Here is a 72,089-nt window from a genome sequence, read left to right on the forward strand (position 1 = left end):
GTAATGTGCTGCAGTATCTGAGAGACTTTGGTCAGCAGAGTGCCATTACATTTGTTTAGCAGGGGCAGCTTTAGGCATCTACATTTTCTCATTGCTTGCACATCCGTCATTTTCCCTTGTAGCTCTATAACTAATATTGTGCTCATGATTAATACACCAGTAACCAGGGAGAGTGGAGGATTTTTGGCTAAACAGACAAAGATGCATTTTGCCCCCCCACCCGCCACCTAAAAGGCATCTTCACCTGTGCATATCTTAAACCCCCTTTTGAATTTTTTACCCACTTTTGTGTTTCCGATCTGTTATTTTGAATGTCTTACTCCCTTTTGTGTATTTTTATTCCCCTTTTGAGTTTTATACCCCCCTTCAGTGTATCTTATCCCTAATTTTCCTCTTTGTATCTTTCACCTTCCTTGTGTCTTACTTCCCCTCTCCCTTTCTGTGTCTCTTACACCACACCTTTGTGTCTTTCTCCTCCCCCCAGCCCCTTTGTGTCTTTCTCCTCCCCCCAGCCCCTTTGTGTCTTTCTCCTCCCCCCAGCCCCTTTGTGTCTTTCTCCTCCCCCCAGCCCCTTTGTGTCTTTCTCCTCCCCCCAGCCCCTTTGTGTCTTTCTCCTTCCTCTAGTCCCTGTGTGTGTCTAGTCTCCTTCCTCTAGTCCCCTCCATCCCAGCTCCGGTCTCTTACTCCACCTCCCCAGCCCATTTTGCACCTTTCTCCCCTTCCCCAGCCACTCTGTCTCTTTGTCGTCCCCCAGTCCTTTTTTGTGCGTCTTTGTCCCTATCTTGCCCTCTCTCCCCTCCTCACGGAGCGCACCCAAAGGCTTCCTGTTAGAACACGTAGAGGATACAGAAGATGCTCTACCAGGTTTCTCGCTACAAGGAGTGACTGACAGGAGGGGGAGTGCTGTGTACTCCCCTCTTGCCAGTTACCTGGTCATTGCACTCCCTGGGCCAGTCAGTCCTCCTGTGCTGCCTTAGGGTTGTGCAGGCCCTGCCAGGAACAATGGTTCCTCAACACACTAAAGCGGTGTAAAGTATTCAACTAGAAGAACAAGACATTTTGGTGACTGGCTTGAGTAGAGGAACTATAAGGAGGGTTAATGAGATAACATCAGCTGGAATGCTGGTGCACAGTATCTACAAAGTATCTACTCTATAAAATTGGAAATTGGCTCTTGAGACACAGAAACACACACACATTCATAAACACACTGTATGTACACATGTGCTCCATTCCCATACACTGAAACTGCATGCCATAAAAATTGCTGTGCACAGGTGTTTGTAATAGAGAGTAACTTTTAGGACTGGCTAATAGCTCAGGAAATTTAATTTTGAGCTCTGTGTGTACAAAGAGTGTGAGTTTATTCCTGTTTCTGGATTTAACCTCCAGGCATCGAAAGCGTCTGCAGAGAGCAAAGAATAGCAAACGAACACTTCCTCATAAGCCTGTCTGTGCTGTGTGATGTGCGGACTGACCCCCTCAATGTGTGACATTATCTACTGACCTTTGCACGATGACCATTGCAAGACCATGGAACCCCGCAGACCTCTCTAACAGCAAATGCCAAGTTCTGTGCAGCCATGTCATGGCTGGAAATGTAATGCCACAATCGCAGCTTGAAGCAAAAGGCAATAACCACTTTCTAGAATTGCCTGCAGAGCAGGTTCATATGTTTTGTATGTATGTATGTATTTTGATTTCCAGAATATAATGGATATTTATTTTTAGAGCTTTATAGACCCTTCACAGATTGTGGAAGGCTACAGAGCATTTGCACCTTCTCAACCCCTTTGCAGAGTGCTGCTACTATGTAAATAAAGAAATAAAGACTTGATTTGTGCAAAAATCTGTGAATCTCATTCTTTCTGAGGAAGTGGAGATATAGTCTGACTGCCCACTTAAATCAGATAGAACCTGGAACTGTTTAAATAGCACCCAAACTGCATTGTTGATCCAGAGATCTTGATGGTTGTCAGGAATTCAGCGTGAATTCAAAATTAATTTCAAATTTAAGGCCAAACTAGTTTAATTTGAATAAAATCTGCACATCTGCTGTGCTTTTAGTCTACAATCTTAAAATTCAATTTGGATTCCCATCAATAATCAGTTTAGTCAAAAATTCTGCTGACAGTGCTAGTATGCTCAGTGGGGTCAGTTACCTATTCAAAGGGTCTCTTTCTCCCAATCACAGTACACTGCATGTTTACGATACGCTTATGCTGGTAAAATGTTTTTCTTTTTCTCAACCTCTTCCATGGAGTAGCATTTCCTATTTGAATTGATTGGATTGAACCAAACACTCTAATCCAAATGCAATTTTCTTCTCCATTAACTTCAAACATTTCTAATAACCATAACCGGTGTATGGGTCTTTTTTTCTTAATACTTGATTCCATAATAATCCTATTCCAAAACAGGAAGTGACACTTGTTTTTAATACCAGTATGACTGTATAAAAGCTCTTGATTTAACTCGGCAGGTCATTCTTGGCTGGCAAAGGCAATGCAAGGACCAATTACTGATAACATTAATTGTTAGTGATCTTAACCCCTTAAGGACACATGATGGAAATATTCCATCACGTTTCCCTTTTATTCCAGATGTTGTGTCCTTAAACGGTTAAAGGGAATCTTAAGCAAGATGACATGTTTGGATACTACCAACTGACCAATTCTAGAGAGAGCATTAGAATAGGCTAAGTGTATGGGTGTGTAGAATGCTTTAACTTCTGGGTTATTTTAAATTTCAGTTCAACTACTCTGGCTTTGATATTATTATTTACTAAACTGAGTTCAAGATGAATTTCTAAATTTAAGGCGAGAGTTACCAAACGGAAAGCATAGCTGACTTGCATAGTTTTCCCAGTTAGTCTGTCAGCTACGCTTTCAGCTCAGTTACTCTCTGCTTAAATTTGAAATTCACTTTGAAAGCTTACTTTGGTTTTAAACATATATTTTTTTTTTCTTTCTTTCTATTGCTAGACGATCCCGCTGTAAATGTTAGAACATGATTGTGACTGTGTGTGTGTGTGTGTGTGTGTGTATGTAATGTCAATTTTAAAAAAACACCTGTTGAAGAAGACCAGGTGCAAAAAATAGTATTTTATTGTACAATATTTTTCTTGTATAATATGAACAAAAAGACCTTAATTGGCCCAACACTCAGTTCAGAGTCCATTTTTTACATACTCTATTGTATAAAAATCATCAGGGTGATCTCATGAGAGCCCCTCTAATTAGTAAAAGTTCAGTTATTGCACACTGGTAGGTCTTATTATAACACTTCCTGTACCGTAGTGTTGAATGCTGATTGTAAAGCACAGTGAAGGCTATCTGGTACGTGTCCGTGAGGCAATCTCAGCCTTTGCTGCTTGAGGTGGAAGCACTCTGTTAAAGCTCGGAGTGTTTCTTCTGCTACTTGCTTATTTTCTATTTGGTCTTGACTGGATTCTCGTCCTCTTGAAAGTCAACATTGTTGTGTGTATTCTTCTCCACCCTCTTCTTCCTTTCTTCCTCCTCTTGTTTTTCCAGTAACAAAGCTTTATTAATACCAGGACCTGCACAAAGAAAGGTACTTCTGTTACTTCAGATTGTCTTTTTATCTAAAATGTATTTCTCACTGAACACTTCACTGTAAGTGATCTGCACATTCATCTGTTACCGATCTGGTTAACTTATTACAACACCGCGCATGATTCTGGGCTTTCTACTGGAGATAGAGTATACTGCAGAATCTATATAAAACTAGGCTGGACCTATTGCTCAGACTGTACATAATAGAGTTGGAGCATTGAAGAATGGTTAGAGCTGGAATGTCCATCCTTGGCCCCCAGCTGTGGTCATTCTACCTTGTCCATAATTATCTCAACAGCCAGTTTAGTCTCACTAGAGCCAGAGTGTCAAGGTTGAACACCCCAGGTTTGGAATGTTCAGGATGAGTATGTTAAACCAGCTTGTGACTGTGAAATTCATGGTCCATGGAAAATGATGACCATCACAACCTTACCACGGCTTGGTATAATTTCTGTATGAATTTTCACAAAATGCAGATTGTAAAATTGTCTTCGGTTAAAGCTATATATCTTGTGTGGAAATTGATCTCTATAGTGTCGATCAACTGGTTTTGGATCCCAAACTTCATAAGGAGCTATGCTTACCTAACAAGTGGACTTCGTTGCAAACAAAACACACAACCCTTAACAGGTCATAAAACAGTCTATATGTGTCCTGATTTTCTAAAACTTTATTTGAATCTACTTTTTTTTTTTTTGGCTATACAAACCATCCTGTTTTCAGCAACAAGTTGCATAACAGTGCAATGATTTTTTTTCTCTCTATTTAAAGTTTATTAAGTTGACAAGTACATACAATGAAATGAATGCAATCTAACTGAGAATGCATAGTTATCATAAAGCAATATAACCAAAGAGTGATACATGAAAAGAGACAACCATATGGAGAGTACTACATTGTTGTATAACAGCATCGTCTAACAGAGTAACGCTAGGCTTGTTGTTGCCAAACACACGACAATGGTAAAATAGTTGGGTTAGTATGTTAAAGTGAGGTCTGGATACCCAAGGGGGCATACAGGGTGGATGCAGTATTTTACTGCTTAAGGCCGACATTTATGCTAGTAGTGCGTTGCACCCATGGGGCAGTGTAAGGTTGCGTAATGAAACCAAGCTGGTTACCGTGTCCCTAAGCCTGTGTTTTCAGTCATTGAAAGATACAGCAAATATCCGGCTGGACAATTATGTTGCTATTGGAGAACCTTAGGTTAGTTATACCCTTTGCTTGTTGGCAGTCCCAGGTGTGAGGTTTAGGTGTAGTGGTGTTTGGTGGTCCACTCTCACTCGGGAGAGGGATAGTGTATGTGGGCGCCTCAGAGAGTGCGGCGCATTCGAGATAAGTAGGTGGTGTAGAAGGTAGGACACATAGGTCCTCTAAAAAAAAAAAAGAGAGAGGGGGAGTACAAGGTCAGAAGAGGGTAGTTACGGAGGTGGGAAAAGAGGTATGTAAGTTATAGGTCAAGACGGAGAAGATGTAAGGTGAGGGGAAGCGGGGAGACCAGACCACCGATCCAATCCCTCCCCCGGGTCAGCCGCCACACTTCTCTGCCACTAATCGGGCTATGTCCTTCTTATGTGGCGAGACGCTCGGTGTAGTGTCCATGAGTCCCTGATGCTATTGTGGTGTTGGGTTGTTGAGGGACCCACTTCAGCTACCGGCTGGTCCAGGTAGAACAGTGCAATGATTTCAAGGCACCCATCAAAATTGTTTTTGTTTTCTCTCCATTAAAATATTTTTTTGAAACCATCTAAAATGTTCATGCTGCATGGACCGTTTACATAAAAACTACATTCTATGAACTACTTCCACTGGAAGGCAGTCTGCATATATGCTACTATTTCTGTATAGTAGTATTAATGCAAATTCGAATATAAATAACAAGGTAAACAAATTACCTCGAGTGTCTGAAATGCTAGACACACTGAGGCCCTTTTATCCAATATATTTAAACAGATACAGTTTGAAACCAACATCTTGCTCCTTAATAAAACAATCAACATTCTAGAAAAATAGCATGATTACATGTAAAGTACTTCCTTAATCAGCTTTGTTTAATATCTAGAGTTTTTTTTTTCAATTAAAGGGACACTACACGCACCAAGCCTGGGTGCCATGTCCCTCCCGTTTTAATCCTGCAGTGTAAAACATTGCAATTCTTCAGTAACGGCAATGTTTACATTGCAGGGCTTATCTTTTAATTCAGTGCCTGTAGCTGTACTTCCCTGAATAAAGGGGGTAACCCTACTACAATAACTACTTGGTGTACCTAACATATATTTGAACCTCACTATATGTTTGTGTAGACTACTCACAATGGGTAGCACTTTTTTGTTACTTTAAATGCACTTTTAGTTACCTGAGGGCTAGTTGGTTCAGGTAGGCACTATTGGGAATCCCACAATGCTGTGCTACCTAGGGTCAGTTTGTTTGGCTAGGATTGTGAGGCATATGCTTCCTATTTTTTTTGCTATTGGACAGCTAAAGTTTAAAGGGGGAGGGAGGACCTTTCCTTTGTTTCTTCCCCACCATTCTCTCCTTTCTGTCAAGCACCAAGAATCTTATAGCTGCTATTAGGATTTTTTTAGCCCTATTTGGGGGCTTATCTACATTCTTATTGACCTCTCTGCTGCCTTTGACACAGTTGATCATGCTCTCCTTCTTCAAACTCTTCAATCACTTTTCCTCTTATCTCTTCCAACGCTCATTCAGTGTCTCCTTTTCTAATGATACCTCCTCCCCTTGTCCTGTCTCGGTTGGAGTCCCCCCAAGGCTCTGTGCTTGGTCCCCTTCTGTTTTCTCTTTATACTGCCTCTCTTGGCAAACTTATTAACTCATTTGGATTCCACTGATGACCCCCAGATATATCTCTCCTCCCCGGACCTCTCCCCTGCCGTCCTGCGACGTGTCACTGCTTGCCTTTCTTCCATCTCTGACTGGATGTCCTCCCGCTTTCTGAAACTCAATCTCTCTAAAACTGAGCTCCTTGTCTTTCCTCCTCCTAATACTGATCCTCCTCTTTTGCTTTCTATTCAAGTTAGTGGTATCCACATAAGTCCATCCTTGCAAGCGCACTGTCTTGGCGTCATACTTGATTCTGGCCTCACCTTTGAGCCTCACATCCAGTATGTTGCCAAATCCTGTAGATTACATCTTCAAAAAACATAGACCGCATCCGCCCCATTCTTATGCAAGATGCTACCTAGGAACTTGTCCATGCTCTCCTAATTTATCTTCCCAAAAGCCGTATTGCCCCGCTACAGTCTGTAATGAATGCTGCTGCCAGACTGATTTTCCTCTCTAGTCAGACCTCACACCTCACCCCTCTGCCATTCCTTACATTGGCTTCCCGTATCCTATAGGAGTCAATTCAAAGTGCTAACCCGTACCTAATAAAGCACTGAACAATTCTAGGCTTTCTTATATTTCTTCACAGATCCATACGTATGCCCCTTCTTGGTCTCTCCGTTCTCCTGTCTGCTGCTCGTCCTTGTACGGTCAACTCACGCTTACAGGACTTCTCGCGGGCAGCTCCCTTCCTATAGAATAGCCTGCCTACCACCATCACACTCAATCGTTTAAGAAGTGCCTTAAAACTAATTTCTTTAGGAAAGCTTATGGTCTCCCAGAGTAACCTCTACATCACATACCTGTCTCTTGCTCTCTTCTAAAAGCCAGCACTTTACTCTCTCCTCCAGCTCTTTACTCCCACCTTTTTGATTGCTATTTCCTGTCCTAATGTGTTTTATACCCCACCTCCTATAGACTGTAAGCTCGTTTGAGCAGGGTCCTCTTCAACCTATCATTCCTGTAAGTTTTCTTGTAATTGTCCTATTTAGAGTAAAATCCCTCCTCTCATAATATTGTAAAGTGCTACAAAATTTGTTGGCGCTATATAAATGGCAATAATAATAATAGTGTTTTCTTCTCGGCACACATTGCCTTGATCCTATAAGATAGTTGGTGACTCTATAGTATTTAAGAGTTTCATCTGGGGTTTAAGACCAGCCTTTTGGCAGATTTAGCTCATGTAGCAATCACCATATGTATTCACCAGGTACCACTGATCTCTGAGCCTAATTTACCCTTTCTTGTCTTGTAGCCTGGGGCTAGGAGTGTAGGGCTGATGCCTCCCCGTTTTTTTCTCATTTTGTTATTGGACAGCTAAAGTAAATGGTAGGGGAGAGACCTCTCCCTTTTTGGTTTCTTCCCCGCTACAATTTTCTTCCTGTTATGCATCTCAAATGCTGATGACCGGATTCCTATCACTATTCATTACCTCCCCAAAACAGGCATGATCTGTCCTTCAGCCATTCTCCTTATGGAGTAAATCATGAGTTAGAAACACAAATGCTTGTTTGCTATTTAATTGGCAATTCTGCCCCCTACTGGCCTTTTCTGAATATTCAATTGATGGCTGTAAAGAAAACTGCAACCATATGTTTTTCCGATTGGTTAGGCGTTAGATTAAAGTTTCTTTATTTGCCCAGAAACAAGAGACACCCCTGATATTGTATCACCAAACGATGTACTCCATGGTGGGATATAATGGTGTTTAAGAGGACACTATAGATACCAAGACCACTTAATGAAGAAGTTGTCTGGCTGTCATGCCTATAGGGGAATTACAATACCCTTTTTTTTTCTTTTTCTCATTTATCCCTACAGGTGAGAGACAGTCACCTAAGTGGACACCAGGGCACTATAGTGTTAGAAATACTAACCTAAAGCTAAACCTGCCTGGAAATATCCACTGCATAAAATATCAACAGGTGTGTGTGCGCATACAGCAGCCACAAATTATAAGTTCTGTATCACACAAAGGGTCTGGTGCTAGAGCAGGGATAGGCAACTTTCGGCACTCCAGATGTTGTGGACTACATCCCCCATAATGCTCTTACACCCATAATGCTGGCAAAGCATCATGGGAGGTGTAGTCCAAAACATCTGCAGTGCCGAAGGTTGCCTATGCCTGTGCTAGAGAGTATGCAGAAGAATCCAATGCATTTCTGACAACCAAATATATATATTATTACACATACATATGTATTACTGTCAGAATTGTATCAATTACAACTTTTATCTGTATGTTGTGTGTGTGTGTGTATATGTATGTATGTATGTATGTATGTATATATAAAACTATTTAATAAGAGATCTTTCTCTAACCTGTCAATTAACTCTTCAGCATAGACTTCTGTGCTGAAGAACTGAGTTACAGGGAGATCAGGAGACACCTTTTCTTTTCAAACCCCCTTTTGAATTTCTTGCCACCTTTTGTGTTTCATATGCCCTGTTTTTGCCCATTGGGGCCAAGCACCGGCCCTGAGGTTATGCTGGCTCACCAAGAAATTTTCCTTGAAGGGCGAGTCTGGCCCCGGTAGGAAGGACCTTTCTATATGTTTATCTCTTTCAAATGTTAAACACCATCCTACACGGTGTCTCATTCCTCCTGCTTTTCTCCTGTTAAGCCACAATTAGTTATTGCACTTATATACCTTTTTATAGGAGATCAACACTCTGGCATATGCATGGTTTAGATATTTAGCCAGAGGGCAAACTGATCTTTTTTAAATCAGGGCCCAGATTTGCAGTAATCGGTCCAGATTTCAACTGGCTGGCAGCGTTTGGTCCGGCTGAATCTTGACCAAATTCAGGCCTGTTCCAGACTTTGGTGATTTTCCATGAACAATGTCTGGTCCATTTTATAGTCCAAATTGCCCTTCAGAGGCGGCTCAATTAGGTGATTTAGGCAGCCGCCTAAGGCCTTGCATGGTCTGGGGCCTCGCGGCCGTCTAAATCATTACAGGGCAGGCTGACATGTCGGGTCTTCGGTCTATGACTGAGGGCCCGACACAGGAGGGGGCCCGGCGGCGTGCCCATAATGCCGCTGGGTGCAAGACCCCTCCAGTCAGTCTGCCTGGGAGAGAGCCAGCCTACTGTCTGCAGGTCTGTCAGGTGCAGACTGCAGACTGAGGTATTTCGCGATCTCAGCCAATCCGAGTCAGCAACGCTCTGACTGGAGATCTCTAGATTTACTACGTTGTCTGCAGCTCTGCACCCGGCCTTAGCTGCAGACCGGATATGGAACCCCCTCCTAATCCTGTCACTCTCACCCACTCCAACCATACCAAACGCACCTGCCCTTGATTTGCCACACTTGCCCTATCACATTAACCCCCCTCAATCCTGTCAGACTCACAAATAATTTATGCAAATTATGCCATAACTACATTCTGAGAGCTCACAATTCCGCAGCACAGGGAGCAATGACATTGTAAGCCTCTGCACATGGAATACAGAGACTAGCTCTCTGTATCCAGCGCTGCAAGCTTGTTCTTCAATACAACTACAGCACCTGATGCACAATGCAATCCCTATTTTTATTTTTTTACTTTGGGCGTTAGTGGGGGCCTCATGTTTGAGTTTCGCCTTAGGCCTCATTCAGACTTATTTACAATTTTCACATGGATATCTATTGACTGTGTCTCACAAGAACAGATGCACTTCAAGATTTGGCATTTACTTCACATTTGATCAATAGGGACACGTTTGTTTTATTGTGACTTAAATTGTTCCCTCCTCGGTTTTCTCTTTATTTTCACAATTAAGTGTAATATGTGTCCCCTGCTTGGGAGGCGCAGGGTAGTTTTCTTTACTTTTTAATAGTTGGGTAATTACATAGTAATCATGGTGGAAAAAAGACTCAAGTCCATCAAGTTCAATCTTTACATCAGGAGCAACTTGGTTTAGCAAATGTATAGATGAAAGAAGTAGTTGATTAATAATTACGTGAATTATTGCATGAAACAATTCCAATTTTTAAAGAAGGGTTTCACTTTGACAGTGTTACAATACTTTAAATGTACAGCTGTAAACTGTTTATTAAAATACTTGCCCACCGCCTGAATCCCTACCTACATAAACTGATCCACCCTGACCAGGTAAGTTTCATTCCCAACAGGCAAGTATATGACAATACCAGGCGCACTTATAACCTCATATGAGTAGTAACTCGCAGGAAAATCCCAACACTTATCCAATCGCTCAACGCAGAAAAGGCGTTCGACTGACTACTCTGGCAATTCCTATTCGCAACGTTACATAAATTCGGATTCCCACAACCCTTCATGACAGCCCTACGGACCTTATACACATCCCCCATGGTTAACCTCCTCTTGCCTCTCACACACCCACCCTCGTTCGAAATACATAACGGCACTAGACAAGGATGCCCCCTATCCCCCATATTTTTGCGATCTCACTAGAACCATTACTACAAGCACTCAGACACAACAAAAACATAGTGGGAATCACAATCCACACAGAAGAATATAAAACAGCAGCTTTCGCAGATAACCTGCTGCTCACCATAACTGGTCCTACTAACTCCCTACCGCCACTATTAACAGTACTGCAGGACTACGCAGTACTTTAAGGATACAAGTTAAACATGGGAAAAACTGAAGTTTTACCAATCCACAGCACAGCGCACGTACTTCAAAACCTAAAACAAGCATACCTATTCGACTTCACAGACACGCGGTACCTTGGGACTCGCATCCCGACAGACCTATCACAGACGTACCAGCTCAACTACGCTCCCCTACTACAGGCTGCATCATAAGCCCTCAAAGCATGGATGGGCCTCTCGATCTCCTGGATGGGAAGAATGGCATCTGTAAAGATGAACCTTCTCCCCAGGTTCCTTTACCTATTCCAGGCACTACCCGTGCAAATATCCACTGCCGACTTCAAAAACATGCAGACCCAAACAGATAAATTCATCTGGGCCAACAAGAAAGCCAGAATCAAAAGGGCGACGCTCTACATACCAAACAGGCTTGGGCCTCCCCCACTACATACATTGCTACCAAGCAGCGCAACTAGCACAAGTACAACACCTGCATGCCCCATATGGCATCAAACGTTGGGTAGACCTGGAACACATGATCTTTGGTAGGGACTTCCCTTCAGTTTACGTTTGGCTACCCAAACCAGCCAGACCACGACTGCCCATCACCACCCTCGGGCTCCTAAACTGGGGCAAGATCACAACTAAATGCTCCCTGACAACCAACTCTTCCCCACTCACACCGGTCCTATGCAATGCACAATTTATCCCAGGCATGACCCCCCAACATTTCTCCAGATTCGAAGACAATTACCTCATCAGTTTCCACCAATTCTTCCAGAACCAACCTCTCCCAACGCACCCGCTAACCACCCGATACATCCAAATTCAAATCTTCCTAGACATGCCCAAAAACAAAGCAGCAGCCACTACCACCCTCACCCCCTTTGAACGAACATGCATGACCTGCCCGATCCAAAAAAGCCAAATATCCACACTATACACCACTATAATCACATCTTATAACGAGGGCTCCCTAACAAAAGTGTCAACTTGGGAAAGGGACCTCGGGCCACCGGACCATCCCTCAGACTGGGAAGAAATCTGGGAAGCCACAGCCACAGTTTCGATATGCGTAAACCACAAAGAACAAGCCTATAAAACGCTAATGCGCTGGTATCTCACTCCACTCCAACTCAGACAAATGGGAATCTCGGACAACGACCTGTGCTGGAAACAATGTGGGGGAAGGGCACATATCTTCATGTATGGTGGAAATGCGCACAAATAACACACCTATGGCTTCAAATCTCGCAACTAACATCCAAGATCCTACACACAAACATCCCACTAGATCCATGGATCTGGCTCCTTTCAAAACCACTCAACAATACTCCATGCTGCCAAAACAAACTTATAGCAAAGATTGCACTGGCGATCAGAAAAGCAATCGCAGAAACGTGGGGTAGACCTGCGATAACTACCTTCCAAACACTGATACGAAGCCAGAAAGATGGATAAACTATTTGCTCTGGTACAGGACACCACAACACACTTCAACAAAATCTGGGACCTATGGCTATTTGAGTTCCCTCAACCCACATGAGGGCTGGCTGGGAAAAATAAAACTACCGCTCGCCTCCCACCGCTATCCGGCAACCACCCCACCATTAATAACCCCACCAGTCTCAACCTCTCCAACCTCCTACAGCAAGAGACCTTCCTTTCCCTCCCCCATACCCTACCCTTCCCTCTCCACCTATACCCCTCCCCTCCAAACACATTACACACATCTACCACCACACATTCACCCTCACCCAATGCCAAACCGCGAAACACAACCACGCACACACACAAACCCCAACACATACTCAATCAACCCTGAAACACCAGCACACAGAGAGTGACTAACATGACGCAACAGGCCAACACACACGACCCCCAACATCTGAGACACCAAGCCGAATACAAAAGGCGAACACTCAAATCTGCAGACACCAAGCATGATACAGCCGTATCTTACGCCTGGACCAATAGGCCTATTCCCACAATGACAACGAACATCCAAAAGTACAGGTACTGAAAACTTGATATATGGTAAGGCACTAGACGCCTGCACCAATTGCAACTGTACTGTGTGTGAAACAAACAAAACAAGGCACTCACTTCATGTTAAATTTTATGCAAACCTTAATGTATTGATACAGGACAATGTTATGCATCTGTTACGAATTCCACTATATCACCGATACCTTATTCAAAACCCAAAAATAAAGAATTAAAAAAAAATGTACAGCTGTAACCTTATAAGCAGCAAATATTTCTCACTATGGTTAAACACAAGATTGATTACAGCCACAATTAAAATTGAAAACAAGAGAAGAGCCAGTTCCTTGTTTCTTCGCCCCAGTAAATGGTATTCTAACGTTTACAAAGGTGAATAGCGGGTGTTAGAATTTAAAAAAAATTATAAAAAATTTTAAAAATCTTACTCCAACTGCATTGTTTGCACTCAGAATTGTCTCCAGCAATGCCACTGTGAGAATTTTTTAATTTGGATGTTTCATAAGAAATCATAAGAATTTTAAAAAACCCAACAAAGTACAACCAATACCTAACTTTTAGTTAGCTATTTGGTTATGCAAAAAGTGAGAAAGTGACTGTTTCTCTTTAAAGCTGGATAACCTATACTTGTCTTACAAAATATGCTGACACAGTGATCATGAACAATTTGTAGGAATGTACTAATATGAAACAAGGTTCACTAAGATTAGTGGAAAGAAGACTTCACCTTTAGCACCGATAAGATAAGTGGTAAAGTATGGATCTAAATTAGGCTGTATTGGAAAATACAGTAGATAATGTTGATTTAAACAAATGATTAAATGTTTTGGGTTTCTCAGATTAAATCTGCTGAATCAATCAATTCTCACGCAATCTGAGAAAAGTTTTAATGTCTAGCAGGGATTTTATTCATAAAACTTGAATAGTGACGAATCACTATTCAAAATGATGATCAAAAAAAAAAAAAAAATGATGATCAAAATGTATACTTATTTGCTATAGAGTTGTCATCTGATCAGGATTACAATGGTGATATACTTATGGATCTCTAGCTAGTTCTGGGGCTATGGTTATTAAGGCATACCGACTACACAGAGCCCATAATTTGCAGATTCTGAAACATGCCATAATTAGCATCAAACAAAAATTCTTACCAAAGTAGGTGAGCACGACAGGCAAAAAGATGAGTCCGTGTACCAGCCCGAGCAAAGTAATGGTTAGATTCATGCGAAAGAAAAAGATCTGGATGAGTTGAGCTTTTGCAAATGCCAGAACAATTATCCCGGGGAGATTGGTCATTGCCACTCCTGCAAAAACCTGTTTCAAGAAAAACAAAAGGGCATTAAGGTATATAACCAACTCATTAATTACCAGGAAAAATCATTGCTCCTTGGTTTACATTTAGCTCCTCATATTGTCCATGCCATGTAATGGCTCAGAATCTACCTTTAAATGAGGTTTATTACCAATTATACTAGTGTGAGGGTAGTGGATGCATGGAATAGCCTTTCAGCTGAAGTGGTAGAGGTTAACACAGTGAAGGAGTTTAAGCATTCGTGGGATAGGCATAAGACTATCCTAACTATAAGATAAGGCCAGAGACTAATGAAAGTATTTAGAAAATTGGGCAGACTAAATGGGTCGAATGGTTCTTATCTGCCGTCACATTCTATGTTTCTATGTGTAACTTTTACTACTGTCCTAATGTTAATAGCTACTGCTTCCATGTCTGCTGTTTACGTTGCTATCTCAATGTCCATGATTTAATACCCATGTTCTTCACTACCTTTATTTTATGTCCCAGTTGCCCTTTTGTCTGTCAGGCTTGTGGCTTCTGCCTACTTACCGCACTCCCCATATATATTGTTGCTTCCTTTGCCCGAGCCACTTTGGTAGGTTTAAGACTGAAGGCGAAAGAACGGGTGAGATGGGACACAAACTCCACAGAAATTCCAATGGCCTAAGTGAAAAAAGTGTCAGATAATGAGTAAGAAGACTGGATAAACAAAATATGCTAAGAGTAGAATAAAAGGAGGAGATGTAAGAGACAAAATAAAGCATAATTTTCACTTGTCATTTAATGCAAAAACATTTAAAGTGACATGCCTACTTGGTGGTGACTGAGAGAGGTGGGCAATGTACTTAGTTCACCTAAAGCACCTTGATATAATAGTCTTCGGTTGCTGGTAGAGGTTAGCACCAAAAGCCAGGTGATAATCCTTGCCATCCAAAGATGGCATCCTGTCCAGATCTAATTTTGCATGTAAAAGGTGATGCCTATCGTGTGTCATGTTACAAGATGCCAGCCCCCACCAGCTATTGCAGATGACGGCTTCACTAACAACAGAAAGACATGGCTAGTGGAAGCACTGCAGAGGCCGGATGTCATAAGTTAGCACCACAGGGAACCAGGAAAGAGGGTAAACCATTGCTAAACGGTTTGCCTCCTTTACCGGGACACAGGGCAGGGTACCCTTTTAATCATAACCACTACAATAGGCTGTACTGGTTATGATGTTTGATGTAACTCTTTAAGGATGGACACAGAAAATAGCAAACAAATCTTGGATGATAAAGAAAATACAGCAAGAAGATAACAGAGAAAGGGCCACATTGAAATATCTGGGATATGTTAAACTGAAAAGTCCACTGTACTGATAATCTGAGCTATATACTATTAATGGTAAGTGTGGCTGCCTACATTGTACTCAGGGTGACTGCATTCCTGATTTTATCACAGATACTTTAAAAAAATAAAAACACATGCTTCAGTTCAAAAATAAACAGTCTGTAGTTTTTTTATTCATGCATTGCAGCCCTGAAATATGCATTTTTTAAAAACAAATAATTCCAATAAAATCCCCAAAATGGTTACCGAGCTGGTAACCCCTAACCCGTTCTGGAATTAAATGTTTGGACTAAGGACTGAGAACAAGAAAGTAAGACAAAAAACACTAAGCAAAAGCCATAACAGGAGGAAAATAGACAAATGAACTGTGAGAAAATAGTGACATTGATTGACAAACTGCAATGACACTGACCGTTACGAGATTGATGAGGGATATTGCATTAAAGTCAATGCTCCATAGAGTCATAACACCAGCTGTGTCCACAACGATCATAATGATGGTGATGAGGTTAATCAGCCCAGATCGCAGGTCCATACCCAGCAGGATGCAGCACACAGTAAAAGTTGGCACCAGGCAGATTGCCAGCATGATCAGCCCTTCTTCTACGATGGACAGGTACTGCTCATAAAACACATACGTGATCCTGCACAGATAGCACAGAAAGAACTTTTAAATGCAAAGTGTGCTTCAGATATTACCAATAATTGTTTATAATACACAGAAGGCACACATATATGATTCACAGGATCGGATTTCACATTAGGCAGAGTAGCCTACAAGTGCCTGTCCTGTTGGGGGCACTTATTTACAGCACTGGTAGTGTCCTTTTTTTTTTTTAGGAGTGAGGGCTAGGTCAATGAAATATAAAGCTCAAAGGGCTACACTCAGTGTGGGAGGGAGAGTAGACAAAAGCTGCCCGTTGCAGGCTCTGCCTTCAAGGGAGAAGCTGTAACTTCTGTTGTGCGGACTAATGACAGACGTCAAATATGCACCTAATTGACATTAGGCAGCTAGGAACAGCATAAGCCACTTGTTCTGAGAGGTACAACTTGCCCTGGCACACAATTATCAGTATCTACAGTGTTTCAAGTCCCCCTCATTATTAAATAGCTCTCACCTGCCGCCTTACTAAATAATTAATAAATAGGGCCCGATTAAGCAATCTGTCCACCCTCCATTCTTTAATTTGAAGCCCCTACCTGATGCCCACATCCTAACTGCAAAGTCGTTAGTTTCATTTTACAGAAAGCAGCCACTCGCTGGTCTCTGTGTGGCAGAAATGCCCCCACTTGGGGCATTGCAAGTGGAAGCATAGGGTAGCTTTAAAGCCTCCTTTGTTCACCCCGAACGCAAATGAACTAATGGTGTCATTTCTTGAAAAAATGAATGAAAAATCTAGGTTTAGTTCATATTCATGTTTGTCCAAAAAGGAATGCACAAGTCTGTTAAAGATAAAAAAAAAAATACTCCTACAGCATAACAATAAAAAGAGAAGGTAATTAATACACTACTTCTGGCACTACTCTGATGTTGCTCCCTTATAGAACATTCCTTTAGCCAGGTGGTCCTGGACTTCAACTTTGCTCTAACTCCAGTGTGGGTGTTGTTTGGCATTTATCCTAGAAAAAGTTAGTCACCTTAAGGGCCACAAATTCCTATTACTTACATCAGCACTGCAGTCAGCAGGCCAAAAAAGCTCTTCAAGGTCGCCCCCTTCCAGTATATTCACATTTAATGGTCATCTCTCACAATGACAGGATGGAAGTGGCACAAAATAAAAAAACATTTTGTCAAGTGATCAGGACCATTTTTCATGCCCCTGAGATTTTTCAGACAATGCTCCTCAAGTCCCTCCATTTAATTTACTGATATTTGTAGTCGAGAGGCAGAACTCCATACTAGTGGTGTAGTCTGTACATCCTTACACAAGTTTCTGATCAAGGCATTCAAGATATTAATTGGTTTATCTGAAATAACTTGGTATGTTTTATAACATTGTACCCTAACTGCTTTCTTTCACCATAACTGTGTAAGCTTACTTTAATGTTATTGCAAAAAAAGTAGAGGTAACTTACGTGTAAGGAAAGACCTTGAAATTAGGGTCAGTGCCAGGCACCTGTCTCAGAGTATTTGTGATGCTGGCAGCAAGTTCACGGGCATTTTTTAAGGCTGCTGTGTACTCCTGAGAGTTCTTGAGTGGGCTGTGATATGCCATGAATCGTGTTGCTGTGGATATATTTGGTGCCAAAAATATTGGTATTAAAAGAGGCCTAAGACAGTGGGCATGTCACATTGTACTGCTTAAATATTACACTCAAAAGATGCAAGAAACACAGAATTGAGGCAAGTACATTCAGCTGCTATGGCATTGACACAGATCAAGAAGATATATGCCCATACATATAGTATTGCCATGCTGAAAATGGCCCATACAATAAATAGGGTCATGCTGAGAATGGCCCATACAGAGAATAGGGTCATGCTGAGTATTGCCCTTACGGAGAATGGGAAGACCAAATAACCCATGGCAGCCCCCTAGAGCCTGGTCTCAGAAAGGGGACCCCCCAGGCTATTGTCTGTGCCTAGAGCTCTGGCTGTCAGAGGACCTTCTGTCCTTCATGAGCTGGCAGGGACCTTCATGAGCTGGCAGGGACATCGAAAAGATCTCACTGCTCGGCCCTGAGCCTCCTCAGTTTGTTGAGTGTGCATTGTGATCTGCAACAGTATTAGGTGCACTGCACAACACTTAAAGAGCTCTTTTGTGGTACCCCAGTGCTCTCAGTCATTTACTCAGCTCCAACTGCGAGGAAGCTCTTAAACTGGTCTGCACCTGATAGCGGTGCAGACCGCAACACTCCTCCACCAGACCACCAGGAAAAGGCTCTTCACTGGACCACCAGAAAAAGGAAAGCAGGCGAGGGGCCAAGAAACACACTCAAACACTACACACCTTTTTCCAATTATGAATGGTGCCATAAAGGTACTGCACTGTATTGGAACTAGGCCCCACAGAAAATAGGAGCAATATAGAGATCAATCAGTTGTGTAACAAGGGGTGGTATTCTCCACACAGCACCTCGTCCTAGCACTGTCGCTCACTGTAGTGTGACCAAGTAGAACAACAGCACAGTATGTTTATCTGCATGTTCCTCTGCTGGGTCTTTTATTGGAGCTTTGAGAAGCATGCAATGAGTAGAGGGGATAGGGATATGATTGTTCAGTCCTGTTCCTGCCTATGTGACCATTCACAGCTCCCGGACATACCAGCAAAGGAGCACGTAAAGCCTCATCCTCTACCATTTTCCAGAGACAGAAGAATATCAGGTGGATTTGAAAAAGCACAATGGGTGAAAGGAGGGTTAGGAGAAACACACAAGTGGGGAATGGGTTTTAAGAGAGACATAAAGTGAATGGGTGACTGTGTAAGAGTCATACTTAGTAGGGAAGAATAACTGCAGGTAGAAGGAGGTCAAAGTGGCATACAAGTGAAATCTTACATAAGACAGGTACTTAAAGGGGACAAGGGCAAACTGCATAGAGTCAAGAAACTTAGCCCTCCCAGTATCACAAATCTGTCTATTATCTTCTTACCTATAATCTCTCCATCTTCGTTGAATTTTACAGCACCATCATATGCACCCAGACCCCTAAAAAAAAACAGAAAAATAGGTTGGCTATTGTAAGAGTAACCAGGCTACAGATCCTACAGTTTCTGTGCTGTGACTACCTTGCCCTCCCTTCCTGTAACCTGACATTGTACCCATGCAATTAGAAAGTGTAGGAGCAGAAGCGTATGGGAACAAGAAGAGGCTCTGTGGACTGAGCTAGGCCTGAACTGTGCATGTCTGTAGCAATGATCTAGACCAGTGGTCCGAAACCCAGTCCTCATGGACCACCAACAGTCCAGGTTTTGTCAGTATCTCCATTGGAATAAAACAGGGAAATACATAAATCCTGGACTGTTGGTGGTCCATGAGGACTGGGTTGGAGACCACTGCTCTAGACTACAGTAGCTCTGAGGACTACCCTGTACCAAAGAGTTTTCCTGATCTGAAGATATAGTCAGTATGCTGCAACGGCTGCATCTACTACAAAGGAAGTATTTTGCTAATTATCCAGCTGAGGAGTGCTACATTGAAGATCCAGCAACCTGATTAACAGGAGTTATCCTACCTGACGTGTAGTTTTATTCTTACTGAGTGACTAGAAAAATGGAAGATAATTAGACATATTCCCTGGATCTGAGGCCAACCATCTTGTGGGACACAATGTATAATTTACCAAAGCCACTGGTGGCTGGGGGGTTGTTTGCTGAGCATATACAAACTGTGTTTGTGGTTTTAAAGAAACTACACAGGACTGGGACATTACAGCAGCAGAATTTATCATAAGCTAGCCATTATTTTGCTTTATTTATTTGCATTTGTGTGTTTATGGTAGTTCAATATATCATCTTCACATATATATTTAATTTATTCTCTGTGTTTGAGAATGGTTATTTAGAGTGGGATCCCCGTCCACTCAGTGGGGTGTTTTTCTGTGAAATAAGTATCAAAATTAGTGGAGGCACTGACTACAGTAAGATGTTCGATCTCCACATTTTGGTGCAAACTTGGGCCCCCTGTTAGTGTCAAAGTTGAATCTAGCTGTTGTCCATACTTGCCTTCTTCCAAATACAGGTAAGGAAGGGGTTACATAAGAAAAGAGCGATTGTGGTAGTTTCTACAGTCTTTGTGGAATTTAGCACATGTGAAATGTGTGGTGTGGTGTGCAGTGCCGACCTGTGGCCATCATATCAAAGTGCGGTCCCAATTAGTAGGAGATAGTGTGTTTAGGTGGTTATTATGCAACAAGACACATGCTCTAAAGGCTTACTTGATTTTGATGTAGATTAATAAAACATTTAATTAATTATTTCACTTATCTAAAGTTACAAATGAAAATAAATCATATGTAAGTGTATGTGGTCAATATTAAGTAAATCTAATATACTATTCTGTTGTTGTTAGATTGAATGGGGTGCACATGGGCGCACATGGCCCAGTGTGTTCTTGTCCCTATATATATATATATATATTAGTTTTTGGGCTGGACCTTTTCTTTATAGGTTTCAGCCACACAGGATATATGAAGTCTCTATTTGTCAATGTGTCCACATCCCAAAGCCCAGTGCTATGACACTCACCCCTTGGGACATTGCAGATTTGGGTAATCACCCAGAAATATTGGCAGGTAGTGTTCAAATTGTTGTACAGTTGGTCTAAGCGGTCCATTGGGATTTTGGAGACACTTTCTCAGACATCCTGGAGTTGCTGGAGGTGAAGAACAAACAAGTGGTTTTAAAATAGTTCTGCAAAAATTAATGTTATTGTTGTTGAGACCAGATTTAAGTGGGTCAAGGGCTAGCAGCTTTTCCACTTTTTACAAAAAGCAAGAACTATTTTGTTGTCAGTATTCCAATAAATGTTTTGATTTATGCAGACTTGCCACCTCTTCTGTTTGCTCCCTCTGGTGGCATTGTGATATACTTACTGCTAGTGGATGAGCAGAATGTTCCATTTAGAAGTAGCCTGCAGCAGCTAGATGCAGGATTTAGCCAGTCTATAAAGTCATCCACCCAGGAGGATGCTGGAACAGACAAGTAAGACCTGTAAAGGAAAAGGAAGGTATTACAAAGTGCATTATGAGAGACACATTCTCTATTTTGTCTCAGTATATCTCTTGATTGAGTTGGAATTTCAGTGAAATTCCAACACAGTCAAAATGAGTGTTTCATGAAGATGTTATCTTTATGAAAATACTCACTTTCAGAGGGGGTGCAATGTCCACAATATACACACACAATATACTCCTGGGGTCAATCTTGATAAAGACCCAGGAGGGTCAAAACGTTGATTGCGTTAATACACATTGCAAAATATTATTGAGAGCTCTTTTCTTTAATACAATATATATATATATATTTATTGAGGACATTGCATCAATTGTATGTACAGAATGTTATTCAGGGATACAATATATAATATATATCAGCCGGTTAAAGCAGTGCTAATGTCACTGCCTTAACCTGAAATCTAGGTTCGTATCCCAGTCAAATCACTTCCTCAGTAAGTGTCCCTGGTCAAGACATCTAACGATATATGTCTGCCTACTTCTAATCTTCATAGATTGTAAGCTCATTTGAGCACAGTCTTCTTTACCTCTCAAATATCCCTTTCTTTTATTGTAAAACACTATGAAATATGAGTTATATGCATGCTAATAATAGTTATGGATTTAATGTTTAATATAAATGTTAAAATATTGTTTTCTAAAAAAAAAAAAACAACACAAAAATATACAGTATTTTTAGTTTATATGTCCATACTACATACACACACATAAGAATTAGAGTTAACATTTTCCATTTACATCCTCAACTCATACTAAAGTCAATTTCTCCACAAGCAAGTCAAATTTGAACTCCAGTATTTTGGATGGAGCAGGGTGTGAGAATAGGGAGAATGGCAGACCCAAAATATGGTAACAGCTGGCATCCTTATCAGTTTGTTATTAAAATTCACCACTGAATTACTGTCAACTCTCTAATGACAAAAAGAAAAAAATGTGGCAGTGGAAATATATGGTAGTGTTGGAGTGGCCATCATTATAGGGTGTTAAGGTGACTACACAATTTACAGAAATGCCTGCTCTGTAACACTGTGTTCGCAAGAGAGGATGAGGTTTAGTGAGATATATAACATACCGATCAGGGTAATCTGTGGCATATTGAATCTGTTGGGTCATGGAGTGGTCATCACAGCCGACACTGGAGCAGATTGCATTCATTCCTTCTATACTAGAGAAGTTAAATCCAGGTGTAGTGACAAAGTACGTGGGCACACCAACTTCAAAGTATTTGTTCAAAGCATTTAAATAATCGAAGACATAGGAATCCTGTAAGCAAGGAAAATCTCAAAATCACTTTATGTCCAGTCACTGTATCAAGGTTCATCCACACACTCTTTTATAGATTGTGTAAATGTTGATTGAACAAAGAGTACAGAAACCTGTACGCTCCCTTTAAGCAAGACTGCATGCCATGCATAGCTTGTGGATTCCACCTCTACATATTTTATAGGCTCATCCACGCACTTCTTATTGGTTGATCCACACACTCTGTATGGGCTCATGCTTCACGAATATAACCTTTAAAAATTTCTTAACATACTGTATAAGAGTGCATCTGTGCACACCATTCAGGCTCGTCCACACAATCTCTGCAGATTTTAGTCTAAACATGGCATTGTCCAGAACACTGGTGAGACCTCACTTGGAGTATTGTACGCAGTACTCCAGAAGGATATTGATACCGTAGAGAGAGATCAGAGAAGGGCTACTAAACTGGTTCACGGATTGCAGGATAAAACTTACCAGGAAAGGTTAAAGGAGCTTAACATGTATAGCTTGGAGGAAAGATGAGACAGGGGGGATATGATAGAAACATTTAAATACATAAAGGGAATCAACACAGTAAAGGAGGAGACTCTATTTAAAAGAAGAAAAACTACCACAACAAGAGGACATAGTCTTAAATTAGAGGGACAAAGGTTTTAAAATAATATCAGGAAGTATTACTTTACTGAGAGGGTAGTGGATGCATGGAATAGCCTTCCAGCTGAAGTGGTAGAGGTTAACACAGTGAAGGAGTTTGAGCATGCGTGGGATAGGCATAAGGCTATCCTAGCTATAAGATAAGACCAGGAACTAATGAAAGTATTTAGACAATTGGGCAGACTAGATGGGCCAAACAGTTCTTATCTGCCGTCACATTCTATGTTTCTATGTTTCTGTGTACCTGTCCTCCCACACACTTGGCACAGCTCATGCTCAAACTTTATACAAGCATTTCCAGATTCATGCCCCTTCATGCGGTATGCAACGGCCAACTAGCACAGTGTACACTATACAGACAATATGTATTGGCTCATCCATGCACAGTGCACAATATGCCCAACACTCCTCCAGTTAATTCACACACCATTCAAAGTCAGCCTCTGTGTACTGGGTGCATGGGAGGATATGCAAACAATGAAAATGCCTCATACCCCTGCTCCAGTCCACAAGCATAAGAGGGCTGGCAAGGAGATTGTGGACTGCAGTCTCAAACTATTCTTCTGAACATTTAAATAACAACAGAGCGGAGTTTGGATGCCTATTTGAGCAGTTCTGCCGGAGTAGGACAGCAGGCAAGAATTGTGTAGGGTATTTGCAAGCCTGGTCCCTTGTTGGTATGTGTATTGGCTGTTGTCGATGGGAAATAAGTCTGTATCTCTTAGGTATGCACACATGTTTGTGAATGTACCACCATACTGTGCAGGTCCTACTTATGAAGGTTCAGGGACATATGCAACTTGAGCAGCCTTCATCTAATATATATATATGTACTGCATGGTCCAAGTGATTAGCACCATGCACACTAAGATAAGATGAGTTTACTGCTCAAAAAAATGTACACCCACCTGCCGTACCCTCCCCCCCATATTCCTGCCACAAATTCTAAACAGGCTCGTTTGGTTGAACTGTAATTGCATTTGTTTTTATCATACAGCACATTTTCCTAATGCACACTTTCAAAAACAGTTGAAAACGACTGCATACTAAACTGTACAAAGGCTTTCATATATACAGAGATATGATACTTACCAGTGGTACCGAAAGCTCCTGATTCAGACCAACTTTACAATGAAACATAAAGAATAATCCACAGAAGAACATGAATGAAAACAAAATCATCTGTAGGGAAGAGAGACATATATTTTAAACTGGGCAGTTAGAGCTGTGTACAGAAGAGGGAAACATGATGTATTCATTTATAATGTATATTCCTGGTAGAATACATGGAGATTTATTTCATTTATAGTATACTATGGTCTATGTATAGTGGAGACAAAGCAGAAAGACATGTTTGGTTGCCGCCATCATAGCGTGGCCTCAGTTAGTTTTGTGAGGTGAGAAAGTTTATGTTAAGTGTAGGTTAAAGTCCCTGGTTAGATTGAATAGTCACAGACTTGAGTTTGGACATGGAGGGGCTAGAGATTAGAATTAGAGGGTTAGTGATTAGGGTTACAGGCAACATGATTAGGCATTAGGGAATAATTAGCATTGTTTGAGTTATTAAAGCTACAGCTTAGGATAGCAGTTACAGAGGCGTGCGCACGGGGTGTGCCGGGTGTGCCTAGGCACACCCTAATCCCTGTGGCCCGTGCTATGTGCCTCTCTCCATGGGCCTGTGAGGGATATTAGAGATCTACCTCACAGACCCACAGGCATGGAGGGAGGCTGGAGAGGACCCAGGGTGCTCAACCAGCATCTCCACCGGGTTCCTCTCTCGAGGTCGGAGCGTTGCTGCGGTTACCGCGGCAACGCTCAGATCTCGCGAGAGTGAACTCTAACCCCGCAGGATGCGGGGCTAGAGTTCACTCACCACTGGACCACTAGGGATGGATGGCAGCACGGTAAGAAGGGAGGGGGGATATTAACTAAACGGCCCCCACACCACACATTCATCACCCTTACACACACAGCACTCACACTAACAGCACCCTCACACACAACACTCACACTAACAGCACCCTTACACACACAGCACTCACACTAACAGCACCCTCACACTAACAGCACTCACACTAACAGCACCCTTACACACACAGCACCCTCACACACACACTAACAGCACCCTCACACACACAGCACTCACACTAACAGCACCCTCACACACACAGCACTCACACTAACAGCACCCTCACACACACACTAACAGCACCCTTACACACACATACAGCACCCTTACACACACACACACACAGCACCCTTACACACACACACAGCGTCCTCACAAACACACAGCGCCCTTACACACACACAGCGCCCTCACACACACACAGCGCCCTTACACACACACACACACAGCGACCGCACACACATACAGCGCCTTCACACACAGCACCTTCACACACAGCGCCCACACACACACACACACACACACAGCAGTATATATGTGTATGTGTATATATATATATATTAACATATATATATATATATACGCGGTGTGTGTGTTTGTGCTTTAGGGTGCACACCCTTATACAATAGGCTGCGCACGCCTATGAGCAGTTACAGATAGTGATTAGGATTAGAATCAATACAATAAGGGTTTGGGGTTGGAGATAATGATCCAAGTAATCAGCTGCCTATTAGGCCCTATCAATACTATGTAGTGTCAAAATAGAATATGAAGAACATGAGCTGTGTACAGGAGAAATGGCTCAGTACAGTAAGAGACTAAAACTACACTGATCAGCTACAACATTAAAACCAGTAACAGGTAAAGTGAATAACATTAATTATATTTTTATAATTGCACCTGCCAATGAGTGGGATATATTAGGCAGCAAGTGAACAGTCAGTTCTTGAATTTCATTTGTTGGAAGCAGAAAATATGGACAAAAGAAAAGATCTGAGTGACTTTGACAAGGGTCAAATAGTGATGGCTAGATGACTGGATCAAAGCATCTCCAAAACGGCATGGCTTGTGCGGTGTTCCCGGTATGCAGTGGTTAGTGCCTATCAAAAGTGGTGGAAAAAGGTTCAACTGGTGAACCAGTGTCAGGGTCATGGACATCCAAAGCAAATTGATGCATGTGGGGAGTGCAGATTAGCCCGCCTAGCCTGATCACACAAAAGAGCTACAGTAGCTCAAATTACTGAAAAACTTAATGCTGGCAAACAGTCTACTCTGCTTTCTGTGTATGGGGCTGCATATCGGGCTACATAACTGCAGACCGATCAGTGCACACATCCACCGCCGTAAGTGCCTTTAATGGGGACATGGTGAAAGATACGTTACGAGACATTCAGAGATCTTGTGGAGTACATGCCTCGACGCATCAGAGCTGTTTTGTCAGTGCCAGGGGGACCTACATGATATTAGGCAGGTGGTTTTAATGTTGTGGCAGATCTGTGTATATCTGTACAGAAAAATCAGATTACTACATGTAGGGTAGTTGCATAGCTTGAAGGACAATGGCTGCTTATACACATACATTCTCTATTGATATTACCAATAAATAATAAAGATTGGAATGCATTCTCACCACTAGGACCCTGCTGACAGGGTTCAGCAGTATTGGGCAGTAAATATGTTTCATGAAGCTGATTAGCAAACTCTTGGATTTCTTCTTTGGATTCTCAGTTGAGCTCTTAGCACAGCAACAGATGTCAAACCTAGACTCCTGGAGGGTAAGCACAGCACAGCCATATTTGAAGTTAATGTGCCATCACATATTGTAGAGTATGAATAAATAACAGAAAGATTTATCTCACTGCATGTTTCATAGGATCATATACGTATGTAAAGTAATATATCAATACATAACTATCCGACTGATTGCCAGTCTTCATAGTGTGGTGAGGTAAATCTTATTCACCTGGACACACTGATATAGCAATCAATAGGTTTTCTTTCCCTAGACCATATATTATTTAAACCATTCTTTTATCGTAGAGTAGGAAAGGTATATAACTCACAACTTAATGCAGAAGTCAAAACATGAGAAGAGTAATATATATATATATATTTTTTAACATTCCTGTGCAATATTTTATGCATTAAGATCAAAGGGAACAAGTCAATGCAATGGGTATGTGAGGAAATGGATACCACAGTGTACGTCACTGCGAAGGGTGCATGATACCACAGTGTAAGTCACTGCACTGCACCAAAATGCTAGCACTGCAATGGGTGCATGGCATCAACATATAGATCACTGCAGTGGGTGCATAGTACCAATGAATAATAATCCATGCACTGCATAATAGGCATAGGTTTTCCTGCAACAAATGCATAACAATGCAATATCAGGTAAAGTGTACTATTCTTGTCATGGAACTGTTAGAATTCCTCTGTAGCATATATTTCTGCTTTCCATTTTTAAGTGCTTTCATTTTCTCAATATGGTATTTGTTGAGTGTAGCCTGGTGTTTAAGTATATGTTTATGTTATATTTAGCCCCTTTCAGGTTTTACCTCCCGTCTTTTGGTATCCAGAGAAACAAGAGCCACAAACATAGTGATCTGAAGCACAAAATCCAGCAGGATAGCCAGTGCAGCATTCAGGGCAAATGTACGGACAGCGGGCATATTGGTGAGGGCACCTGGAGACAAATAATGTTTATGTTGTGTTACACATTGTGGTGAAAATTCTGAATATTTTAGTCCAATGTAAGTGTGTATGCAAAAGTGTGTGAGTATACCCTTGAGTATTTGACAATGTCAGAGAATGTGAGTGTGGTAGCATTTTCTCTACTTTTTATTTTTTTTAAATTGGTGGCAGATGAAAGCCAATTGGTCTGCTCAGGACTGCAATGTGTCTGTCTCAATTGTTTTTTAAACCTTTTCTCAGTATTAGCCTTAACTACATTCACGTCTCTGGTAGAGATGCCTTTCAAGATAAGGACTGCAATAAAAATGATAGGAAAATGTATAAAGTAAGTAAAGAGTGTCAGACAGACAGAAAACAAGGGAAAACAAAGAACCACAAACAATTTAATATTCTAAAAGAGAACTAATTCTGGCAGCAATTTCCCTCTTAAAAATTGGCAATCTTGTCCTGCAGCGGCTGTTTGATGGCAATATTATGATTTTTAATATTAGCGTGTATATAGCATTAGCTTTTTTCACAGCACTTGACAATTATATAATGATTATATATGGGGATATCTAACTGAAGGACAATAATAATATTGATAGCATATGGCACTGCTATAATAATAAGTGAAGTGTACACAGAGTGTATAGGTTCTATGATGTATTGGTCCAATGTTGAAACATACTTAGCAACTTTTTTGACTGCTCTGTTGGTGAACGTGAGCACACTCTAGAAGATGTGTTGTGAATTTGAGTAGAGCAAAATAGTTCATGGATGTAAAAAAAAAACAGTTAACTGGGTCTTGCCTGAATAACTAAACGTTATACTACTGCAATCTATAACAATGTCCCCCCTAATGAAGTTTTGATAAGTGGTCCAGAACTGAGATAACAAATTAATCATAACATGTGGTTTGCATTCTTCAAAGCAATTAAACACAACCTAGCAGACAGACAGGGATGTGCCATGTGTATTTGCTTGGCTATGCATGTTAAACAAGATTAATTTTAGGTTGTGAGGTTAATACCCAAGAAAAAGCATAGGGACTCTGAGATGCTGCAGAGTAACATGCTGGGGGCCACGCTGCCCAAGACTCTTCCAATTTGCTCCTCTCTTCGTTCTCCATCCTTCCGCTCATCTCTCTGTAGATAACAAACAGGACATTGTGCTGCTGATAATGGATGTGGCAAGAGAGCAATGATAGGCATTTCATTGACAGCTGTATAGTAAATTAATGATTCCTTCCTTACATGTTGCTGATAGACCTTTACATATAGCATGTGATAGTGGAGCAATGATCAGCAGGTGTTTGGCACATCAGTAATATACTGTGTGCAGGAGAAGGCTAGTCTTGGGGCACTATACAATTGAATGGTCTTTTCTGTCACATAAACCTACTTGTGCAGTGCATATGAAATATGGGTTTGACAGATGCAGGCTCCATCAGTTTGACACAGATCAGTCTCACCCCAACCAGCAGTCAATTATGAACACCTCCAGGGATATCATATATAATCACTGTGGTCTGGGAAATAGAACTTCCATGATGATTTGTAATAACTGGGGCTGGTAAAGCATCATGGGTCATAATATCTTTCATGGTTCAAAATGTCCAGTAGCCAAGGGCACTAACCCTGGTAAATATGCCATGGACTCTTCAGGCCTGCACTGGTGAGTAACATTGAAGGCCTGGCTAGTAGCGTTATTAAGATTTAATCTGATTGTCTCTTGCTTCGTTCTGCTTTGTGCTGTAAATATATTCTCCATTTTGACTATGGCCATTGCTTAAAGCATTCTCTGCCTTTGACTGGCTGGTTTGGTGTGTTTGTTTGGTGTCTGAGCATTGGCATTCATACATATACTGGCATACATTTATATAATACCTTATAATATCTTGTCCCTTGATACAGTCTGTTGCTATATGTGATATTGTCTCGCTGCCATGCTATAGTACAATCCCTTGGCAGTTATTCCGTTATGCCTAGTGCATTGTTAAGTGCTGTTTTCATAGCTGCCTAATGTGATCTTTAGCTATAGCCTCTGGAATATAAGGTCCCTATTTCCATTGTATCTCCAGCTATGTTGTTGGTGGTGTGGTTTTGTTCTCCTTCTGATTTAGGTTTGTCTAAATCATTACTATTTCCGAACATGTTGGAGAGAATTGTTATACCTGCAGTTCCAGCACAAATATGAAGATGTTGTCTGCGCCCACCGCCAAGACAAGGAAAGGGACAACCTCAATGATGATAAGTGTCGATGGGATCCCCAGGTAACAGAAGAAACCCATTGATGACAAAACTGCAAACAGGACAACCAGAATGCCACCAATTCCGAGAGTTATCTTTGAATCCACCTGAATATTTATGCAGGAGTAGGGAAACAAGAAATTACTCACTGAGTGATTACTATGTAGACTACAGTATGTCACAATGACATCTGCAGTCTGATTCTCATGGAAGGGTATGCACAACATGTAAGTGTCAAAATCTCACCAGAACACGACGGAAGCTACTGTATTCACCGAGGGCTAGAGCAATGTAGAGGAAGATCACCAGGTAACTTATGGTAAAGATTGGAATGTCTTCTGTGGTTGTCCGGTTGATTTCATCCTCCAAAGAGCGCTGTGGGAAAAGGAGTTTTGAAATCCAAGTATACATGGCAAAAAAAGCAGTAATAGTAACACCAGAAGCAAATCATAAAGTCAAAGGAATGCTGCACACAAGTAAGTTTACGTAGGAGCTCTGTGGAGGGGGGTCCGCACTCCACCAGGAACAACAAGAAGTAGCAGGCGTAACAATGTATGGTGAAGGTCAAAAAATATTTATTGGAGATCAAAAAGGACAAAAAAGATACAACGTTTCAGCCTAGAGGCCTTAGTCATGTACATTAAAAAATATATAATATTGCGGCCTAGAGGCCTTAGTCATGTACATGACTGAGGCCTCTTGGCCGGAACATTGTATCTTTTTTTGTCCTTTTTGATCTCCAATAAATAATTTTTTGCCTTCACCCTACATTGTGACGCCTGTGGAACTTGACAAGAAGCAAATCGCTTTCACATGGACAATTTGTGTTCCTCATTCCTGACAATAAGAAACAAACCAACAAACTATAAAAAAACAATTCAGAAAAATAACGCGGAAACTAGTGATAACCTATCTGCCGATCTACACACACATCATGCACACAATAAGCCAACAAACTGTATAATAAAAATATAATTGATTCTCAATGGAGGAGATATGGTTTCTCTTGTAGAGATATACAAGGATCTGTATAACCCACATCCACTATCCATCCTGGGGATATTTTTCCTTCCTACCAGCTATTCTTTCCAGCTCTCTCACACCACAAGCTTTTGCACAATTGAGAAGATTGGCATGTATATCGACAAGTCACATATGTGTGTGTAAATGGTTCATTAGAGCTTATTGAGAACTAGTAAATCAAAGACAACACTTCTTTTAACTGTACGTCTATCTTTGTCTTCGATAAAAAAAAAAATGTCAGAATATTGATGCAATTAAGAATGCACTCAGAATTCTCTTGTACCCTCTCCATCTTTGCAGCACTGTCTTTAAGGAGGGATCTTTTGTCTCTACACAACGCAACCATCATGTTTTAAAAACTAATTCAGGGACCACAGAGGTTTTCCTTTAATGACGGCCTCTGTAAAAAAAAAAGTTTCTTATTTTTTCAAAGAGTGAGTAAGATTTAAGGGGTTAACGGTTCATAAATGAGACCCCAGCTCACCCATTTCAATAGAAATCTGTAATTCACTAAGAAAGTAAGCAGTATGGGGCCATGACCCCCCCCTATATCCATATGTGTCTGTCAGGATTACAAGCTGATCCATCACGCAGTACTGTGTCACACCTAGGACTAAGGATAACGTATAACTGGACCTTAGAATGGCCGGACTTAGCATATCCAAGAATAGTCAAAATACTTGCCGAGGTAAGGGACACAGAATCAAACACAAAGATAAGGGAAAGCCAAAAGTCAAGGACAGGGCTGCCATCAGAAATTTAGGGCCCCCCTGGGCCCGCCCCCAAATCTGCCCCCGGGGGCCCATTCTGAGTCCACCCACAAGGATGGCCTGTGTGGTGTGTAAAATGGATACAGATTGCACATTTGTATAATGAATGTAGTTGTGTGTGTTTTAGATAAAGTGTGTGTTTGTGTAGTGAATGCAGAGTGTTTGTGTTGTGGTTTTAGTGTGTGTATGGTGAATGCTGTGTGTGTTTGTGTTGTGGTTTAAGTGTGTGTATGGTGAATGCAGTGTGTGTTTGTGTTGTAGTTTTAGTGTTTGTATGGTGAATGCAGTGTGTGTGTTGTAGTTTTAGTGTGTGTATGGTGAATGCAGTGTGTGTTTGTGTTGTGGTTTAAGTATGTGTATGGTGAATGCAGTGTGTGTTTGTGTTGTGGTGTTAGTGTTTGTATGGTGAATGCAGTGTGTGTGTTGTAGTTTTAGTGTGTGTATGGTGAATGCTGTGTGTGTTTGTGATGTGGTTTAAGTGTGTGTATGGTGAATGCAGTGTGTGTTTGTGTTGTGTTTTAGTGTTTGTATGGTGAATGCAGTGTGTGTGTTGTAGTTTTAGTGTGTGTATGGTGAATGCAGTGTGTGTTTGTGTTGTGGTTTAAGTGTGTGTATGGTGAATGCAGTGTGTGTTTGTGTTGTGGTGTTAGTGTGTGTATGGTGAATGCAGTGTGTGTGTGTTGTAGTTTTAGTGTGTGAATGGTGAATGCAGTGTGTGTTTGTGTTGTGGTTTTAGTGTGTGTATGGTGAATGCAGTGTGTGTGTTGTAGTTTTAGTGTGTGTATGGTGAATGCAGTGTGTGTGTTGTAGTTTTAGTGTGTGTATGGTGAATGCAGTGCGTGTTTGTGTTGTGGTTTTAGTGTGTGTATGGTGAATGCAGTGTGTGTGTTTTAGTTTTAGTGTGTGTATGGTGAATGCAATGTGTGTTGTGGTTTTAGTGTGTGTATGGTGTATGCAGTATGTGTGTGTTGTGGTTTTAGTGTGTGTATGGTGAATGCAGTGTGTGTGTTGTGGTTTTAGTGTGTGTATGGTGTATGCAATGTGTGTTTGTGTTGTGGTTTCAGTGTGTGTTTGTGTTGTGGTTTTAGTGTGTGTATGCAGTGTGTGTGAGTGTTGTGGTTTTAGTGTGTGTATGGGGAATGCAGTGCATATTTGTGTTGTGGTTTTAGTGTGTGTATGGTGAATGCAGTGTGTGTGTTGTGGTTTTAGTGTGTGTATGGTGTATGCAGCGTGTGTGTGTGTTGTGGTTTTAGTGTGTGTATGCAGTGTGTGTGTGTGTGTTGTGGTTTTAGTGTGTGTATGCAGTGTGTGTGTGTGTGTTGTGGTTTTAGCGTGTGTAGGCAGTGTGTGTGTGTGTGTTGTGGTTTTAGTGTATGTAAATGTGGGGGCTGTATGTAAAATAGGGGGCTGCATGGGGGTGGGGGGGTGGGAGGGGAGCCTTTTTGGTAGTATTGACATTTTATTCCCCCCTCCCTGCTTCTTACCTGGCCAGGGAGGGGGGAGATCGCATCCCTGGTGGTCCGGTGGAATAGTGGAGGGAGCCAGCCGCTGTACAATGCAGACGGGGACCAGCCAGCACCATCTTAACACTCCAGCAGCTCCTGCCTGTAAGTCTCGCGAGCTGTGCCTGTTTGCCGCGCGGAGCGTTGCCATGGTAACCCGTGACAACGCTCTGCAGGCTGCGGAGCTCGCGAGACTTACAGGCAGGAGTAGCTGGAGAGTTAAGATGGTGCTGGCTGGTCCCCGTCTGCATTCTACAGGTAGCCAGGGCCCGCAGGTGAACATATAGATAGCGATAATCGCTATCTATATGTGCACAAATAGAATGTGGGGCCCGGGACTCCCAGAGCAGTCCGGGCCCCCCAGGACCGCCGAGCCCATGACAACCGTTATGGTTGTCATGCCCTGATGGCGGCCCTGGTCAAGGATACCAGACATCAGGGAAGTCAAAACAAAGCCAAAGTCAAATACCAGAAAATCAAGATCAGGAACACACTCTCGTAAAACCATAGGCATGAAACCACGACAGGGCAATGAGCAAAAGGAGAATTGGGTTTAAATACCCCTCCTGTGGATCCGATTGGCTGTAACCGGCCTTTGACCCCAAATGTAAATACCAGGTTTTCATGTGCATGATTGCTGCCATGCCATTAACCACATTTTTATGTGCGGATGAATACGTGACAGTGTTTTATTACAGAAAACTGTATGACTGGTGTATTTTCTGTACCATGTGAAACCTGTAATATGCTAGACACTACTGTGCAACCTAAAAGCCTAAACTCTAGAAATAAATTCCACTTAACGCAGGCAAAAGTACCCACAGAGACTTAAAAAGGGATAGGAAGCACACTTTGGCCTGAATTAAAGTATCCATGGTAAACTTGGCAAACCCCCTGTGCACAGCTATGGCTGCAGTATATCACTTCCATATATCTAGATATCTAGACCCAAGATGGCTTACGAAATTGAGAGCTGTCACCTTCATCCTGCGTAAAGTAGGAGACACTCTCCTTACTTGTTGGAAGATACAAAATTTGAACATAATCCCCATTTGGGATTTTAAGATTAAATGCAGAAAGCATTTGTCTTTTTGAGACCCATCACCTTATAAAATGTAAAAAAAAAGTATGTCTTATTAAACAGATTTTATTCATTTATTTATTTATTACATATTGTGAGCATGTGCCACACTCATTAGAGGCTAACGCTATTTTTACGTGCTTTTTTTTTTTTTTAAATTATTTACTCGTTTTACTTATTAAATAATGGGGGTACAAATATGGATTGCGTTTAAAAAATTGAGAGATTTACAACTGTTCTAACCTCAGCCATGTATGAGAAGGTCAAGTTACTCCGTGGATCTTCCAGGTACTCCTGCAGGATATCCAGAAATTTCCTCTCCCAAAGCAACACATAGTCAAACCGGGGATCGTTACGGGCAAAGTTATTCAACGAGATGGTGAGAATAAGAGCTTCTGATGTAGCGTATTTGTTATCTATAAAGAATAGAGAGGGGGAACACTTAATACCCTGGTGATCTGAGAGAACTGATAAAAAAACATATAATCTAAAGAGAGGGATGGAAAATTGAATAATCTAGATGAGAGAGTGTTCAAATAAACAACAATATGTAAGAAAAGGACCAAAGAACCAATAATTTATAGGAGAGAGGGGGCAGAGAACAAATAATCTAGGGGCAAGACAAGGGTAAAAAAAGAATAATCTGTATGCGAAAAATGGATCAGATAAATAATAAACTTCAGACAATAGAGGGGAAATAGAACTAATTGCCTGCGAGAGAGAGAGGGGGACAGAGAACTGATAAATTGTATAAGAAGAAAAAAACCTTATCAGAGAATGAACAGAGAATGTATAATCTGCACGTGAGAGAGAGAGAGAGCAGAGAAGTAATAATCTGCAGGAAAGAGAGGGACAGGGAACTAATAATTTAGAAAGAAAGGGATCAGAGAGTTAATATGGAGGAGAGAGAGAGAGAGAGAGAGAGAGAGAGAGAGAGAATAAACAGATAACTAATAACAGACAGTAGAGAGTGGGTACGTTGACCTGTTAAGGTGTAATAAGAACAATAGAATACAAGCATTGATAATCTGCATACAGACAGAAGAAACCTAGAAAAGACAAACTGTGGTTTTATCATCTCTGAAACTTCTCTGAAGCTGCTCAATGTCTCCAACATCTTCCCAGTCTTCACAAAATCCCTTAAGAACTTGCCAGCTACAACTAATCCAACTACAAACTACAATAATCATCCCTTGGTAATGGCACAGATCTCCCATATTAGTTTATTGTATTATTTTTTTCCCCTTGTTTTCCTGATTGTTGGCACTATGTAAAATAGGTGCAGACTTACAAAACTTTAATATTTGTAGAATACTATATCAGTCAGAAAAATAAGGAGATACTAGCTGATCAGGTACACATGGAGATATTTTTTTAAGAATGTACTTGAAATGGGAAAATGGTATACCATGTTAAACCTTGACCACCTTATACTAAGCTCCAGCTTGATTAGCTATGATGCCGTACCAAGTGTACAGTGACCATGGGAAAAGTTTTATCAAACACTATACTAAATCACACCACTGTATCTGCAAAGATACATGCAGGCTTGCACCATTCTACTAAACAAGCAGAATAATTTATACTGTGTTCTGCCATTTTAAGGTGAAAGGGTGAGAATTCATATCATGGTATAGAAGAGAAATTATGGTGTCAATGAAGACGATGAGGAATAAGTTACCATCATGTCCTCCTACTGCAAGAAACGGAAAAACGGGAGCACCGTAATCTGCCATGCAGCTGAGCTGTAGGTCTGTTATGTCCTTAAATGACAAGGGAGAGCTGCAGACAAAGAAAGAAAGATACATCAGTGGAATGATCAACAAAGGATAGCACAATTGTGACACTGCACCTCCATATTCCTGTCCTGAGGCATAAAGGACATCTCTTTTGCCGAAATGTTGGGGGCTTGCCGATTGACTTTTCTTCCCTCTTCTCACTTATTCTGGTATGCATTTGTTGTTCTTTATTATAATTGTTTTTGTGTTGGGTTGTTAAGATTTTATACCTCCATCAATTTAGGATTACATTGATATTTAAGTATTTGTTTACTATATATTCCGTTTGGATATTATCATAGAACCTGTGGTAAGTTTCTGTATATTATTAGTATGTGAGTCATGCTCTGATTGGTTCTTATATGCATTGTGAGATACTTATCTTTTTTTGTACCTATCTAATAATAAACTTTTTTTATGTTAGTGGTTGTGCTCCTTGATTGGATATTTTCTGTCCTGAATACCATACACCAGGAATTCTGCCCAGCACCTGCTATACTGGTTCACACACTCACTCCCAATTATATACATTTATACTATTTTATATGTACAACACACCGCTCTATCAATGTAACACCATCCTGCTCTGATCTTCTACAGTGCCATACATGTTTAAGAAGCATCAAGACTAGTTGGGTCATGTCCTGGTATGAGCAGAGATTACTGCAAATGATGCAAAAACTAGGGGATATACAGCAAAGGCAGAATTTAAGTATACTTTATACATTTTCTATTATTTGAAATAAATTATTTTGATTATATTAATAATGCATTATCATCAGTGCATTCAAAAAGTAACAAAAAAAACTTAATTTTTTAACCCATAATGACAGAGAAACAGATTTTTTACAACATTGCAAATATATTAAACATAAAAACTTCAATGTCACATTGATAGAAGTATTAATATCCTTAACGAAGCACCTTTGTCAGAGATTTCAGTCTCAAGTCTTTTTTGGATATGATAAAGTACAAAAAGGTTTAGGTACAAGCTTGACAAAGATCGTGTAGGTTGAAACCTTGTGTAACATTAGGATTCAATAAATCACCGTTTCTGAACCTTGGTGTGCCTAAACCTTTTTGTACTTTATGCATTCTGTTATTGGGACCTGGTGCTTGTTCCTAGTTTGGTTTCACCCTGGCTCAAAGTGATGGGATAGAGTGCTGTTCCTTATTGTTTTTTAGATATGATGTGACAAGCTTTGCACATCTGGATTTGGGTAATTTCTGCTGTCCATCTCTGCAGACCCTCTCAAACTCTGTCAAGTTGCATGGGGACTGTCAGTGGACAGATATATTCAGGTCTCTCCAGAGATGTTCAGTAGGGTCCAAGTTTGGGCTCTGGCTGGGCCACTCAACGACACTCACAGCATTATCCTTTTTTACTGTGTGCTTAGGGACATTCAGCACAGTCTGAGGTCCTGCGCACTCTGGACCATTAATTATCTATTTTTTTTAATGTGTTCAGCTTTCTCTCAGCCCTCTCTAGTCTCCCAGTTCGTGTCGCTGAAACACAAACCCAAAGCATGATACTACCACCGCCATACTTCACTAGAATCTGTTTCTCACAGTATGAGAGTACTTTAGGTGTTTTTTTGCAAATTCCCAGGTGTGTCTTGTTAGGAGAGTCTTCTGTCTGGCCAGTCTGCTATGAAGCCAGATTGGTAAAGTGTTGCAGCGATTGTTGTCCTTCTGCAAGTGTTTCCCATCTCCACACATGATCTCTGGAGCTCCCCAGAGTGGTGTTCTTGCCTTCTCTTGCCTTCTTCCACGATTTTTGTTAGGCAGCTTGTTCTGCGAAGAGTCTTGGTTGTTTCAAACTTTTTCCACTTGACAATTATGGAGGACACTGTGCTCTTGATTATCTTCAAAGCAGCCAAACATTTTTGTAGTCTTCCCCAGATCTGTGCCTCAACACTATCATGTCTCTGAGCTCTGCAAGCAGTTACTTTGATTTTATGGATTGTATATTTTTTTCTCTGATATGCTTTTAGAGCTGTGAGACCTTATATAGACAGATGTGTGCCTTTCCAAACCACTCAATTTAAGTTGCCACAGATGTACTCCAATCACAGTTTACAAAAATGTCAAAGGTGGCCCAGAGAAATGGAATGCATCTTAGCTAAATCTCAAGTGTCACAGCAAAGGGTGTGGGTCTGGGTCAATGTGATATATATGTTTTTTCTTTTTAATACACTTACACAGTTTTAAAAAATCTAGTTTTTGCTTTGTGCTTAGTTAGTTGGGATTTGTTCCTTTGTGTCTCATAACTGGCTTCAACTGGGACAGCACAGCTGAATCTATAGATGTTCTCACACTGTGCATAGTGTTCTCAGGGCACTGAACCCATGCACAGAGTGCTCTAGGAGTGCTCTATGCACGGTGGACCCTGACTAGGGCTTGCCAGAGTGCCTTGTCAGGCAGGATGACATGCCTCTTTATCAGGTAATCCAGCCACTTAATGGCCCACCTCTCATTTGTTCCACTTTGTGGCATAACCAATCCCAGTCCTGGATCCAAACCTCCCATTTTTGGATAGCGTTAGAGAGCTTAATGTAGAACGAATGCACAGACTGAGAAGTGGGACAGACCCAGACAGATTAAAATTATCATATTACCCATATTAGCTATATTATTCATCCCTGCAATGTTTCTTAGATACTGTCATACCTCTAAGGTCCATCCTGCCATTGAATCCTTCTTGAAATGCCTTTGCTGAGGGCACAGACATCTCTTCCCACTGTCGCATAATATCCATTCCAATACTCAACTTTGACAGTATTACTACCCCTATTTTTGGTAAATCTGTATCTGCCTAATCCCTCTGTTACTAAGTCTTAGCGCTGCCTTACAACATATTTTCTCATTACTTAATTGGATTTGCCTACATATCTGTAAGAGAACTAAACAATCACACACGTTTCCCTTCAAATTTCATTCCATCCTGGTCCTCCCCTTGTGACCACAAAGTTACTCACTTCATACAGTACAGAAAGTGGTCCCGCCATCCTACTGTCCCTGTTTCTCCAGACACGGTCTGTGTCACCTCCATTGTAAACCTGGTGCGATTATTCTGGAAATATTGCACCAAACTATTCACACAGCAGTCCGTGGCTGAGGGGTTTGAAGGATTCAGTGGTGCATAGCAGATATCTTCAATGCTAACCATTTTCTGGTGCTTCTCTGACCATACCTTCCATTGAAAAAAATTAAGTTTAATTGTAAGAGTACCTAGTCAACATGTACAGGGGTAATATATAGAATAAAACAATGTAGTAGCATACCTCCCAATTGTCCCTATTTGGAAAGGACAGTCATCCCTCTGTCCCACTTTAATATCCCAATATCTGTCTTTTGTAGACGCTCAGTATTTTTGGTGTGCCTGAATATGTACCAGAGCTCCACAGCAATAATACTCACAGTAATGTGTCTTTATACGACAATAAATGTGTTTAGAAATGAGGTTGTGTAAATAAGATACATTGTTCTTATTCTACATTATATTTTAATTACATAAATTGTTATTAATAAGTCAGTTAAAATTTCTCAGAACAGACGTATCCCATACATCTCAAGTGTACACATTTAAGAGGAACAGTCTGTATTATGGGATGGGCTCAAATCCTTCTGTCTCTCTTTTCTATCCTAATTAGGTGCAGACAGACCACTCGGTCATATCATCACACCTGGCTGCACAGCCATGCTCCAGCTGGGGAGATCAGAGACATTATTCAGAGAAATTCATTTTACAATAGGTAGTGGGGACCCCTATCGGATAGGCACAACATTGAAGGAATAGGTTAGGTTAGACAGTTGTGTCTGGGAAGGGACAGAAATTTGGGTGAGAACAAAGACACAAGTGACTTGTTTGGGAAGGAGTCGGACATGCAGCATAAGCACAGTTGTGAGAAGTATGATGTAACAGACCAAGGGGGGGTAATGTTGAGACAAACCGGTTGAATGACGTAAAGACAGAAGTGGTTGGGAATGGTGAAAAATACAAATTGTGAATGGTAGAGAAACAGAGAAACCAAATAAAATAAATATGAAATAACTCTTGCACCATGTAAATATATCCCTTATTCTTACACATTTACATAGATTTCAAATACTGTACACTCCTCATTTGTACACTCCACATATACACTGACATAGTTTTCAAATACGCTCCTCATTCCCAAATGCCTACACTGCATTCACACTCACATTGACACTCTTCATAAGTGCACTCCAAAAGTCTCAAATGTACTCACACATATAGGTTCTCCACAGTGGCATTCACACATATAGGTCCTTCACAAACATGCATACTTGCAGTCACATACTAATGCTCAATAGAAATATTGATTCATATGCATTCATACTGATACTATATGCAAAAAAGTGTGCATCCATCCAGACAATGCACAAGTGTATTCACATAGATTTTAAACACTCAAATACTAACATTAATTAATATAAACACAGGTCTTCACACTATACACATTCAAAGGAATACACCGTGTTACATGAGAGTTATAATTAACATTTTATTCCTGTACATATATTTGCCTTTAAAGGGCTTGGGAACTAATTTTGTTTAGGGGTCCCGAAGGCTCTCAGTTAGTCAATGTTCCTAATGTCTCTCTTTTCTAGGAGCTACATATTGTTGATGTGTCTGAATGTATACCAGAGCTCCATCGCCATAATACTCACAGTAATGTGTCTTTAAAGAGACACTATTGTCACCAGAAAAACTACAGCTTATTGTATTTGTTCTGATGAGTATAATCTGTCCCTTCATGCTTTTTTTTTTTCAGAAAAAATGCAGTGTTTCATCAGTGTGTGGCACTGCCATTCAGTGTATCCACCCTCTGCATGGATACACTGAACTTTCCTCATAGAGATGCATTGATTCAATGCATCTCTATCAGGAGATGCTGATTGGCCAGGGCTATGTTTGGCTTGTACTGGTTCTGCCCCTGAATTGCCTCCTTGACACTCTCAACCAATCCATTAGGAAAGCATTGTGATTGGCTCAGATCATCGCTTCTTATGATGTCAGCCAAGCAGGCAGATTAGGGACAGAGCCAGCAGCAGCATTTAGCAGAGATTAAATTGCTGATCACCTTGATTAGGGACTTTTTAAAAGAATGCAGAGAGCAGAAACTGCATTGAAGTATGTCAAGAATGCAATTGAAATGGAGAAAGTTAGATCGGTACATACACTTCTTTATATAAACTATTGAGTGAAAGGGAATAAGGATATGGGATGAGAGTTAAATGTAAAAGATGGATCAACAGTTTTGGGACGGAATGGGAGTGACGAGTGAATTTTTCATACTTCAACAAATATTGCCTCTACTTAAAGACTTTCGTGGTTATTAACTAAAGTTTGAATGGTCGAATGGGGCAAAACCATTCGCACTGCAAAATACAGACATTGTACGTGCTATTGAACAATGTCCAGATTTTGCAACTAAGGCTCTGAACGACTCTGAATTTGGTTCGGATTTCAGCCAGAACAACTGCTGGACGGCTTAAAACAAGACCAAATGCTTCAAATCTGAGCCTGGATTTAAAAATAGTTTTAATTATTAACCTGTAAATAGTTCAAAACCCAGTAGTACAAGGGTTAATCATATAGCTTGTAATAAAAGCCAATTGGGACACTCTGACAGCCAAGTCTCAAGAGAAGTGAGACTTAGCTGTCAATGCGCTCTGATTGGTTGGCTTACACACCAACCAATCAGAGAGCTCTTACTGAAAATACATAGTAGGGGACATTTTTTTCCATGGGATGCAACAGCAGACCTTTATGAGGTGTTCCCCGCTATAAGAGCTCAGTCTGCAGTGAACCCTTACAAGGTAAAGAAGAAATCATTTTATTGCATCAGATGTTTTGCTTTGTTTTGGTTTGTTAGTGTTTTTGCAATCTGACTTTTTTAATCCATAATTGTATGGTATATTTTTATTTGGCTTGTTTTGGGGACTGAAGATAAGAAGTGTTTGAAAAAAGAAGACTTCAGTTAAGTATATAGGTAAGTATAATTATTTATTTACAGGTCTTGGTTTTATTGCCCCACTCACAGTTATAAGGGTGAGGGGGATAGGCAGGGACAATATGCCCTCCCCTGAATATCATAATCTGGGCCTCCACCAACCACCAATGAGTGGGAGGAACAATACGTCCTCCCCCATGACCAGGGCCAGATTAAGAGCCCAGTGGGCCTGGTGCTGACAATTATGATGGGCCTTTTTACGGAATCTTATCGACCAAAAACACTAAAACAATCATACCTCCCAAGCATCATGTATCTGATGGAGATGGTGTTGGACGGAAACTCAAAGGATGCAGCTATACGAAAACACATACTCTATGCTAATCTCTCTCTAATTTATGCTTTCATCTTTCAAGTAAATCCATATCCCCTAACAACAGTGTCCAGTGAAGCAGGAAGTCTATGTGCAGGGTAAGAGTGTGCCACTGAATCACGTGACCAGACCTGCCAAAAGGGGTGAACATGCCCAAAAGGGGGCATGTTTGTCCAAAGAATTGGAAGGCTAGCCTGGCATGAATGCATGCCACACTGCCTGCCAATCATGCAGGCTATCCAACTAAGGGCATACTACGCAGGCAGCACCCTGAGCCTGACATAAATGCATCAAATGATGCGCCTACTCCACGCTTTCTAAGGACTGTCCCCTAGCACTCACATGTCCCCTTGTCTCCTTATCATCTTACTAGCAGGCAGAAGTTCCTGGTATATAGTCTGGGACAGAGTAAATGTGTATGTAGTGAGTGTAGAAGAAAGGAGACCTGCCACAGTGTTAGAGAGACCAAAGTCTGCATTATCTAAACTAATTTTATTGTCAGCCAGTCCACACAGGTTTTGTTCCCATGCATCCCTCTTAAACTTCCAAACTTAAAGGGACACTATAGTCACCAGAACAACTACAGCTTATTGTATTTGTTCTGGTAAGTAGAATCATTCCCTCCAGGCTTTTTGCAGTAAACACTGTCTTTTCAGAGAAAATAACTCTGATGGCCACTCCTTAGATGGCTGCTAGAGGTGCCTCCTGGGGCAGTACTGCCTAGTGTGCAGCACTGCCATTCAGTGTCTCCACCCTCTGCATGCAGACACTGAACTTTCCTCATAGAGATGCATTGAATCAATTTATCTTCATGAGGAGATTCTGATTGGCCAGGGCTATGTTTGACTTGTGCTGGCTCTGCCCCTGATCTGCCTAGTTGGCAGTCTCAGCCAAATCCTACGGGGAAGCATTGTAATTTGCTCAGACCACCACTTCTGATGATGTCAGCAGACAGAGTCAGTTAAGAGGCAGACAGGGACAGAGCCAGCAGCTGCAGACTTGAATACAAGTAAGAGTTTACTATATTTAGGGAGGCAAGAGGGGCCCAGGGGGGCTAAATGGTGGTTTTAACATAATAAGGAAATAAGAAACACATGATTGTATTCCCGACCCTATAGTGTTCCTTTAAGCAAGCGTATGTAAAGAGTAGTTAGGGTTGCCACATTTCTTGGGGAAAAAAAATACCAGCCTTATACATTTGTATAATTAATTATGTAAATCACAAGGAGTGACATAAGAGAAAATTCTGTAAAATCACCACAAAACTACTCACAGTTTGATTCTGCTGTATAGATGGATTGCTCCCAGTGTCTCCCTGCCTCCCAGTGTCTCAGTCTCGCAAGTCACCCAGTCTCTCAGTGTCCCTATGTATCACAGTGTCAGTGTCCCCATGTTGCCCAGTCCCCTAGTCTCCCAGTGTCTCTGTGTTCCCATTTCTCCCAGTGTCCCCATGTTTTACTGTGTCCCCGTGTCACTGAGAGACCTGGGGACATTGAGACACTTGGGGACACTGGGGGACATGGGGCACTGAGACACTTGGGGACACTGGGAGACATGGAGACACTGAGTCACTAGGGACAATGGGAGAAATGGGGAGACAGACACTGGGAGACTAGGGGAAACTGGGAGCCATGGGGACACTGAGACACTAGGGACACAGACACTGGGAGACTAGGGGACACTGTGAGACATGGGAACACTGTGTCCCTAGTGTCTCCGTGTCCCAATGTCTCAGTGTCTCACAGATATCCCCATGTGTCTCAGTATCCCAATTTCTCACAGTATCCTCTAGTGTCTCAGTGTCCCCGTGTTTTCCAGTGTCCCCAAGTGTCTCAGTGTCCCCAGTATCCCCTAGTGTCTGTGTCCCTATGTGTCCCCTAGTTTCTCAGTGTCCCCTAGTGTCTCAGTGTCCCCATGTCTCCCTGCTGCCTTTCCCCCATCCCTCACTTACCTGAGCTGTAGAGCTGCTGTCTGGACTCTCTGTGCTTTGTAGCTGCTCCCCCACGGATCAGTGAGTAGTAGAGAGAGGCAGGGAGGGATATGCTGTTACTTCCTATCCCTGCCTCTCTCCACACACAGTGACCCCTACTGGCCGGTGCTGGTATTGCAGAGTAATTTCCGTTTATACTGAGAAAAATACCTGCATTTGTATTGCCGATATTACTGCAATACTGGCACTGGCCAGGCAGCCTCATATACCAGCTGTGCCAGTAAAATACCAGTCAGGTGTCAAACCTAAGAGTAATCAGCCCCTATTAAGTTTTACAAGTAGCAAAGGGAATCTCCCTTATAGTAATATCGGGGTCTTATTGACCCTCATAGGCTTTTTATTTCTTTAACTATTTAATGTAGTGGCTGGCTAGCAAGCGCTGGCCAGCCTCCACATAATTAACTCTCACACTTCCATGGGTTTTTTTACTTTTTGTCCGCTGACTGCTAGTCCGGCCAATCGGCAAATAGTACTTACCATTATCGTTCGCTTGCATAAATCAAGTGACTGATAATTAGGGAACGTGCACTCTATTTCTGACCTATTCAGTTATTGTATGTCAGTTATTGATCATTCTGTGATCATTCTTTCTTAAACACTGTAAGCAATATAGCATTATATAAACACTATGCATTTCTAATTCTATAGTGTCTATTTAGATCCTGGAGTCCCCCTAGAATGAACAAAAAAAAGTAGTTTTACTTAACTTTTATTTCCCCCAGGCCATCTGGTCTATGTGTGGCCACCCCACCTTTTTTTCAGTTTTGATGATCTCAGCCAGTCCAATGTTTTTTTGTTTTTTTTAAAGCATTGGGAGGCTAGTGGGCATGTGCAGCAAATCACTGTGCTGTGCCGATTAGCATTTCCTCATAGAGATGCATTGAATTACAGTAATGTGGATTTCAGCATTTATATGAAGAGCGTTTAGACACTGAATGACCTCCTCCAGGAAGCAGCACTAGTGGCTATCAGTGTGATAGCTACAAGAGGCGGTGTTAGGCAACAATGCCTATGCTCAGAAAACCCTGAACCCTCAGGGACAGGCTGTGTGCCCCAGAACCCCACATTTAACTGTAGTGGTTCTGGTACCTATAGTGAGCATTAATTAGATAGTGAATATAGTAAAGTTTAACCTTCATTTAAAAGGAAACTACAGATTGCATCACATCAGATGTATTAGGCTAACCCAGAGATTTATTGATGGGGGGACGGGGACCACAATGTTAGTATTTGTTATATCATATATGTTCAACCTGTTATTTAACATATAACAAATTATCTATTTATCTATCTACATACTGAGAGAGAAAGAGAATACAAAATACATTATTTTAAAGTATTTACAAATTTAGCCTTTTTCTCCCTTTTCCTCCCTTTTCCTATGTTTATAGCTTGTATTACTAATATAGATACAAACTATTTGCTTGGCTTGCTTTATATATAAATATTCAACAGTTATAACCATGTTTCTCTCTTTATGTTTTTGTTGGTACTATGCGGTCCAGCTGGGAGATGACATATTACATGGACAAAAGCAGCAATACCTTCAAATGGAAGTAAAGCTTTCTTCCAATATTTCTGTAGTCACAGGTATGTGGGATTTATATCGCCCAACTCCCAGGACAGTTTTTGTATTCTTTTAGCCCTGCCAATGGAAGAGAGCGAGTGATCTGTAATTCCGGCTAATGAAGATAATCAGTCATTATCAGTACAGTAATCGCTCCCTTGAAATCCAGTACTCTCTAGTGACTCAGAGCGTAGCCACCAGTTATTCCTAGCATGCAGTCTAACTCACAAGCGGCCGCCTTAGGGCACACCAGCCCGGGAGGGGGCACTAGATTGGAGTGACCGACAGGAGGTCACTGCCAGTCACTCTGTGTAGCGTGGCCAAGCGGAGCAGTGCGCACCGCGGTACAGGAACTTTTGTTTCCTGTAGAGGGCCGGATTAAAAGGAAGTACTCACTGAGAGGGCACTTCCTGTCAGTCCGTCCAGGTACAGGAAAGCGAAGCTCCTGAACCGCGGTCTGCTCCACTCGGCCACGCTTAGTGCCCCTCTCTCTCCAAGGGGGGGGGGGAGAGAGAGAGGGGCACTAAGGGACAGTGGTGGTGGTAAGGAACACTATGCGATGGGGAGGGTTGGTAAGAACCACTATGGGACTGGGAGAGGGAGGGATGGTAAAGAACACTATGGGACGGGGGGTGGTGGGGGGGTGGTGGTAAGAAACACTATGGGTCGGGGGGTGGAAGAACACTATGGGACAGGGGAGAGGGGGAAAAGAACACTATGGGACAGGGGAGAAGGGGAAAAGAACACTATGGGACAGGGGAGGGGGGGGAGAACACTATGGGACAGGGGAGGGGGGGAGAACACTATGGGACAGGGGAGGGGGGTGGTAAGGAACACGATGGGACGGGGAGGGGGTGGTAAGGAACACCATGGGACGGGGAGGGGGTGGTAAGAAACACTATGGGTCGGGGTGGAAGAACACTATGGAACAGGGGAGAGGGGGAAAAGAACACTATGGGACATGGGGGAAAGAACACTATGGGACAGGGGAGGGGGGTGGTAAGGAACACTATGGGACGGGGAGGGGGTGGTAAGGAACATCATGGGATGGGGGGTGGTAAGGAACACTATGGGACGAGGGTGGAAGAACACTATGGGACAGGGGAGGGGGGAAAGAACACTATGGGACAGGGGAGGGGGGGAGAACACTATGGGACAAAGGTGGGGGGGTTGGTAAGGAACACTATGGGACGGTAGGGGTTCGTAAGGAACAGTATGGGATTGGGCGGTGGAAGAACATTATGGGACACTGGGGAAAGAACACTAAAAAAGATGGAGGGGAGAGGAACACTAGGGATGAGAGAGAGAGGAATATTAAGGGGGGGGGCACTAAGGTACAGGGGAGGGAAGGAAAGAGGTACACTGAGGTAGGGGAGACCACTAAAAGTGAAGGGAGAGGAACATTAAAGGGAATGGGGGGCACTAAGAGACAGGTAAGGGTGGGAAGAGGAACACTAATGGACATGGAGAGGAGGAGAGAGGAACACTAAGGGACATGGAGGAGAGCAGAGAGGAACACTAAGGGACATGGAGGGGAGAGTGGCAGACAGGGGGGCCTAAGTTGGGAAAAAGACACACATAGGGACATGAGGCGGCAGAAAGACACACAAATAGGCCTAGGGGTAAGAAAGGTTACAGAGGGGCTGGGGATGAAAGCGACACACAGAAGGGCCTGGGAGTAGACATACAAAGGGGCCAGGGGTGAAAGAGACACAGAGAGGCTGGAGAAGAGGAAAAAGAGACACATAGAGGCTGGGGGGAGATAGACGGGCTGGTGGTGAAAGAGAAACACACAAAGGAGCTGGTTGGAGTAAAAGACACAAAGGGGCTAGGAGAGAAGGAGACACAGAAAGGGTCTGGGGGAGTAAGACACACAAAGGAGGGTTGTAAGAGATACACAAGGGAGGTGTAAGACACACACCGGGGAAAAAAAGGTGATAAGATACAATAAAGGGGGTAAGACATTTAAAAAAGGGGATAAGAAACAAAAGGTGGATTAAGAGGCACACAGGCGAAGATGCTTTTGGGTGGGGGGGAGGGGGGGGCAAAATCATCTTTGCCTGTGTACCTAAAAATCCTTGCACCTGCCCTGCACACATGCACACAACACATACAGTCAGCATAATCATACATTACAAACAGCACACACCACACATAGATGCCAACAATCCTAAATTTGCTGGAACAGTCTCACATTTTGGTTTTTTTTATTTCCGCAAATGTAAATCCCGGGGATCTGTTCGGCAATTTGAAATCTGCTGGCACATTTCAAAATGAAAAAGGAGAAAAGGCACTAATACCATTGACAGAGAGCTTCAGCAATGGAGGTAGGCAGGGAATATTGGCAGCACACACACACCACAAAACACATTACATACAACCAGCACATACCGTACACACATGACACTAGCAAGCAAGCACACATTACACGCATACACACTATGACAAAAAGAGAGACTATGAGGGGAAGGCTGAGGATGAGACACTCGGGGTAATTCACAAAACTCAGAATTTTTGCAAAATAAGTCCAATGGGGGAACTGAGACAAGAATAGCCATGTTGTGACAATGGTAAAGTTAGAGAATTCTTCCAGATCAGCTACTTTTGCCTCTGTTTTTCCATTTAGATTTAATTAACAAATAACCTTGTCAATGTCTATGACTTTATGCAGTGACATATTCTTTGTAAGTGAAATAATTTTGTGTCAGAACAAGCAGATTGTCATGATGGACAAGTAGATTGGGCTACCGATTTAGTCCGTTGGAAAATGTAGATTTTGTTTTACTAAAATTTCATACACAAGTCATATGTAATAGACATATATGTTCATTTTATCATGAGCTGTAAAGACTAAATATGAAAATACTTTAAAACAATGTATTTTGCATTCTCTTTCTCTCTGTATCTATATTGGATGGATGATAGATAATCTACAAATTGCTTAAATGTAATAAAAAACAAATACCAACCAAACCTGAATAAACTTGGAGGAATTTGTGGTTATGGAGCCCCCTGTTTTAGGGTTAATTTAACAAATAAAAAAAAAACTGGCTGATCATACCTGAACTTAAAAATATCTACCAAAATGAATAAAATGCAGCACTAATTTAAATGGGAGGAGTAATCCTATTTTCCGGCACCCCATAAAATGATTTGAATAACATGTCCTGCACGAAATAAACACTTAATCAATCATGGTCAATCATGGTCTACCACTTGGCATTATTTCTTTTTACTGATTTCTTTGTTTGGGAGGTGGCAGCCCCCTCTTATAAACTAGTAAATAATACAGTAACTACCGTAGTTAGCTCTAACAAAAATAAACTAGCTGATCATGTCTGATCCAACAATAAGCATCCAAGCTAAACACATTTTTATCCATTGTTTTAGTTAAAGGAAGGCTGTTGTTATGTTAGCCTCCCACAAAATCATTGCTTATATTTCCCACTACATGCTAGATCTATTAAAAAAAATGATCATGCCTGATCTAATGAAGATCAAAGCAGGTGAATGATTTAAAGGGACACTATAGTGTCAGGAAAACGCTTGGTTTTCCTGACACTATAGTGTCCCTTTAAATCATTCAGTACCCTGAGGGTGCCCCACCCTCAGGGTCCCCCTTCAGCTACTCACCCTTTTCCCCCGCCGGACTGCTTTACCTCTCCTCCCCCGCCGACGTCAGCATCCTTGTCTGACGTCACCGACGCCGAATGCGCGTGCCGCGTGCGGATTCAAAGTGTCCGTAGGAAAGCATTTTTCAATGCTTTCCTATGGACGCTCTGCGCGATTGAGGCATAATATGCCTCAATCATTGCCGATGCGCCTCTAGTGGCTGTCCGGAAGACAGCCACTAGAGGCTGGCTTAACCCCAGATGTAAACATAGCAGTTTTTACATCAGGCAGGGTTAACCCTAGAGGGACCTGACACCCAGACCACTTCATTGAGCTGTAGTGGTCTGGGTGACTATAGTGTCCCTTTAAATTTGAAGTTCTGGAAATAATTCCCATCATAAGCAACACTGTTAAACCCTTTCAGTTCATGCTCCTATTAACTAGTTGCCTACTTATTGCCTACATAGATAGTAAATGGCAAAGACAATCTATCGGTCTCATACAGGCTGTCAGTTTTCCTATCTGCATAAAAGCATGTAGTATTACATTTATTCATCTGAATAGTTTAGGTATACCTAATTCATTATAGCTTCATATAATCTGGTACTGGAAGCATTATTATATTTTCCCCAGGCTAACTGTTTACTCAACTTACTCTAGTGGACAAAGAGTTGGCGTTGAATAATGGCCAGTTAGAGCTTTGGGACATTCCACATAGAATGCCATCATATACAGTCAGATTGAACTAACTTGTCCTAATTGTTCCAGATATTATATGACTATTGTATGGGACTAGCTTTAGCACTCCAGTGACTCTGTAAGAGCATTGCCTACCGTGATATTCTGTAGACGGGTCTGTAGATCCAGCATCTCTAGAATGAGGTCAGGGGAGAGGATGCCACTGAAGTTTGTTTCTCCAAAGAACAGAGAGTTGTAGGTGTAGGATGGGCGGTCTGGCACTGTGATGATTAGCTGGTTGGTTCTGAAGAATGGCCCAAAATTGGCATCATGAAAATCTTTTTCTTCTCTAGCACTGCTGTAGGGTGCTGACCACAACTCTACGGGATCTGTAGTTAGCTTTAATAGGATCATGCCACATGAGAGTACTATCACCAGAATAACTGAGATCCCAATAACTGTCTTGGGATATGATGCTACACCAGTACCCCACCAGCGGAATGCCTTTTCCATTGCTCTGTTGGTTTTCAAACTCAGCTTTTCAGTGCACCAAACACTCGCTTGCGTCACATGAGGCATTTCCTTGTCCTTTTTGTTTTTCTTGCAGCCCTTATTAAAACAACATCTAAAGCACAAGAACACAAAAAAGAGGACAAGTGATGTTACAAAAGCCACCAAACACACTACAAAATACCCATCCAGAACACCTAGTTTGAAGGGATCAGGAATGGGTTCTGGAGGAGACGTTTTGGGACATGACTCCTTGCAGTCCTGACAGGAGCAAGCATTTGTTCCATTGACATCTGAGCCCTCATTACATTTCCAAATCTTACTGTTGTGTGGAACTATACCATTTCCAATCTCTGTGCCATTATCTATCAGGTGAAAGTTAATTAACAGTGGAGCTAATCCATTGGAGACGTCTCCCTGGAAGTCCAGCCAACGCTGACTGGTGCATAGTTCAGCCCCAAATCTGCCACACATGGTTGAAATAGCATATCCTCCAGTGGCAGGCAGACGTACATTTTTGCAGGAGTAAAAGGTCTCATCTGCAAACTGCTTGTCATAGTAACATTGATACTCTAGCACACCCTGTTCTGGCTTCCCAGTCACATTGGTGCTAAATGTGCGGCTGACACTGATGAAGGTGCTCTGATCTGGGCTACATATGTTCTGGCAGTGGACATTAGCAAAGTTATCTTCACAGGATGGACATCGGCTCAAGATGGACTTTGAAAGAGCAAAACTTTTCTGGATGCTCCTTAACTGATTGAATGAGCAGCAGGCAAAAGTGTTGTTTTCTCCATTAAACAGCATTGGGCAGACATCCAAGAGGAGGCCGAGGTGTGTACCAATAACTTTCCTAGCTGGAGTGTTTGATTCACAAGGGACTATTGGTTCGAGCAAGCTGCCTGTCACATCGGGATTTCTACCACATTCTTCATATGTTGAGCAATACCCCTTTTCGTGAATAGTGGTTACTCCAAAGACCTGTGAAGAAAAAAAAGAAAATAGATTAGGAAAACCTACTATAGATAACCACAAAGGTACAAAGAACAAGCAAAAGGGTCAGGAGGCAAGAACAAAAGATAAACATTGCCATAAACCAATGGTTCTTTTTTGCCAAAGATGTAAACATTATATTTATTAATATATTTAACCATACAACAATTGCTGCAAAACACCTAAATTAGAAACTTCCTGGTTTCCTTGGGGAATAGTGAATAATTTTAGAATTGTGGTCAGTCACACAGGGTCTTATCCTATGAATGGGTCCTGACCCAATGGTTTAGAACTACTGTCATAGAACAAACCTCATTCTTCTTATGTCATCAACAGCATCAACTTAACATGCCTCATCCTTCCCTTAGAAATAAAAATACATATCATATAATTATTTTTATCAACATTTAATAAATATGAAGGGACAAAGAAAATACACACTGGTATTTTTGTATCTGGAGTAAAGGATAAATCAAAACTTGTTTTTGAGGGTAACTATAAGGCGAAGAAAATACACCTGGGTAAACCGTTTAGGAGGTAAACCCTTTAGTGCAAGGAGTAACCCAAATTATAAATAAAACGTCACTTTTAATATAATTATTTAAAATGTTCTAGAAACTCTTATCATTAATAAAGTTAATATCTATGAAATAGGAAAAAAGAAAATCCTACAAAAAATGATTAATCCAGAGGAGGATTATGATCAAATAATATATGTTCAAATTAATCATTTTTAAAGAAAAGATATAAAAAATAATTATCAAAACTAAAACAGTGGTCCAAAGAATAATAAATGTGAACAAATAATCTATGTGAAAAATACCAAGGACAAAAAAGAATATAAATAAGTGGGATATAGTTTAGTGATCACACCCTACATAGTAGTATGAAACCAAAAAGTAATGAGATGTATAAATGTTACATTTGTGTCATATCATCTTAACCAGGGGGAGAAATATATACTGTGACAAATAATTAGCAGAGCGGTGAACAAATCCTGCAGGTTGTAAAGTTCCCTACTCTTAGAAAATTCTAGTCCCCCCTCCCTTCTCTTGATACAATGCCTAGTCGTCTTAATACAGCAAAATTGCTATGAGTCTATCTCGTGGGACTAGGTAAGTATGGTGGAAAACGATCCCAACAGAAATAAATAAATAAGAACATAAAAGAAAAAATAATAATAAAATAAAATAAAGTGAATAAATGAAAAGAGTATGGCTAGTCAGGTCAAAATAATCTTAATGCATGTCGTCCCATATCTGTTAGACCAGCATTACACTCTGTACACGTCCCGTTGCGCGTTTCGCCGTTAAGGCTATGCCCTTATTTATATTCTTTTTTGTCCTTGGTATTTTTCACATAGATTATGTGTTGCATTTATTATTCTTTGGACCACTGTTTTAGTTTTGATGATTAATTTTGATATATTTTTGTTAAAAAAAGATTCCTTTAACATATTATTTGATCATAATCCTCCTCTGGATTAATAATTTTTTGTAGGATTTTCTTTTTTCCTATTTCATAGATATTAACTTTATTCATGATAAGAGTTTCTAGAACATTTTAAATAATTATATGAAAAGTGACATTTTATTTATAATTTGGGTTACTCCTTGCACTAAAGTGTTTACCTCCTAAACGGTTTACCCAGGTGTATTTTCTTCGCCTTATAGTTAATTAAATCTGGGGGTTACCCCCCCCATTTCCTGTTAGAGTAACCTGATATTTTCTCTCTAGAAGGTCACTCAGTCTGTTGTTGTTTTTGAGGGTAAATAAACACTGAGGGGGTTGTGCCAAAGTGCAAATAGCTGAAGACTCACATTAGGGATATATCTGCAAATACCTACCGGTAATGTTCCTACACTATCCTATGGACATTGCATACTACTGGAATTCCTTCCTACTAGAATACACAGGTCCATGAAGGTAAGGAATTGGAGAAGCATAGCTGTACTTATAACAACGTAGTATGTCCCCCCAAATAATTTTAAGCTTATATTGTGTATTATCATGAACAAATACCCCCCCTCACACACACACACAGACACAGACAGACACAAGCACTAAAACAATTAGCCATTAAAATATCACTCACCTGAAGGGGGAGAATTGCCCCCAGAATTAGGACTGCAATAATCCTGGGTAGCATAATTACCCCGTCAAATCTTCCCCGGGGGATGGGTGTTAGAAGGGCCGGTGTAGTTCCACGCCAAATGCAGACCTGTGCCAGGAGTGAAGTTCAGCACAGGAAGCAAAGCTAATAAGATAATATTGATGTTTTTGAAGCACTAAACTCTGCACAGGAGCCAATTGAGAGCAGGAGATGCGGTAAAAGCCTGCTTCTTATTAACTAGAGACTGGGAAAGGGGAGGGAGAGACAGACTGGGTCACTGGAAACCTGTCACTACGTCAACTTAGGGAAAGAAATGCGCAAGAGCCTACTTTCTATCAATGTATATACATTGCATGTATGTATGTATGTGTAGATATATAGACAGATCCAATTTGATATACTATTGGATTACTCTCAGGTTATAGGCCCATAATATCTCAGGATGCCGCACAAACAACTATCCCATTCAATATCACAAGAAATGTCTATAAAAGCACAGGTTTATTGCTCAAAAATAGTATGCAAAGCAACATATAGCAGACAAAATTATCTCACCCCCCGAAATTGTACTGGTAACTCAGCTATATCCAATAACACAAAAATAGCATGAGATGCAAAAAAAAAAAAACCCAGCCACTAGTACTGGTATCTGTGAGAGAGAGGGGGGAAAAGAACAGACAAGTAGCCCACAAAGTCTAATGCCCTGTTACCTATACCTTTATCCACTGATGGTAAACTTATAGCCAGGTCGGGTCACATAATCTGCCTACATGACGACAGCATATTCTCCAGTGTAGCCAGATTATGTGATCTAACATGGTTAACAATTAATTATTATTCGATATTATAATTTTGGCAGTTATATAATGCCAATTTATTCCTTTTGCGCTTTACAATATCATAAAGGGGTACATTTAACAATAAATGAGATCATTACGAAATGTTACAGAAGCAATAGGTGGATGAGGACCCTGTTCAAACAAACTAACATTCTTCTAATACTATTGTAATAAATGATGCAAATAGATGGTCAACTCACATGTTATCAAATCACTACTAATGTCCATATACTGTTATAGCAGTAATTTCTGAATATTTAATCCTGTTTGACTGTACGCAATACATATCAATCTTGGATGAATTGAAGGCTGAGAATCAGACCTGCAATTTTTAAATACTGCAGCTGGAACTCTAGCCACTGGGCTTTCTCACCCGCAGGCAATGTGCAGTATTCCAGAAAAATACAGGATTTACCAGTGCTGTTAGCAATAGTATTGTTTTGAGCCTATGCTTGTTATGGTTACTTGTTTATGAGTTGGAGACCCAGAGAATGTTTCCTAGCCAGCTCCCTATTTTAGAGGTAGATACAGTACTGTTTGCACTTATTTATTTCTAAAAACTGTTTTATAAAACAACTCAGTTCAAGGGGGATTGTCTCAACAATGAGATAGGTTAAGTATTGTCCCGAGAAGGAAAAAATGAATCTGTTTTCACTTAACAGAGATCCAGCACTTCCCATGGTTTTCAACACTTTAAGGACGGGGCCAATTGTACAAGTTGTGATCAAAACAAAACGTAAACGAAACCTGGAATTTGTGCTTTATGTCTGTTCAACAGTAATTCACCTCTTTCATATTAAAGGGACCCTATAGTCACCCAGACCACTTTAGCTCAATGAAGTGGTTTGGGTGCCAGGACCCCAGGTTTTAGCCCTTCAGATGTAAACATAGCAGTTTCAGAGAAACTGCTATGTTTACATTGCAGGGTTAATCCAACCTCTAGTGGCTGTCTTCCTGACAGCCGCTAGAGGCGCTTCTGCGACGCTGGATGCGAAAATGTGTGAGAAATGAAGAAATTAGATTTGTTTAGTTCTGCGTGACATTTTAACTGTGATTGTCATAATACTGTTAGCTTTTTTTTTTTAAATTGTTTTTTTTTGTAGTGCAGAAACTTTTAACAGTTGGTTGTCAGGTACCCCAAAGGCATTCCTCCAACTTATTATAGACAGTTGAACAGAGAGGTACATGAGATAGCTAGCACAAATTTTATAATTAAAGGTAGTTGAGTATGAACATGGTAGAAAGCAAGCTTAGGTAACATCATGCTGGGTATCGCTGTTCAGTCGTTTAAGTGCACAGAGTGTATGCTTAGAGTGGAGCCAATTGCTATGCTAGGGTGCACATTGTGTATACATGCTAAACAATATTCTCTTTAAGTGGTTTAAGTATTTTAAAGGGACTCTATAGTCAACATATAAAAGCAAGAAAGACAGGTCCCCCAGCCTTCTTTCTTGCTTTTATATGAACTTGTCATAAAAAAAAAAAAATCAGAGTAAGTTTTAATAATAAAACTTACCTCCATTACAGCGCGAAGCTCCCCGCTAGGCCACGCCCCCTTTTTCGTCAAAATGACGAAATCGCGGGGCCCAAAAGGAAGCGTCATCGCGATGTGGTGAGCATGCACGGTTTCGCGCTGCACCAATCGCATTCTTCATAGAGCGGCATTGAATGCCGCCCTATGAAGAATCTCAGCGCTCAACCGAGCATGTGCGCGGAATGCGCGTTCGCGAGCTGAGCTGTCTGACTGACAGCTCAGCTCTCTTTCTATACCCGTCCCCCTCCTCAGCCAAACTGTGTTTACCTATAAACACTATATATAGAGATCTCTCTATATATAGTGTTTCTATGCAAACACACAAGTAGTAAAAAATTAGACATACACACACACTCTTTCTCCATCCATATCCATCCATCCCCATCATCCATATCTATCCATCCCCATCATCCATATCCATCCCCATCATCCATCCCCATCATCCATATCCATCCCCATCATCCATATTCATTCCAATCATCCATATCCATCCCAATCATCCATATCCATCCATCCCCATCATCCATACCCATTCCCATCATCCATCCCCATCATCCATCCATCCCCATCATCCATCCCCATTATCCATATCCATCCATCCCCATCATCCATCCATTCCCATCATCCACATCCATCCACCCCCATCATCCATATCCATCCCCATCATCCATCCATATCATCCATATCCATCCCCATCATCCATATCCATCCCCATCATCCATTCCCATCATCCAGCCATTCCCATCATCCATATCCATCCATCCCCATCATCCATATCCATCCATTCCCATCATCCATATCCATCCCCAAATCCATCCACTCCCATCATCCAAATACATCTACTCCCATCATCCATATCATCCATCCACTCCCATCATCCATATCATCCCCAAATCCATCCAATCCCATCATCCATATCATCCATCCACTCCCATCATCCATATCCATCCCCTCCCATCATCCATATCATCCATCCATTCCCATCATCCAAATGCATCCACTCCCATCATCCATATCATCCATCCACTCCCATCATCCAAATCCATCCGCTCCCATCATCCATATCATCCATCCACTCCCATCATCCATATCCATCCCCAAATCCATCCACTCCCATCATCCATATCATCCATCCACTCCCATCATCCAAATGCATCCACTCCCATCATCCAAATACATCCACTCCCATCATCCAAATACATCCACTCCCATCATCCATCCACTCCCATCATCCATCCATCCTCACCAACTCACCCTCAGTCACCCACCCACACTCACTAAATACATTTACTTACTGTTTGAATCCTCTCCTCCTCCTTCTCTTCGGTCTTCAGCTGTCAGCTCAAGCCACTCCCACAGCAGTGCTGACAGCCTCAGCACACAAAGCGCTTTCACAGTGCTTTGTGTGCTGATAGCACGTCTGAAGTATTCACCCATGCGTAAATACGTCAGACGTGAATGAGGCCTTTTTGGGGCCTCTGAACTCGGAAGTCCCTCTGGTGGCCGTCTGATTGACTGCAACAAGAGGTGTTCCAAGCTTCCAATGTAAACACTGCATTTTCTCAGAAAATACAGTGCTTACAAGAAAAAGGCTGCAGGGAGCTGTAGCACTCACCTGAACAAACTCATTAAGCTGAAGTTGTTCAGGTGACTATAGTGTCCCTTTAAGTAAGAAGATAGAAGATGCAGTTTCCAAGATTGAGCCGTAGTGTGAGATGCCTTATAAGCTTCCCTATCCTATGCATTAACCAGTTGGTGCTATCAATGTCAGAGGAGGAGTATGTGTGGTTAGGAGTAAAGATCAGGCTGTGATGGTCGACCAGTAGTGGTAACAACCTGCTTCAACTTGTAGTTAGCTTATAAGAGGTATGTGTGTTGGCATAGAGTTGTGATTAATATGTGCCAGAATAAGGAAGCAGTAGAGGTAATCTATACATAATCAGGCTATATGCAGTTAGCAGTTTAAACACAAAAGGGTAAGAAAATATTTCAGGCTGTGTTATGTTGTCCGGCGCGGTGGGGGGCAAAGGCAGCATTTGTCAGATTCCCGCACCTTACCCCCATTCTCATCTCGATTGTCCCTTTGCACAGCCAAAGTCCAATAATTTTAATAGGTCAGAAAAAGCAATCATCTCAGGTTTCACCTCTGGATGTCCTTAGGACTCTAAGCAGTGTGGTTACCGCCTGTAGATGCGAGATCGGTATCGGCAAGTTCCGTGCCGGGACCCGCATTATTTCCCGGGCACCAGGCACTGCTGCCATTGCTTGGTAGTGTGACATTAATCAATACTGTTAGCTTTTACTGCAATAAAACACAAATTTGTGTATTCAGTGATGTCTCACGAGTACAACAGTACCCTCCATGAACAGGTTTTATGGGGTTTTGGAAACTTACAGGGTCAAATATAGGGCTTGCTAATTAAATTCTCTGGACTTTCTGTCTGGGTTGTCAGGCAGTTCCCTCAAATTTAATTAATAAAATTACTTACTTATGTAAAAAGTATTACATAAATAAATATGTAGAATTCAAATGTAAATTTATATGTATACCGTGTTTCTCCGAAAATAAGACCGGGTCTTATATTAATTTTAGTCACAAAAAACACACTAGGGCTTATTTTCAGGTTAGGGCTTATTTATTTACAGTACCGGTATGTACATAAATCCACCCCTCCTTTAATAAATCCACCCCTCCTTTAATTAATCCACCCCCCTTTAATAAATCCACCCCCCTTTAATAAATCCACCCCTTTAACCCCTTAAGGACCAAACTTCTGGAATAAAATGGAATCATGACATGTCACACACGTCATGTGTCCTTAAGGGGTTAATAAATCCACCCCCTTAATAAATCCACCCCCTCTAATAAATCCACCCCCTCTAATAAATCCACCCCCTCTAATAAATCCACCCCCTCTAATAAATCCACATCTCTAATAAATCCACCCCCTCTAATAAATCCACCCCCTCTAATAAATCCACCCACTCTAATGAATCCACCCCCTTTAATTAATCCACCCCCTTTAATTAATCCACCCCCTTTAATTAATCCACCACCCCTTTAATTAATCCACCACCCCTTTAATTAATCCACCACCCCTTTAATTAATCCACCCCCCTTTAATTAATCCACCCCCCTCTAATTAATCCACCCCCCTCTAATTAATCCACCCCCCCTTTAATGAATTCACCCCCCCTTTAATGAATTCACCCCCCCTTTAATGAATTCACCCCCCCCTTTAATTAATTCACCCCCCCTTTAATTAATTCAACCCCCCTTTAATTAATTCACCCCCCCCCCCCTTTAATTAATTAAGTCCCAGACATAAAATAACGGTATCTACTCACAGTCCAAAGAGTCCGACCACTTGGTGCCTCACCGCCCGGAATGGATCCTTCCGCTGAAGATCCGTGAAGGCAGACTGACGGCGCTGCGCACGTCGTCATCACGCTGCGCGATGCCGCAGCCCGCAACGCTCCTCCCCCTCCTCCTCATAGAAGAAGGAAGTCCTGCCGGGCCGCAAAGGTAAAATGCCTAGGTCTTATTTTCGGGGTAGGGCTTATATTGCAGCCCACCCCGAAAATTCAGCTAGGGCTTATTTTCGGGGTAGGTCTTATTTTCGGCGAAACACGGTATATATATATATATATATATATATATATATATATATATATATAAAAACTTTATTCTAAATGTATTTTGATTTTTAAAAATATATCAATATTAAAATACACTTAGAATGATAGTGTGTGAATGTTACATAGGTTCATAGGCGGAAAAGAGACATATGTCCATCAAGTTTAGCCTTCATCACATAGTAGTGTAGTTGTTTTGGTGACTATAGTGTCCCTTTAAGATATATTTAAAAGAAATCACATCTAAGATGGTTAATGCATGTTATAGGTGATTATCAATGTTTTATTCAAAGTTGTAATTTCCAGCAAAGGGAATACTAGACGATATAGACCAGTTGGCTTTTGTCTAAAAGATAAATTAAATTTGGAAATGTAATACCTTCCCCTTATTTATAAAAAAATTTAGCTGCAAGCTAAATCCAATGTGCAGGGAGAAAGAAAATTAGAAAACAAAGACAAGTTTCCTAATGATTATTAGTTATCTAATAACTAAAACTTTGTGGGAATTAGGTTAGGCGCTGTGAGTGGCAGAAACAGCATAGGCCTATTTCCACACAGGGTTTATGCTTTTAAGAAAATAGGGTTGTTTTTCTCTACTACCGTTTTTCTTTTTTTAGGGATAACTAATCTTTGAAAGTGACAGTTCAACTTTAGGGTAATTTGTTTTCATTATTTGATAAATATTTCATTTAGAAGATAATGCACCAGTTGAAATTGCTGGGTTTGGTAAGCATGACAATTTACAGACTTTTTTAAAATGAAAAATGAGTGGAAAAGTGTCTAAATATAGTAATTTTACTTACTTACTACACAAAAGACAATACTGATATCAGCAGTCTCTCTTGGGACCTTTGGAGTGTGTTTTGTTTTGTATGATATCATGTTTGCCAATGCAGATTTTTTTTCTCTAAAAAACATTCAGGGTGAAGAGGAAGTGAAGTGACTAAGCCAAGTGTACAAGGTCAGCAGGAAAATCATATATGTATTTAATCTGTGAGGTCAAGTGTTGATAGCGCTGCGTGTATGTGGTTCAGTTGAGTTCAATATAAAAACATAATTAATTTCACTAAACAAAGATTTGCTAAGAACTAGCAAGCAGACCATCAGGGCAACAAAATGCCTTTTCTTCTTGCCATTATTTGCTCCGATACCCTGTCCCCCAATTCTTTATCATACCCTCTCTGCCCCTCATTCTTCCTGTCTTAATAGTTCCCTGTTTTGCTGCTGATCCTTCTTGCCTCACACCTCTTTCTCTAAAATGCCATTGTGAGTATTTATTGGATTGACAAATGGTTGGTAATAGATTCACTAATTCTTTATAATATAGCTAATATGGAGATTGCCAGATGAAGAATCTCTCACAATTCACAATACATATTTGTTGAAGGAACACTCCAGACCCTAAAGCACTTTAGCTTGCTGAAGTGTTTTATTTTTAAAAAATGTGTCCTCATTTTGAATTGTACTTTTTTTATAATTCTTTATTTTTGAAGGGAAGACAACAACATTGCAAATATTATCTTAAAAGAGTAGTAACAAGACAAAGCATTGTGCATCTTTTTGTAAATAACAAACATGACATGACATGACATAACATGGCAAAGGAGAAAAATCCCCAGAAGGCCCCATGTACAATCAGTGTAAATGTGTCAAACATGTAGAGACATTATGCTGCTGAGCCGTTCTGGCAGTCCAGAAAGCCCATAATGTATCGACTCAATAATATGTATGTGTGTGTGTGTGTATATAAATATATATAAATATATATATATATATATATATATATATATATATATATATACACACACACACACACACACACTTATTTCCTATATATGTATAATATATTATAATTAAAGCATTTTAAAATATATTATACATATATAATGCATTTATATGATTTCATTATACACGTGTATTTTGAGATATATGTGTATATATCTCAAAGTACACTTATAATGAAATCATATATATGCATTATATATTTATAAAATGCTTTAATTATTTTCTAATATATAATACATATATAATACAGACACTCCTCACTTCCCGACCGGGTTCCGTTCCTACGACCCGGTCCTAGAACGAATCGGTCGGTAAGTGAGGAGTTAAGGGATTCCCTGCTCTGGTTCGTTCGTCTATTTTTGGGGAAACGGGCTGTGGTGGTAAGCAAAGGGGCTGTGGTGGAAGGCAAAGGGGCTACGGTGGAAGGCAATGGGACTGTAGAGGGGGGCACAGGAACACTAGAGGGGGGCACCGGGGCAGTAGCAGAGGGCACATGGGCAGTAGAGGGGGGCACAAAAGCTATATATGGTGGCACAAGAGCTATATATGGTGGCACAAGAGCTATATAGGGGGCTTTAGAGAGGGACATGGGCTGTAGAGGGGGGACATGGGTAGTAGGGAGCACAGGAGCAGTGGGGGTGCACAGGGGCAGTAAGGGGGTACAAGGGCAGTAAGGGATGCACAGGGGCAGTTGTGGGGGCACAAGGGCAGAAGGGGTGCACAAGAGCAGTTGGGGTACAGGTGGAATATAATGGGCACAGGGGCTATGGAGGGGTACAGGGGCTATAGAGGGGTGGACAGGGGCTATATATTGGGGACAGTGGCTATAGAGGGGGGCAGGAGCAGTAGGTGTGCACAGGGGCACTAGAGTGGGGCACAGGCCACCCGTCTTAAACATCTGCTTCCGGACCTTATACACCCAGACCAGACGGGCTTTATTCCAGGTAGGGAGGCTCGAGATAGCACATTGAGACTTTTTTCCATCCAGCACCACGCGAGAAAATTGGGGACACAGCTGCTCCTGTTATCGACCGATGCCGAAATGGCATTCGATCGTGTCAACTGGACGTATATGCTAGAGACCCTCCAATTGCAAGGCTGCGGGCAGAGACTCCTTGCTTGGATATCCGCGCTATACAGCAGGCCACGGGCGTCTGTGCGGGTTAACGGGGCCACGACTGGGGACTTCGCAATCAGCAACGGAACCCGACAAGGATGCCCGCTCTCGCCCTTATTGTTCGCCCTCTCTCTGGAGCCCCTATTACAAGCGATTCGCAGTAATCCAGACACCCAAGGGTATGATTGGAAGGGGACACAACACAAAGTGGCAGCTTACGCCGATGATCTTCTTTTCTTTGTCCGCAGCCCTAGGATCACGTTGCCGTGCCTCCTCAAGGAATTCGATAGATTCGGGCAGATCTCCGGATTTAAGCTCAATGTTTCGAAATGCGAGGTCTTGAACATCACGCTCCCCTCAGAGGAATTCCACTCCTTGGAAACAGAGTTCGCATTTCATTGGTGTCGTGACAAAATGAAGTATCTGGGGGTCTGGGTGTCAGAGGACCCGAGTAGCATTTACCAACACAACCCTTATTAAAGACCGTACTTTCGGACCTCACCAGGTGGGCACACCCACACATCACATGGCACGGCAGAGTCGCGGTAATCAAGATGAACATTCTTCCGCGGATTCTGTACCTTATGCAGACCATACCTCTTGCTCTGCCGCTGGTCTTCTTCTCTACCCTGAAGACGGCGGTGCTCAAGTATGTCTGGAGAGGCGGTCGATCTCGGATCCGACACGAAATCATCTGCCGACCTAGAATCCAGGGTGGGTTGGCATTGCCCGACTTCAGGAAATACTACCAAGCCGCAATCATGCAACGCGTCCTAGACTGGCATGTAACACCCTCCACCAAGCAATGGGTGGCACTTGATAAAGGTCTTATAGGTCCGACATTGGAGGAACACATATGGGGCTTCCCGGGGCGATCACCGATCCGCCGCCCTGTCGAGGGACTAACCTTCCAGACCCTGGTGGGATGGAGATCTGTGAGACAGTTGGATCGCATATCCCCATCCCCAAGCCCGATGCTCCCGATCACGCATAATGAGGCCATAGGTGGGGGACTTCCCCCCGTAGCCTGGCCCTTGCAGGACATAGGGACGTATATACCTATCCACAGGGCTCTCGAGGGCGGGAGGCTGCGGACTTTGCCTTCGATGCTGGGCGACAGACCACGGACGCCTCTCATCTGCTTCCGATACTTCCAATTACAGCACTTTTACGAAACACTACCTCATAAAGACAAACTGCACAGACCCCTCACATGGTTCGAGAACCTCTGCGACCAGGGCACGGCTGTGGAACATGCTACTTCAGTCCTATATACACACCTCCTGACCAGTCATGCGACGGCGCCACAGACGTTCAAAAGACAATGGGAAGAACAACTTGGAACATCTCTCACAGTACAACAATGGGAAACAGCATTATTATGGCAACATAAGAGCTCCATGAGTTATTATTACCAAGAGATGAATTATAAACTCATCTCCCATTGGTATAGGACGCCAACCTTATTGCACCGCATATTCCCCTCCATACCTTCTGTGTGCTGGAGATGTCAAGAGACACGCGGAACGGTGTTACACATCTGGTGGGATTGCACGGCTATAACCCCATACTGGGAGATACAAATACATACAATTGGTGGAACACTTTGGGCGAATCTGTAGGAGAAATATATCACATAGAGTAATATTGTAAAGGAAAACAAACTAATTTAAAATCGAGAGTAAATACTCACAAACATGGAGCCAAATATAATCATAAGGCTCTCATGAGTAGCGCAGGAGGACTCTTTTAGGACGTCCTCAATCCTGCTTCTTGTTGTGTTTGGTGCAGGTGATAGATGAAAAACGACGTCTTTGTGAAAGGACAATTCTTTATTGCAAAAGCAAGCACCTATATATAAGTGCTGGTAGTGGTTTAAAATAATATATGTGGGATATCTCTGTATGGGTACTGTCTGGAATCAGATCAGACCCAATCATAAAAGTCCCAAAAGGAAAACAAATTAAAAGTCCAATATGTCGTGTGAAAGTCCAAATGGTACCTTAGGTAGCTTCTGTACCAGTGCGATTGCAATATGTATTCTATCTGTTGACACCATTTGAGTAGAGATGATACACTGGAACGCACATTTGTGACGTCGTGCGTTCCAGGGACGCAAGGGTCGAAACAATGAATGACGTCACCCTGTGCGACCCGGAAATGGAGCGAACGACGTACAATTTGGAACGCACGTTGCGTTCCACGTGCGCACAACGCCGGAACCCGGAAGCTATGAGCTAAAAGGAAAAACCCGGAAATAGACGCCAGCAAGAAGATATATAAAGCGAAGAGGACCCAGAACATTACACCGACTGAGGAAGCCCCCATAGGGGCGAAACGCGTATCGGCACTGGTACAGAAGCTACCTAAGGTACCATTTGGACTTTCACACGACATATTGGTCATATTTGTTTTCCTTTTGGGACTTTTATGATTGGGTCTGATCTGATTCCAGACAGTACCCATACAGAGATATCCCACATATATTATTTTAAACCACTACCAGCACTTATATATAGGTGCTTGCTTTTGCAATAAAGAATTGTCCTTTCACAAAGACGTCGTTTTTCATCTATCACCTGCACCAAACACAACAAGAAGCAGGATTGAGGACGTCCTAAAAGAGTCCTCCTGCGCTACTCATGAGAGCCTTATGATTATATTTGGCTCCATGTTTGTGAGTATTTACTCTCGATTTTAAATTAGTTTGTTTTCCTTTACAATATTACTCTATGTGATATATTTCTCCTACAGATTCGCCCAAAGTGTTCCACCAATTGTATGTATTTGTATTTTGATATTTAGAGTGGTATAAGGGGTTCCCACTCAGGTGGTTTATAGCACTGGTTGCTAACACTTCCTCTCCCGCATATTGTGTATTGTATCCTTTTTTCATCCATACTGGGAGATGATCAGGGAAACAATCGTACTGATCCTGGGGGATGTCCCGGACTGGACCGCGGAACTCGTTCTACTGCACATCACGACGTCCTCTATTTCTTCGTACAAGAAATCGATATTGCGGCACTTACTCAACGCCGCCAAAGCCAACATTCCAGCCCACTGGAAAAAACCTGATACGCCTTCCAAGTCCGAATGGATTCGTAGGGTAGAGGAGATCCAGGGTGCTGAAGCAGCCTACTCTGTCCTAACTGGCAGGGAAACAAAGCATACGGAGATGTGGACGCCGTGGTTCATGTATATTTCTCGGTGCCGTGGAGCTGGGGGCGCACCGGGGAGCCCGTTGGGTGCACGAGCCGTTCCGAGCTAGGCAGAAGGAGCAACACCCTGTCTGTCCCATTCATCCTCTCCCCCCTTACCCCCCTCCTCTACCCCTCATGTCGGTGACCGGGGTTCCGGACTCGGACCGGAGGAGTCTTTTAGACACTCACTGTGAGATAATGACTACACACTTCACTCTTGAAACGCGACAAGGAGATCCGAGATATACACACGAAAATAACACGAGACAGCAAACGCTCACGGACTGAAATGCCTGACTATCAGATTTGGTGATTAACTGCCTTATGACGGGATAATACCCGCTGAGACGTAGGTTACAGACGTGACACACTCACGACACAATTCCTCCCTATGCAACGATAGCACGCACAACACACAACACAATACACTTCTCTTATGAAACCTGAGATAGTGAACTCCCCCACGCCCCCCCCTTTTTCAGGCGCATTGAAATGGCCTGCGGGCCTGACCCAGAGCTGGGATGGAGGGGACCGTCGATGTGTCATATACGATGCCATTGTTAGTCATAGGACCCGACTCCCGAGTTAACTCAGGGCCTGGGGTCTTCACCTCGGCACATGAAGCTACTCTTAATATATCCGGGGTTTTGCCCTGGTATCGACACTGCTAGCCCGCTAATTTCCAGATACATCACTCTCAAAATGGAATGTAAAGTCGAGCACACTGTACGATAGATTTCTATAATGAGTATTGTACACAATGGCGAGTTCGATCCCAGACATCACCCGTTCATACATATTGCATAACACTCTAGGATTTAGTATATAAAGTGGTTTATTGAGCGGGATTACTCCCGCTTATATCTTTTCATATGTTGAAGTTAAGCTTATGAAGGGCCAGGTCCAGTCGACGTATAATATATTATTGCTTATACTGCTATTGATTAACTGGTAAACACTTATTAACATTGTCTATCTGTTCTCTTATGTTGTTTCATCTGCAATGCTGGACCTGCGAGTCCTATCAGTTTGACCTGTCGTCTTCGCAAATCCCTCAATAAAAAGATTTTCAAAAAAAAAAATAGAGTGGGGCACAGGGGCAGTGGAAGGGTGCACAGGGGTTAATTAAAACACAAAACAAAAAAGAAAAACCCTTGTGATTAAAACTACAAACTAAAAAGTATTCCCCCCTCCCTGAGGCTTACCTTGGGGGAAGCCTTATATCTGGTGGTGGGACAGCCTGGAGCTGGAGCTTGCACAATGGTGTAAGAGTTGGAGCTTCCGCTGGGGAAAAGAGCAGTGAAGTCACGTCCTCCCTCTGACATCATCAGAAGGAGCCAGCTGACTTCAGGACCGAGCTGCTGGCTGCAGGGAGATCAAGGTAGGCTGCAGTGATTTAAAAAATCTGAGTCCCCAGCCAGGGATAGGGGATTCAGATTTTTGCGCCCTCTCCCCCCTGCTCTGTTGCCCTAATGTGGCCGCCGATGGACGCGCAGGCCCTGAAGGCGGTGCACATTACTTGCAGGGAAGTGTGAATAGAGCTGCATAAAGAAAGTGATTTAACTCATAATGGCAAAGAAGTGAGCAGTGAGACTGCCGGGGCATGATCTATACACCAAAACGGCTTTATTAAGCTAAAGTTTTTTTTGGTGACTATAGTGTCCATTTAATGACTCTTAGACCACACAAGTGCTCTAACCTAAACTCAGGTATAGATAAGCCTGGGGTATTTACTTGATAGCCAGGCCACCAAAATGAGAGTAGCATGAATGAATGATGTTGTCGTATTATAACATTAGTGTGGCTACAGCATCTAGAATCAGAAACGCTGGCAGATGTATCTGAGGTTGTTTCCAGATGCAGAGTCCCAAAACTGGGGCCAACGGTAGGTTTCCTTGCAAATTCAAAGCATCATGTCTAAAACACCACTCATCACCTGCACAATACCATCCAATTATCGGTAAATAACGGTAAAGCATGATTGTGGTAGCATCATGCTTTGGAAGTGTTTTTCAGTATCATTGATTGGTAGACTGGTCAGGATTAAAGGAAACATGATTGTAGAGGTATCCTTAATGAAAACCTGGTCCAGAGCTCCTGAGAGTCACTAGGAAGAGTGCTGAAGGGCTGGCATGGCTGTTTAGAAAAGTAATGGTAACCATGACTACGGGTGAGGTGGAGGACTACAACCCAGCCACAATCCATTGGTGACCGGGTGGTTTGTCACAAGTGCAGTATAATGGCTAGTGTGTAGGAAATGACAGAATGTGAGCATAATGCAAGAAATTGTACAAAGTGGTAAAGTGTGAAGTGGCAGGCAGGCTGAAGGACATGAAGTGGTAGTGTGAGTGCAGTAGCAAGGCTGATTGGAGAATATGAAGTGATAGGGTAAGAGTGATGTTTCAGCGCTGAATTTTGGAATTTGAAGTGGTAGTAAGAGAGTTCTGTGTCAAGGCTGATTATAGAATATTGGATTGGAGCCAGGGCTGGCTGCTAATGTGGTAGGTGATCAGAAGAAAACCTTCGCAGAACAGAGGGGTAGTGAGGTGTGAGGTCTGCTGGGTCAGTACAAGTACACTACACTCCATGCAGTGCCATCAATATCAAAGTGCTTGGTTTGTATAATTTATTAAATAATTATGAATATGGTTTCTGTTCAGGTATTAGTGCAGCTTTGTGAGTGTGCTAAGAGAGCCACAGAAGGTCAGGGTATGGCCATGGGAAACAACTCAGATCCTTGCCTCGTCTGTCGATGTCCTTGGTATTTGACCCCAATAACATATCCTATCAGATTATATGAGGGTGCAGAGCTCCATAGCTGATAACAGCAAATCCAAGGACTCGATCAAGGCACATAGCCAAGACTTTCAAAGAACTACTGGTGATACACAAACTGAGTGCTTTAGACAGAAAGCATACCTCACAAGTGTCCCTATTTTAAGCCCAAATCCATCTGTCCATCTTTTCTATTTTAATGAACCTCTTTTCACAGACATATTATGTAAGTATAGTATAGTCCTAGTGATTTGCAGTGGGACCAAGCATTTTACATTTTGGACAATTACACCTGATGTAGACCTAGTAAGGGAAGGTCACAGTAACAGTTCCGTCAGGTCTTAACACATATTATAGCTTGGTCATAAAGAATAACGACAAAACATTTAGTCTGTTTGAGTCTTTCTGTGTGGTTGTCTTGTTCACGTTATGTATAGAATTAACATCTAGTCCATCTTTCGCCATTTCAAATGCATAAAAAGGAATGGGACAGTCAACAGATTGGAACCCATTTGTTTGTGCTTGAATCGGAAATCTTAAGGATCCAAAGCATTACAAAATACAAAGTAAAACCCCAATCACTGGGATTTATTTACTAAACAATGAATTGAAAACGGTACTGCAAAATATGGTAACTATATATAAATTGCTATCCACAGCTTGCTCTGTCCTGTAAACGTGCCCCCCCCCCCCTTATTGATCAATATAAGTCTTTAAGAGTGCTATGTGTAATCAGTGATAGTCTGTACCAACACTCTTCAAGAGGGATTTTCTTGCAAACAGTTACTCAGCAGGACTCATTGTTTATCTCTGTGATGTGTCAGTTTAGGGCAGGGCCTGCTGTGCAGTCTCTGATCTTTGAGCAGTGATTGGATGTGAGGGCAAGTGACGCTGGATAAAACTGGGTGACGTTGTGTGGGGTGACCCTTATCAGCTGCAGGTATTCTGTTATCACTGATAATAATGCCATAAAAATTAACCTCTCACAGAGCACACACAAAGCAGCTTCTTTAATTGATTTATCATTCTCTGAGCACGGTTGGAATGGAATGCCCTCTAAGAATGCATCTGGAATCCAGCCTAGTTCAGTGTTATACATGATGTGCACCTGTCATAGTGACAATGGCATGGGTATACTTTACATGAATAGGTAGCATCCACCTTAAAAGAAATACAAATCAATAAAGAAAGGATTTGCTTAAAGTTCTATGGTATTAAGGTCTCCACGTTGCTGTTCTCTTGGAAACATTATGCAAGTATTTTCTCTGACTGGGTTCATTCATTGAGAACCCTGACCTCAGAAGATGTATGGGAAGATATGCAAAACACATAATAGGTTCAGAAGTGGGTATCAGTTGGCATATTTTATTTTTTTCAATTTGACAATTTTCAATGTTTTTCAGTAACAAGTTTACATTGTCTTTATCCCGTACAGTTCATACAGGTGTTATATGGTACAGTTCGTGTTAGCAACAAGCAACATAGGGTCATGTAATACATTTGGCACAGTCATTACAGTGTCAGGCGAGAGCTACAAAGTTATTACATTCGCAGTAGCAGCAACAGTCTACCCAGGCCCTCAGCCAGTGACCCATTGCGTGGGTAGTCTAGAGCACCAGGTGTATGACCAGTATTGCAAAGTTCAGGGCTTACTTGCAGCATCTACGACCATCTGCTATGGGCTATTTATATTTGCTTCTAGTTTATCCACCCTATGCCTGTGGTGATGTCCTACCGATAAGGAAGGGGTGCTCCCCTCCAAGGTTAACATTGTTTTTATCCCAAGAGATGTAATATCAATCTGTATGAGGACAAAATCTGCTATGGCAGCTATAGGTGATATTGCCCGGGTACCTTCAAGGTTTCCAGGTGTGTCTGATTTTGTCGTTCATCACCATTGAAGAGGTTGTGTCGCTGCGTCTCTGTCTAATGTAAGAGCAGTCTTCTCTTGGCGTGAATTTTGGTATGGATGGCCACATCCCCTAGATCAATGTCCACCAGTAGTCTGACGCCTGCTGGTGTTTCACTTTGCCAGTTTGGTTCCTAGGCATTGCCATCATTGCCTGCCCCGACCCCGGTTGACCACATAGTTTGTGATCTCAGATCAACCTAGGTTTGTTGACCCTGTGTCCCGTGTGCCCATGTCTGCGGTACATGTGTAGTCCATGGACCATAGCTCGTGTGCGATCAATATTTGTCAGAACTGAGGTAGTGTTAGAACTGTAAGCAAACAAAATATCATATAAACTATGTACATTGTGGGTAACTTTGTGGGATATCCCTGTCCATGTGAGTGCTTGATGCTGCGGGCATGAGAGCTCATGTGTCAAATTGAAAATGCAGGAAAAGAGCACGTGTCAGAAGTACTCGATCTCGCCTCCCTCTGTTTATTTTAATTTTTTGTCTTCCTCCTTCCCCCTTCTTTTTCTCTTTCTCCCTTCTCATGTTGTTTCCCCCTCCTTGACCCCCACCCCTCATTGCTGTGCCCCCCTCTCTTTCCCCTTCCCAGGGTTATGTTGATAAGGACGTGTTCTTTACACCAGTTTGCGAAGGGATATGGGTTTCCCATTGCGTTCTAATGTCTAAGAAACGTTGCCTCACTTGTGTTTAGTGCATAGTTATGGTCTCATAGTCTAAGTTTGTGGATACCTGCTGAATCAAGAGGTGTTGCAGAGGTGTCTCTGTAGATTTTCATGGCCTTGCAATGAGTGTGTTGGCAGCGATCAGTATGTGGAAGGGTAGTCGGTTGGCATATTATAACACACAAAGCTAAACAACACAGCTTAAACTCCCTCACTGTGTTAACCTCTCAAACTCTAGCTGGAAGCCCATCTGTGTGTCTCTCCCCCCAGCCCCTCTGTACGTCTCCCCAGCTCCTCTGTGTGTCTTTTTTTTCTCCTTCTCCAGCCCATCTGTGTGTCTCTTTCTCCCATTTTCCAGACCCTTTTGTGTGTCTCTTTCTCACCTACCCCAACCTCTCTGTATGCCATATTGATATGGCTATAAATTGTCCGACTAGTGTCATATAGCTTGGCTATAAAAGATGTAGGCATGGCAAATATTTATGTAAACTGCTTACTTGATTGTTCTGTTTCAATGCATCTCTGGATATTATTATTTTTGTTTCTGTCATTAGCAATGGATTAAATAGTACAGCTCAAAAAGGTGCTTTAAAATAA

General features: G+C 41.8%; 1 protein-coding gene across 1 annotated transcript; it reads right to left on the reverse strand.

The window, feature by feature from the left end:
• Positions 1–3,089: 3,089 nt before the first annotated feature.
• On the reverse strand, positions 3,090–54,184 carry NPC1L1 (NPC1 like intracellular cholesterol transporter 1). Its single transcript, XM_063445545.1, has 20 exons — positions 54,004–54,184; positions 50,562–51,896; positions 39,183–39,397; positions 36,108–36,208; positions 34,670–34,842; positions 30,297–30,425; positions 29,975–30,157; positions 28,832–28,946; positions 27,684–27,811; positions 26,753–26,890; positions 24,306–24,395; positions 22,366–22,556; positions 21,153–21,268; positions 20,806–20,932; positions 19,212–19,267; positions 17,696–17,846; positions 16,032–16,263; positions 14,837–14,950; positions 14,145–14,307; positions 3,090–3,559 (listed from the first exon to the last, which is right to left on the reverse strand). The coding sequence occupies exons 1-20, from the start codon at positions 54,055–54,057 to the stop codon at positions 3,432–3,434; spliced, it is 3,939 nt and encodes a 1,312-aa protein (XP_063301615.1). The 5' UTR covers positions 54,058–54,184; the 3' UTR covers positions 3,090–3,431.
• Positions 54,185–72,089: the final 17,905 nt, after the last annotated feature.

The sequence above is a fragment of the Pelobates fuscus genome, chromosome 3 (genome assembly GCF_036172605.1).
Source record: "Pelobates fuscus isolate aPelFus1 chromosome 3, aPelFus1.pri, whole genome shotgun sequence".
In the NCBI taxonomy this organism is placed as follows: Eukaryota; Metazoa; Chordata; class Amphibia; order Anura; family Pelobatidae; genus Pelobates; species Pelobates fuscus.

What these genes read in the sequence shown, in the direction of transcription:
- NPC1L1 (XM_063445545.1), bottom strand. Translation starts at nt 54,057, where the DNA reads ATGCTACCCAGGATTATTGCAGTCCTAATTCTGGGGGCAATTCTCCCC. An exon ending in CCTTCTCATACATGGCTGAG is followed by an intron (nt 30,426 to 34,669) that starts GTTAGAACAGTT and finishes CTTTTCCCACAG; the next exon opens with CGCTCTTTGGAGGATGAAAT. An exon ending in GTAGCTTCCGTCGTGTTCTG is followed by an intron (nt 30,158 to 30,296) that starts GTGAGATTTTGA and finishes ATAAATATTCAG; the next exon opens with GTGGATTCAAAGATAACTCT.